Genomic DNA, 72,089 nt, shown 5'->3' with positions numbered 1-72,089 from the left:
CTTTTTTCCCCCCTCTTTTCCCTCTATCTTCCCCGAAGCTCTCTTCTCCGAAGCCCCCTTTCTCTCTCTCGACGGAGGCAAGGGGGTCGGGGTCGGGGTCGGGCTGTTCGGCAGCAGGGGGCTCGGGGCTGGGCTCGACAGCAACGGCTGGTGGCTCGGGACTGGGCTCGACAGCAACGACTGGTGGCTCGAGGGCTGGGCTCGACGGCGGGTGGGGGGGTCTCGGGTCTGGGCTCGACGGTGCAGGGGCTGGGCAGGACATGGAGGCTAGGGGGCTCGTTGGGGCTGGACGGCGCGGAGGCTTGGTGGCTCGTTGGGGCTGGACAACTCAGAGGCTTGATAGGTATGCGTGCTTCTACTCTTTGACTTCATTTATCTTACTTTGTTTTCATAATAGTTCTGGTGACTTGATCCTTGTTTTTACAATGCACATCCAAAAGGAATTTTGAGACATTGTGATGCCTCTTGGTTCTGTTGACCTATATTTGAGTTTAATTTATTTTTCTAATGGTGATCTGCATTGCTGCTGAATGGTTATGAACATTTTCACCCTAAGAGCATTGAAATTTATGCCAATGGGGAATTTTTGTCTCTTGAAGCTTCAACCCCATTATGAATTTGTTCAGTCATATTTTACTTTTAGGTGGCTAATAACTTTACCATTTTCAGGAGCTCTGGGAAGAAAACTTGAGTGCTTCTGTTAGTCTTCAGGTTTTAGAAATTACTGAGAAGTTTTACACAATGGCTGCTTCCCATAGTATTGCTACAGACTATGGAAAACTTGATTGATTCTAATATGCAATCTTGAGAACTAAAGAAAGCATAAAGGGATGATAAATTGTGTAGCTGGGTTTATAGTTATATGATCTAAAATAGCATGAATAGGTAGTTTTAATATAATAACTATAATCATAAAGATTTATATATGATCTAATGCTCTAATATATTTGTATGTAGTTGTCTAGCGGATTAATTAGAGAAAATATTATCAAGAAAGTTAAGTGTAGTAATTTTCTTCTAATTGTTTCTGTATAATCTTTCTAATTTCAGAAAATTGAGGATGGGACTTGAGAAGCTAGCTTGCAAGTTATGATTAAACAGGTTTCAAGTTTGGTTCATAGTCTCTCTCTTTGTTTCTTCTTGGCTGGTTGTTTATCGAATACATTTTAGCGCCCCCTACTGGTTAAAAGGTTCAGTTTCATGAAAAATAATAATAATAGGTTATTTTTTTTAGCTTCAACTGTCCATTGATGTTTTTATTTTCATGTCATTTTTTAGAAAGAACTAAATCAATAGTTTATTGGCAATAGGGATGGAGGAACTGTCATTTCTTTTAACAACAGAAGGTAATATTCTGTTAGGAAACTAATTTACTATCATGAGATATTGTTTCTTTTTTCCATTGTTTTGAAAGCAGATTTTTTAAATGGATTTGGTTCAGAATTAGCCTTAATATTAGTACTAATTGGAATTGTTTTAGGGGGACACTCCAAATTTCAATGAATAATCATTCCAACAGAGGTAAGGCATGATACTTGAATTGAGTGTTGGACCTATAGCAACAAAGCATTAATTTTTTTCTTAAACATGAACCATTTGAATCCATGTTTTGTCTTTTTTTTTTTATCTTCTTTTACTTTATTCTGTGTATGATTATTACTTCAACATGTATTTGTTTGCACAGACAGACTTTTACATATTTTTTTTCAAAGCTCATTTACATCTTCACACACTACTCAAATCCAAAACCCATAAACCCAATTATTTGAATAAAGCTACAGCTAAGGCACATTTTTAACTTAACATAAAATTCAATAAAATATAATGCATACCTCATCAACTTTAATCCATATGTAACTCTTGGAACCGGAAGTATGTGCCATATCCACATGAGATCGATTTTTTAAATAATTTATCCAATAATATATCCTTATTAAAAACCACAAGTATGTTAATTAAAAACATTTCTTAATTCTTGCCCTGTCTCAAAATCTCTTATTTCCTTTGACAATTTCATTTTTCTTGATTTTGATGTGTTGTTTTTTGGGGTATCTTTGATTATTAAAATTGTTTGATCAAATTTGTTTCATTTTTGCCAAATTGTAGATTTATAAGACTTTTGGAGTGGCAGGTGTTTGAAAATTATTGAATTGAATTTCTATGAATTTCTTCTCTGTCTCATGATTTTATTTGAAAATTGTGAAAGACTTATAAAAAGAGTGAATCAAATTGATTTGTTATTGATTTGGTACCTTCTTTGAACTTGGGTTTGTTGAATTTGGTTTATGTATGATTTTGATCAATGAATTTGTTTGTATGTGAGTGTTTGGTTGGAGGTGACTGTTGTCTTGACTCAGGCTCAGCTAGTTGTGAATTTAGTCATAAGAGTCAAAAACAATAAACTTAATTGCAAGTTTGGGACCCAATGAAGAATCTTCAACTATTAAACCATGCTAACATATACTTGATGTTGAATTTTGCTTTTGGCTTTGGTGATTGATATGAAAGGTTTGCATTCTTCTTTTTCTTTTTTACCCTTATCTTCAAATTATTTGCTGTTTCTTTAGAAACTTTTTTGGTCTTTTATCCATCTTTGATACTTTTTTTTATCTGTGCTTCAATTGCTCATTACAACATATAAAATACACTAAGAATAACTTACTTCATTTGCTCAGCTTCCTTTTCATCCAACCAAATCTTTAACTTTTCAGCCTCACTTAATACCTGAAAATCCCTCAATATTTAGTCATATAAAAAACTAATTTCTGGCATTCTTAAGAGTCACAATACAACTACAATTTATTCATAAAACAAGAGATTATAAAAACCCAGGCTGCCAGAGTAACCAAAGCAAATGTGTTCAAAGTCCACATGGACATTTATTAACATAGAAAAACAGGGCACCAAAAATCAAAGTCATATTAAATAAATAGACTTTTCTTCTTTTGAGATTTTGAAATTAAGTAGTCACCATTATTAAGTATGGAATTACCAACACAAATATAATATATATATATATAAGTAGGTAGATGTGTAGTTTTTCTTATACTTCCATTGCATTAGACACAAAAATGAGTACTACTTCACATACAATATATCTTAGCTTATTTATATTGATGATGCTCTCCTCTATCAGCAACACTATTAGTGTTGATCAAACTCAAAGGAACATATCTTTGGGTTCATCACTCACTGCGCAACTTACCAAAAATGAGTCATGGCAATCTCCATCTGGAGATTTTGCTTTTGGCTTCCAACAAATCCAAAAAGATGGCTTCCTTCTTGCTATCTGGTTCAACAAAATACCTCAGTAACCATTTGTATATATTCTGCCAGAGTATATACAAATAAATATATGTATATTTGGAATTTGTAGTAAGTAATTCTCATAGTAATACATAACCATGATATTTGTAAAAAATACCATATGTTATCATTTTATGCCCTTTAAATCCATTGTTTTAGGTCTATGTCTATAAGTCTCGGCCTTTAATATATATAGGTCTGATTTGTTTCTAAAAACTAATTTGTGTTACTTGTATTTCTTAGAGACATAAACAAAGAGAAGTAAGAGAGAGATTTTCTCTATATTGGTATCTTGCTTTGAGAGTTACATTTTCACAAAGGGGTTTGTTTAGAGATTGAGAGTTGCCAAAGACAAATTGCTTTGGCTGGGTTTGTATTGTTCTTATTGGTTTATAGTGGATTAAGGGACTCTTGTGTGGATGAGCTCTAGTTGGATGTAGGTACGATTCATGGAGCTGAACTAGGAAAAAATTGCTTGTGTTGTTTTGATTTCTGCACTGTGTTTGATCACCCTCAAGCCTTGGTGTTGGGTATTTGAACAATATATAAACTTCTGAATATATACATATATTTTTTCACTAAATGGCTGTGACTAAAAGTTAAGTTTTTTGTAGTGATGTAATTCTGTTGCTATTAATTTAGGAAAAATTACCAGAGAAGCTTGAAACAGTTGGTGCATTTCAAAAGCTGCCCATGGTGATGCAATCTTTTGATATTCTTTACTCAGCAATAAAGAAGGCCAAGAGAGTTTCTCCAACTAAGGGTAATTGTTTTGGGTGGTTTCTTGTTGACATAACTGCACATAAAGGGATTAGATGGAACTCTGTTTATAGCTCCTGCTGCTAAACTAGCTTGTTTATGACATAGGCATTGCCAACATTGCAAAGCGAGAGAGAAATAGCGCTGCAAAGCAGCTTGATGCGCTGATGAAAGTTTGTTCTTAACTTCCATTTTTCATTTATAATTTAAAGTATCATCACCCATTAAATACTCTGAATAGTAATATGTTTTGCACTTTCTACATAAATATTGGTAGTTGGTGAGGTTGAGAGGGAAGGAGAGTGGTTCTTCTGTAAATTTTTTGACATATTGCTTTCTTTCTCTGTCTTCAGGAATTGGCAGCTCCTTTGAGGACTTACATGGAGAGTTTTCCAAAGATACATACTATTCATCCATATGAGCGATCTCTTATTGAATTGACTCTTGGAGATGGAAATTATCATTATATTATATCAAGAATTATTGTTATAAGGTAATCTTTGACATTATTTTTTATTATTGGTGCAGTATAATATATAGCTAGTGTCATATATTCTCTAGCTAGACATATTATTACATTGTTTTAAAATTATAATTTAGGAAGCACATAAAAATTTTATATATGTTACAGCTATATACTTTTTACAATAGCAGAATTATTTAGAGTTAATTATTGAATAAGTTACTCTATCACACTGGGCCTAAACGTGCCATGATATATTCAAATGCCATTTATGTATTTTTAAATACTATTCATACATATATATGTCACTTATTAATTGAATAAGTTTTTCATATTTTCATTTACTTGAGTCGATTTTAAGTAACTCATATTTTTTTTTTAAGGTGCGAAAGTTAAATACTCTACTTTCCTCAAAAAAGAAAAAAGAAGTTAAACACTCAACAACATTCAACAAGTAAAGTCAATATTATTCATACCTTTATATCAACTTTCAATTGGAAAAACAAAATATATATAAACTTTTAATATTACCATTCATACCTTAGTTATATTTTATTTTTCACTCTTTCCATTATTATTTAATTATTTAATTCGGATTTGACTCACTTTCATTATATCTTATTACATTGTAAAGGTGTTTATGTGCTGAGACGAACTTCAAAGAAACTTTTTTGGCAACAGTTTGCAAGAGGTATGCCTCTAACTTTTATTTTAATACTATGCAAATGTTAGAGGAGTTTGAATATCTTAAATATTCATCCATAGTGTAGTAGGTTCTGGGATTATTATTGTGTGCTGCGGTGATAGCGGAAGGTTGAGAACTTGTGTGTTTTAGTGAAGTAGGATCTGAGAAATTTGTGTGCTGCGGAGATAAGGAAGAAAACTTGTGTGTTGTTTGAATTGATATTGGCAGATGGTTGGTTTCTAGTGTATGGAAAATGTTGTTCGATTTTATGTAGACTTGTCTATGATTATCCTATAATTGAATTGTGTTTGTTTGTTTGATTGGTTTCATTATAACATATACTTGTATGAATGTACTTATTGTGTGTTGGCATACACATATAGCATAGCCTTTTGTACTTCTTGTTTTATATATGCTAGTTTTCTTCTTGTCCCTTCTCACAGAATAAAGGTTTCAAAAAGGAAGATATATAGGCTCATATTACCAACTTTGGACATCATTTTTTGTGTTATTTTGCTTTGATAGTTTCTTTGTTCTATGTGTTGAAGGATGGTTTGGTGTATTACTAGTTTTCTTAGTCAATGTATTTTGATCCCCTGCTTTGACGGGGTCAAATAAGAAAATTTAGCTAGAAATAATTGATTATATACAAATAGTTTTTGAGGTTAAACATGAAGTGTTCTGATTTGGTATTTAAACATATATATGTATCTATTGTTCAAATCTTATGAAAGGGTGTATGTTTGTAATGCACTAAGTTTATTTCAACCTTGTGTGTATATTTACTGGAAAAGGGTGTTATCGATTAATGAAAAGATGAAAGGGTGTTACTATATGGTTGAAAATCAGTGTGCTATTTGATTTGTTTGACATGTTGGTGTTGAATGTAACAGATAGCTAGGCTAGTAAATTAGGGGATATGCTGTCCGGTTTTCTATAGATGGTGACATGTTGGCTTTTCTCTTTTTCTTCTATTTTCAGTGCAAGATGTGTATTTTACTATGTTTGGTTTTTTTTTTCTTTCTATTTTCAGTGCACGATGTGTACTTTACTATGTTTTAATTTTCTATTTTCAGTGCAAGATGTGTATTAAAGAACTTTTTTATAATGTGCAGGTCTATATTGAGATGCATTTCTTTGGCGCAATACTAGACAACATTGGTAGTTGAAGTTTTTAGAATAAAAAATATATTTCACTAACTTTGTATACATTTCTTGTTTAATATTTGGTGATAATAGAATTTGATTGTAGTATAAACTATCATGTAATATGATTTTGTAAGCCAAGTAGACTAAATATTGAAATTATATTTTTGAGTAATTAATAAAAAATTATTTTGTTGTATTTTCTTTTGAAAATTTTGAAATCTAACATATATAATACATTTTGGACACTCAAAGGGATATATTTTTTCTAAATCAAAATGAAAATTGTAGCTGCATTTTTTAAAAAAAAAAATTACTTTTAAGAGCATGCAAAGTGAGTCCCAAAAAATTAATTAAAGCACTCAATCAGATTTTTTAGGACTCGCATTGCGAGTCCTAAAAACATTCTTTTAGGACTCGCAATACGAGTCCTAAAAACTTAATTAAAGGCACTCAACCAGATTTTTTAGGACTCGCACCAGATTTTTTAGGACTCGCGTTGCGAGTCCTAAAAATATTATTTTAGGACTCGCGATGCGAGTCCTAAAAGCTTAATTAAAGGAACTCAACTAAAACAGTTTTTTAGGCTCTCAAATAGAGGACTCGCGCCCCGCGAGTCCTAAAAACTTTTTTAGGACTCGCAATGCTAGTCCTAAAAATTCTTTGTTGTAGTAGTGGTATATACCATATGCTACAAGAGTGATGTGCACAAATAGAAATATTGATCTCATCTTATTTGTTTTCTTCAATTTTCAAGACTTCCTCCTAGACCATCTAGCATACATCTAGAAAGAAATGACACAAGCGTAAAAATGAATAACTAGTAAAGTGTCTTTATGCGTGAAAATAATAAATTCTCTGTCCACCCCTATTTATTATAGTTGATTGATCCACAGTACACTTGGACAAAAATGAATTTTGTAACTTCTTCTCGTGCTCATTTTAAGATTAGAATTAAAAACTAGACCAGATCGAGAACTTCATAAACTATAAGTGATAACATTAGTACTAGATCAAAGATAGAACTGCAAAAGAAATTTTAAACATACAGTTCTATATATGCAAGTGAGGATCATAGCTACGCGCTTCCAAAAGATTAATCATGTTAAAGTATAATAAATTAATAATATATTCCATAACCTTCTCTAAGTATATTACTTAATTTCCTAATTTAAATTTTAGAGATGATAAAAATCGAAAACAACCATTATTGTAACTGTCATTAAAATTTCTTTTGGATAAAGTCCGTATAGACAAACCAATAGTTTATCTTAAGTTAAAATCAATTTTTAAAAGCGAAATACACCAACATTTTCCCAATGTGTAATATAGTTTTATTACTAAACGGAACTTTTTTCATTTCTCAGAAAACGAGAAGATGAAGTTAAGAATCAAAAAATGAGAGAGATTGTTGATGTTTTTGAGCCTTTTTGTGCTTTTGAATGTGAAATTATAAGTTTATCCTTGAACAATTGAAGTCGACATTACTTTGACGTAATAAAATGGGCAGCAGTCTAACAACGACGACATCGTTGATATATGTCATCGTTAGAAGGTCGTTGCTAAAAGTAATGTTTTAGCTATAAAAACATAAAAGTTGTCACTATATAGACTTTAATGATGACAAATGTCGTCATTAAAAAGCCATTATATGGTGATATTCAAGTGAATATAACAACATTTAGCGACTTAATAGAAAACATAATTTTTAAAATTTAATTTAATATATACTAATAGGGTTATTTGTGATGAAAATATTTAAATTTTACAGATTATATCATTTAAATACCTAATTCATTTTTTTTTTGTAGTTAAAATACCTTCCGTCACATTTTATATGGTCGTTAAGTGCCAAAGAAGCGCATACGCGTTAACATATAATTGGTCCACATTTAATTTTTATTTAAAAAATTATTTAAAAATCTAAAAAAAGTTGAAAATTAATTAAAATTCAGTTTAAAAATTAAAAAATAATTAACAAAAATAAAAACTTAGATTGGTTTCACTTAAGCTAAATAATTTTTAAAAAACATTAATCAAGAATATTATTGCTAAAAAACCAAATTGTTAATGAGTTCATGATTCCGATTGTTATTGCTAAAAAAGCAAGTTCATCATTATTAAAATCGTTATTGAACCCAGATTAAGCTTATTCATGTACTGAAATTTTTACATACCCAGATTTCTTCAGTAAAAAAAAAAATTCAAACTTCTCAAAACTGATATTCTCAAAGCTTTTGTCCCTATCGAAGTTTTGGAAGAACAAAAAAATAAACCTAAATTTTTTCATCCAAACAAAGCAATACAATGTTCGAGTATTTTATCAATCTGTTCTTTTAATACTCAAAATTACAAAAGAGATAAACCCACATTACACAAACAACAACCCAATGTAATAACAAATATGGACCAAATTCAATCCAAAACTAAAGCCATTCAAACCAAACCCCTTTATAAACTACTCAGATTCAAATGGAGCAGAACCGCTCAAAACTTGTCGCCTGAAGCCCCTTCGGATTTGAAGCTCACTAAGCAGTCGTCGGATCTGAAGAACCAGAAGTACCAGTGTGCCTGGCATAGCTTGAAGTGGTGGCGCCCGTTGCCGGTGGTGGTGAAGACAAGACGGAGGGAAAGGGAGAGAGAGAGTATCGAGAGATGAGGGAGAGAAAATGGTATGGTTATTTTCTTTTTATTTGATGATTTATTTTAATTTTAATTCAATTAAATTATGATATTTAAATTATTTTTTAGTTTTCTAAGTTTTTATTTTTGTTAATTAGTTTGTAATTAATTTTTAAAATGAATTTGAAATCTTTTTTTTATATTTTAAAATAAAAATTATGCGTGGACCAGTCATGTGTTGACACATAGGTGCTTATCTGACACTTAATGTTCAGGTACCTACAGCATGTATTTTTGTATAACTGGATGTATTTTAGCTGCAAAAAAATAAATATATTTAAGTGTTACAATCTGAAAAACTTAAGTATTTTCGCCTCAAATAATTCATACTAATAACCAAAATTTATTACTAATTGTTGACGCCGTTTTTCGTCAACAGTGAAAGAAGAGCACATAAACAATTACTAGTAATGACCAATTAAAAAATAACAACACAAAACACGATTTTTACGTGGTTCAGCAGTTAAATCTGCCTACTCCACGAGTCTCTGTTATTAAACTCAAGATTATCTCTGAAAATTCTTTAAGCAAGAATTCTTCAGAGTTTTTTCCCAAGATTCAGAATTTCGGTCCATTACAATGGTGCATGACCTCTCTATTTATAGAGAAGGTTGTCGAATACTATCCCACATATATTGGGTAGTTACTCTTTTTGTGTAAATAAAATAAATGGCTTTAAATGCCTATAATCAGATATAAAAGGAAACGTCCCCTGAAGACCAGGGGGCGTATAACTAACCAAATAATATCCCACGACTTTAGGGGATTTACAGTAATAAATGAAGATTACGTCTCTTATGGACAACACTTATAGATATTCACGGTTTTTATCATATATCTCCAAGGCCTTAGCCTCCCAGGTTTCTCGTCAGCTTTCGAGCTAATGACATCTCCCAAGGTCACACGACTTTCGAGATTGTATGTGCGTCGAGCTCGGAACCCCTGATCCGAGGTCATCCATGAGGATAGATGCGTCTCCGGAGCTACCTTTCGAGATCGTGAACACTTCGAGGTCACCATATTCGAGGTCGTCTCAGTCTTGCAGGCTCGATATTTAGTCCTGGAGCATACTCTAAACCTTACGAGTCCATTCGTTTGTGAATCCAACTTTCGAGGTTACATTTAACATAGCTCGAAATCTGGGTATAACACTAATTAATATTTATTTATTCAATTTTAAAATCAAAAGCTACATGCACATAATAAATGCAAAATTATACAACATTAAATAATTTATGAAAACTAGTTTTTGTTATTAGCTCTTACATTTTTATACCAATTTCTTCGGGAACTACTTTCTTCGGGAACCGTACCGTCATACACTTTTGAAAATGGACACGCGTCAGCTGGGTTTTACTCATTTTTGGTACTTGAGTACCTTGGAAACATGCCCACGATCATCCGTCTGCCACCTTTTCAGCGCCATCTTGTCATTGATCCCCATCCATTGGATCTAGGGATTTCATTCAAAGCCCTAGATTAATCTCCTTTTTCCATCTATATATATGAGACCCCACTCATCATCTTCTTTTTTATTTTCGTTCACCAGGAGCAAGAAAAGAGAGAAAAAAACGAAACCAGAGACCTTCCTATAAAGCTTCTATCCCGTGCATGTTTTCTCAGCCAAAGAAACAAAGAAACCCTGGTTTGTTCGAGTCCGTGAGTTCTTATTTGCAACCTCTCCTTCATTCAACGATCTCTCTGCAATCGCCATTATTGTGTAAGTATGCAATCTTTGTTTTCCATTTTGTCAGTTTTTGTTCATGCTGTTCTTGTTGTGTCTTTGTATGTACTAGTTTACATTCTTAGCATAATACGATAGGAGATTTCTATCCGATAGGCTCTTATGCTTTTTAGATTTCCAACACAGAATTTACATCACTGGTTCATACCCAGTTATGATGTTTGAGCAAGATTCCTGTTTCCTGGGTTTTAAAATTTTAAGAGACGTTTCTTGTACACCAAGATTTCGGGTAAAAAACTTTGGCTTTGGCTAATGCACGAAACCCAATGCTGCCTTTTCTAGTTAACCGCCACTCTTTTTTGCCCTGATTTTCAGGATTTTCAAAAAATTATCTACTCTCCTTCCTTTCTCGTGGAACGTACGTCCTGACTCTTTAACAAGGGTCTTAATATATAGCTTGTTTTGTTCCTAAACCCCGAGCTCGTCTTTTCGAACTCGTAATTCTTGCATGCATGGCCCTCACCATTTTTTCTTTCTCGCTAGATGTCACAGAATCTGGAAAGACGGTGGGGGTCGTTGCTGGCAATCCCTTACGAGCCAAAAACCCCGAGCCCAGAATCGCTGTTCGCCCGGAATCAACATCGGATAAGGGAGTACGAGCTTGCGCGCAAGCAGGAGGATATTCGAGCTCATTACCGCCGCCAAATAGACGAGGTCATAGAGGGGAAGAGGAGAAATCTTCGGGAGGCCCTTTATCCAGAACCCAATTCAGGGCCTAGGCCGATTCCCCTCGACCTAGCACTAAAAGTCACTGTCGCCTTCAATCCAGGAGAACTTCAATTTTCAATAATGGGGGAACCTTCTTCCTCACAGCCGAGGAAAGAAATGTTCGAGGCCGAGCACTATTGGACCTCGGTTACCTCGAATAGTCAGATAACTGACATCTTGGCCTTCCATGGCCTCAGCTTGTCAGGTTCTTTAAAGTGTCGAGCTCCGACCGATCACGAACGAAGCTGCTTTGCCCCTGGGGGCCGCAACGCCAAGGTGAAATACGCGGCATGGAGCCAGGAACACATGAGGGCGGGAGCACTGTTGCCCTTGAAGTCTTTTTTCAAGGACTTTCACGGATTTCTTTGGGTTGGCTCCATTCCAACTTAACACCAATTCTTACAGGGTGTTGTCTGCCCTGAGGTCGCTATACCACGAGCTGACGTGGGAAGGACCTTCGCCTCAAGAAATTTTATATCTCTTTTGTCTGAAAAGAAACCCCTCCCGAGCTCAGGGAGGAGATGGCTTTTATTATCTTTCGAGCTATCCCAAAGAGAAGAAGGTATTTGAAGATCTTCCCAATCATCCGCCTGATTTCAAGAGGGCCTTCTTCAGGACAGACGATCTGTCCCCGTCTCGACACTACTCGTTCAGGCGGATTCGTAAGTACTCTCGTTATTTTTGTTTCTGTGCTCAGGACTTTATCTCTTAGATCCGTACTTAGTTGAAATATGTTTTGTCTTTCAGCCAATTTTCAGCATCCCACTCCTGACGAGACAATGAAGGGGCACAGAGAGACCCTGCTCCAACTCCCCCATGGCAGGAGGTCTCTCTTATACCTTTTACACAAGGACAGGCTCCGAAAATGCGGACTTTTGGGGGAGGGCCAGTCCACCTCTGACTGGTCCAATAAAAAGTATGAACACTGGGAGCAGGTGCCTTTGCCCATAGGCGCCCTCCCTCCGAGGAGAGAAGCAAGGCCGCCACTTCCAGTTCGCATAAGGAGTCCGCTATCGGGGAATGAGGCTAATGACGAAGCCTCGAGCTCAGATTCGGATGAAGGTAAAGCCCTTCCTACCTCGAGAATGTGGTCCCCCACCTTACTAAAACATAAGCCCAATAGGTTAGTCTCATGCCCACAGGATAGATACCACTTCTACAATTGGAGTTGGGCAGACGACTGTGTCCATAGGTTTGATAGTGGGCTCGGTAAGTACGACACCATGTATACTACGGACGAGGTGTGGAACGGGATAGCTGTTCAGTACGGGACCAATGATTATAAGGACCTTTCGAGGTTATCACCCACATATAGGGAAGGCACTGCCCCCACCTCCTCTGAAGACGGGGGAATTTCATGGTCCCCAAGCTCGAGCTTGGGGGAGAGTTCCAGTTAGGTTTCCTCTATCATCACTTTATATGTCTGTGTGATACTGAAACAACTTATATGCTTTTCTCTTTTACTGACTCACACTGTGTTGTGACTTGTGCAGGCAAGATGGATTCCGACCTTGACAACATCATCCAAAGTGGTGGCACCAAGAGGAGCAAGCGTCCCAGAGCGGGGTCACTGAAGACTGACCGGCCGGGCAAGGGCCCCAAGAGGTCCAAGAAAACCCCTCCTCCTGCTCCGCCGGTTTTGAGCTCCATCACTGCGGCGACTTCCCAGGCCGGCGCTTCCACAGCGGCGCCGTCCTCGCAGGTCGTCGCCTCTGTAGTGGCGCCGACTTCGCTGGTCGGTCCCTCTATTATGGTTAAGCCCCAACCTTCTGTGGTGGTTCAGTCATCCTTTGGTCCGCCTTCTAGAAAGCCTTCTACTTCTCGAGCTCAGAAGCTATCAGTTTCCACCCACATGGATGCATATGTGGTCAACAATGCCGCTGGGTCCCATGGGTCTACGCTGGTCTCGGATGTCATGTCCCGGATCAGCCAGAGCTTTGGCAGTCTTGAAGCTCCCCAATGGCAGTGCTTGAACGATACCCAAGACTGCACTGTCCTCTATGAGAAGAGTATCGAGCTCGCTGCCGTGGTAAGTGTCCTTCTACAGTCCTACTTCTTGGTTATAACCACACTGACCTGGTGTTAATGATGATTTTTTCCTTTTTCAGTCCCTTGCCCTTACTGCCCAGCTCAATTATAAGTTGAACAACGAGATCCACTCGAGCAGGTCTCATGCTCAGGAGGTGAAGGATCTCCACCTCAAAGCGAGCGATGACCTGAAGGTAGCAAATGCAAAGCTTGAGGCAGGAGCAAAGGATCGTGAAGGCATGGCCACCGAGCTCGGGAAGCTGAAAGCTAAGCTCGAGGAGCTTAAGAAGGAGAATGCCGAGCTCGAGGGTCTTAAGAAGGAGATCACCCAGCTCCACGAGACCAACAAGAAGCTTGAAGAGGAAAAGGCTGCCACCTTTGATATCATGGAGGACGAAAAAGCTCGCCTCCTTACTGAGTACAAAGAGAAGAAGGATCAGGCGGTTGACTCGACCATGTACCGAATGTGGGCCAACAATGAAGATCTGGATACCAGCTTCTTAGGTCCTCACGAGGCGACACTTCTTGACAGGTGGAATGCTCGGCTCGAGAAGGAAGAGGCTGCTCGAGAGGCCATTTTGGAGGGAGCCCAGGAGGATAGCCATGCTATTCGCCCTGAGGAATCCGGTGCTGCCGATGCTGAGAAGGCCAAGGAGACTCCTCTTCCTTAAATCTGATCTCGGGGGAACCATCTATTGGGGCTACGTTCCCTTATTTTTGTAATTATTTTAATTTATGCTCACGGGGCTGATACAATTTCTTTAAATATTGACTTATGTATGCTTTACATTTCTTGGCTCGAAATATTTTGCACACTTTATATGGATGGATCATTTATGTTTATTTATTCATACAAACATATTGTGGATTTAGACTCGAAGCTCAATGCATTCATGCATAGTTTGTTCAAATTATCCGCTTCTGACCTCGTTATTTTTCAAAGTCGGATATTACTTTAACCATGAACCCGAAAGTACTTATATGGTATGTAATGTGAATGATTTGGTTATATCTTTTTTGCTTAGTCACTTTTCCTCATCCTTGGTCTTTGCTCCAAGGTTAAGAGCTCAAAACTATTTTTCTTTAAGACATTCCAGCCTCTATCTCGATTTATCTCGAAGTAGGTTTAGGTTCCTACTTATCGTCGATTAGTTTTTTGGCTGGTTTGTTCCAAACCTGTTAAGTTTGCACATTTGGTTAACTCCAAACGTTTCCTGTTTTTGATAATTCGGTTATGTCTGAACTATCTAAGCTTGTGTATCTGGTTATATCCAAATACTTTATGTTTTTGATAATTCGGTTATGTCCGAACTATCTAAGCTCGCGTATCTGGTTATATCCAAATACTTTATGTTTTTGATAATTCGGTTACGTCCGAACTATCTAAGCTCACGTATCTGGTTATATCCAAATACTTAATATATTTTTATTTTTATTTTTTAAGCTGATGGTATATATACCAATGATGCCCCCTTAATATCCTATGAGTACGACCATAGGTTATTAAATTAAGAGAGATTGCAAAAATAAAAAGAATAAAAAGAGATAATATATTGATCGAAATAAATCTTTATTTGATGGGATTCAAAAAGCAAACAAACTAATACAGATAGACACTCATGGTTATAGGCAACACTTTTCCTATACTACTAATAGTAAGGTCTAAGGTGCTCGCCATTCCATGCTCGTGGTACCATGCTCCCGTCCAATCTCGCAAGTTTGTACACACCGGGATGGATGATTGACTCTATCTGGTACGGTCCTTCCCAATTCGGCCCGAGCACCCCAGCTGCTGGATCTCGCGTTGCCAAGAATACGCGTCTCAACACCAGATCTCCCATTCTGAATTTTCGATCTCGAACCCTCTTGTTAAAATACCTGATAGTTCGTTGCTGGTAAGCAGCGTTTCTCAGCTGAGCCTCTTCTCTTTTTTCTTCAATCAAGTCTAAGGTTTCCTCAAGCTGAGTGTGGTTTGAACTTTGATCGTAAATCTGAGTTCGGATCGTTGGAATTTCGACCTCGATGGGCAACATTTCCTCGCAGTCGTATGCTAGAGAGAACGAGGTATGCCCTGTTGATGTTCGAGCTGTGGTCCTGTATCCCCAAAGAACTTGGGGCAATTCTTCGGGCCATCGTCCCGTGGCTTCCTCCAACCTTTTCTTCAGAGAACTTTTGAGAGTTTTGTTTACGGCCTCGACCTGGCCATTCGCTTGAGGGTGGGCTACTGACGAAAAACTCTTTATTATGCCATTCTTTTCACAAAAGTCGGTGAACAAGTCGCAATCGAACTGGGTTCCATTGTTGGATATGATCTTCCTTGGCAACCCATATCGGCACACGATGCTTTTTACCATGAAATCAAGGATCTTTTCTGAAGTTATAGTCGCCAACGGTTCAGCCTCCGTCCACTTTGTGAAGTAATCCACGGCGACCACAGAATATTTTACTCCGCCCTTACCAGTCGGGAGAGAGCCTATGAGGTCGATTCCCCATACCGCGAAAGGCCATGGGGAAGTCAGCATGGTCAACTCGGATGGTGGAGCTCGGGGTATCGTGGCGAATCTCTGGCATTTGTCGCATTTCTTCACGTACTCGAAAGAATCCGTTTTGATGGTTGGCCAGAAATATCCTTGGCGTATGATCTTTTTTGACAGGCTATGCCCCCCGGTGTGATCTCCGCAAAATCCTTCATGAGTTTCTTCAATGATCTTCTTAGCTTCGGGAGGGATTACACACCTAAGTAACGGCATGGAATATCCCCTTCTGTATAGTTTCCCGTCCAAAATGGTGTAACGGGGAAGTTGGTACATCAACTTTCGAGCCTGGTTCCGATCTTTTGGAAGGACTCCCATTTTGAGGTAATCAACTATTGGGGTCATCCAGGTCGGATCTGTTTCGATCATACACACATCTTCCTCTTCTGGCTCGTTAATGCTTGGCGCTGATAGGTGTTCTATGGGCACAACATTCAGCTCTTCATTTTCGGCGGATGTGGCCAGCCGAGCTAAGGCATCTGCATTTGAGTTCCGTTCTCGGGGAACCTGTTCGATTGCATAAAACTCGAAATACTCCAATGCGGATTTTGCCTTCTCCAGATAAGCTACCATTCTTGTGCCACGAGCCTGGTATTCTCCTAGGATTTGATTAACCACGAGCTGGGAGTCACTGTAGCAATGTATAGCTTTAGCTTTGAGCTCCTCTGCTATACGAAGTCTCGCGAGTAGAGCCTCGTACTCGACCTCATTATTCGAAGCTTTAAAGCCAAATCTTAAGGCAGAATGGAATCTACTCCCTGCGAGGGTAACCAGAATGACCCCTGCCCCTGCTCCATTTTCATTCGATGAGCCGTCGACGTAAAGTTTCCACAGCTCGTGGGCCATGGTTATTACCTCGTTGTCGGCTATACCAGCACATTCCACTATGAAGTCCACCAACGCCTGTGCCTTAATGGTCATTCTCGGGTGGTAAGTGATCTCGAACTGTCCGAGCTCAACAGCCCATTTAAGAAGTCGACCTGAAGCTTCTGGTTTAGACAGGACTTGCCTAAGCGGTTGATCAGTCAGTACATGGATGGGATGCGCCTGAAAGTAGGGGCGGAGTTTACGAGATGAATGAATTAAACTGAGCGCGAGTTTCTCCATCAATGGGTATCTTGACTCTACCCCCAGTAATCTTTTACTGATGTAGTAGACGGGTCTTTGCACCTTCTCTTCTTCTCGAAGGAGCACAACGCTTATCGTGTGTTCGGTGGTTGAAAGATATAGGTACAATATTTCTCCCGTTTCAGGTTTCGACAGGATGGGTGGCTCTGCAAGGTGCTTTTTGAGCTCTTGAAAGGCCAGCTCGCATTCCTCCGTCCATTCAAATTTCTTACCTCCCCTTAATAAATTAAAAAATGGGAGGCCGCGGTTCGTAGATTTCGAGATGAATCTGCTTAGGGCTGCCATCCTACCAGTCAAGCTTTGAACATCTTTGTGCCTCCAAGGCGAAGGCATGTTAATCAGGGCCTTGATCTTGTTGGGATTAGCCTCGATTCCACGAGAGTTTACAATAAAGCCCAGAAACTTTCCTGAAGATACCCCAAAAGTGCACTTCTGAGGATTTAGATTCATGTTATACTTCCTGAGCACGCCGAAGCACTCTTCGAGGTCATCAACATGGTTCTTGTTAAGTCGAGACTTGACAAGCATGTCATTGACATAAACCTCCATGTTGTTCCCTATTTGTTCTGAAAACATCATGTTTACGAGCCGCTGGTATGTGGCTCCAGCATTCTTGAGCCCGAACGGCATGACATTATAGCAGTATAGCCCTTTATCCATGATGAAGCTCGTATGTTCTTGGTCGGGGGCATGCATGGGAATCTGGTTATATCCAGAATAAGCATCCATGAACGACATCAAGCCATGCCCCGCCATGGCATCCACGAGCTGGTCAATCCTCGGTAACGGAAAACAGTCTTTTGGGCAAGCTTTGTTGAGATCTGAATAGTCAATACAGGTTCTCCACGTCCCATTGGGCTTTGGGACCAACACCGGATTGGCTACCCAGTCAGGGTAAAAGGCATCGCTAATGAATCAGTTTTCCTTTAACCTGTCAACCTCCTCCTTCAGTGCTTTCTTTCTGTCTTCGTCCAACTGTCTTTGCTTTTGTTGCTTCGGGGGAAAGCTTTTGTCTATGTTCAGTGCGTGGCTTGCTATATTCGGGCTTATCCCCACCATGTCTGAGTGTGACCATGCGAAGACATCCTGGTTTTTCTTCAAAAAGCAAATTAATTGCTATTTTGTCCCATCTGGGAGGTGTTTTCCGACCTTCACCTTTTTCGAAGGATCAGCTTCCTCGAGCTGAACTTCTTCGAGCTCCTCTAAAGGTTCGAGGTCAGATTTCTCCTCAATTCTTGGATCAATCTCTTCGTCAATCTCTAAGACCGTTTCGTCTTTGTTTTGTATGATGGCGAGTGCTTGTGCGCTCGTCTGTTTCTTTCCTCTCAGGAGATGCTGTAGCACTCCTTTCCTGCTAACTGGTCTCCTTTCAATGTCCCGACTCCGCTAGGGGTTGGGAACTTAAGGGCCAGATGCCTCACTGATGAAACTGCCCCCAGCCCGACCAGGGCGGGTCTCCCGAGCAGCACATTGTAGGCTGATGGTAAGTCTACTACCACGAACTCCATCATCTTGGTTGCCGAGACTGGGTAGTCTCCCAAGGTCACGGGGAGCTCGATGGATCCCATACAGGCGGTTCCTTCTCCTGAAAAACCGTACAACGTACTTGCACACGCTTTCAGGTTGCGAAGGGAGAGTCCCATCTTCTCGAGGGTTGTTTTATAAAGAATGTTGACTAAGCTCCCATTATCTATGAGAACTCGGTGGACCCTTTTGTTGGCCAGCTGAAGAGTAATGACCAACGGGTCATGGTGAGGGAACTGGACATGGGAGGCGTCTTCCTCGGTGAAGGTTATTGGTTGTGTCTCAATCCTCTGACTTTTGGGAGCCCTAGGTTCGGGTTCATAAGGAGATCCATCCCCAGTCTTCAGTTCGTTAACATATCTCTTTTGGGCGTTCCTGCCCACTCCTGCGAGGTGAGGCCCTCCCGAGATGGTTATTACATCCTCTCCATCTATCGGCAGGGGCCTGTCTTCTTCCCGAGCTCGGGAATTATTGTTTTGCATCGTCGGAGGCGCAGCTACTCTCTGGCCCGTGGCCGTCTGACCCGTACTCTGGTTTTTGACATACTGTCGGAAGTAACCTCTCGAGATCAACCCTTCGATCTCGTCCTTCAATTGTCGACATTCATCGGTTGTATGCCCGGTGTCTCTGTGGAACCGGCAATACTTACTGGAATCCCTCTTGGATTTTTGAATTCTCATCGAGTTCGGACGCCTAAAGGGGACCTGGTTTTCATTAGCCAGGTATATGTTCTCCAAAGACTCATTGAGCTCGATGTATACTCTATACACGGAGAAATACCTCTCCCCTTTCTTCTTCTTTCCTCCCTCGGCTTCGGGGTTACTTCCTTCGTTCTTTTTCCTCTTGGAGGGGTTTTCCATGGCAGGCTTTGGAGCTGCTGGGTCTGCCGAGGTTGAGGCAGAGTTGATGTTTATTGTTGCAGTTTCGGGCTGGGAAGTCGCATTGAGCATCGACTTCGCTTCCTCTACATTGACAAATCTCTGCGCTCGTCTGTTAAACTCGGTTATTGACCTTACCGGTTTCCCTTGCATGTCATCCCAAAGGGCACTTCCCGGTAATACACCAGCTCGGATAGCCATTAGGTGTCCACTGTCATCCACGTCCCGAGCTCGGGCGACTTCCAGATTAAATCTTGTTAGGTAACTTTTTAGTGTTTCGCCCGGCTGTTGTCGGACGTTAGTTAAGGTGGATGCCTCTGGTCTGACCCCCATGATTGCTCTGAACTGTTTCTTAAAGTCTTTAGACAACTGCTCCCAAGAAGTTATTGAGTGTCTCTTATATTTTTCGAACCAACTTTTGGCAGGTCCTGCCAATGATGTTGGGAACAACATGCACCTGAGCTCGTAACCCACGTTACTGGCTCTCATGATAGTGTTGAACGTGCTCAGGTGACTACACGGGTCGGTCTTTCCTTCAAACGTTGGGACGTGAGGGATCTGAAACCCTTGAGGAAATGGAGTGTTGGAAATATGGGGAGCAAACGGCTCGAGCTCCTCGTCAGAGTCCTCATATCGACCATTTCCTCGTTCATTCTTCAAAAGCCTAAAGGCTTTTTCGAGCTGATCGATTCTTTCTTGGACTGGGTCAGTAGGAGGTACTGTCTGGAATTGATTGTCATTGATCGTTATTCCAGGCTCGCGTCTCCGCAAGGGATCTCTACGCCTATTCAGGCGATCCCTCAGGTCCGGATTTTTTTGATCTCCATTACCCCGACTCTGGTTCAGATGATTTCGCAGGTCGGGACGATTCTTGCGGCTTCCAGTATTATTACGACCTCGGTCATGTTTACTGACGGACCTGGTATCTCTGGACTCATCACTGGTGAAACTCATTGCTCGGTTATTTCGTGATGGATTCTTCCCACGTCGCCTCGTCTCCGCCGTGCGAGACCGAGATGTTTGACTTTTCTCAGATGGGGCACCTCTCTGCTCCTGGAAAGCCTCCCTGTTTCCTTGTCTTTCCCCCGCACGCCCTTCATTTTGATCTTGAACGGGTTGAGCGTTCCTGCGGGGGGGCGAAGGATATCTTATGGGTGATGGAGGGAACCGTATAGGCAACGGTGGCTGCCACCCTTGTCGCGGCCTAGAGGGTCCAGAATTTGCCCGAGATGGGTCGGTCGCATTTGGTGCGCTCCCAGGTACCTGAGTCCGAGCCTCTGCAGGGGTTCGGTTATTCTCAGTTCCTGCAGGCACTTCCACAGGCGGGTTAGCCGGGGCCCGAGCCCGAGTACTCCTCTGAGGCCTAGGTGGAACGGATGGCTCTGCTGGTGCCGGAGGTTGAGTCGGCCTCCTTGTGGCAGCATCTTTTCGTGGACGCCCACGGGGTCTTTTGGGAGGAACATGCACGTCCCTTGGAGGAGGGACTTGGTTTTCGCGCGGAGGCGGGGGCTGAGCCACCTGTGCCTCTGCGGCTATCCTTGTCAAGTCCTCATTCCGTTTGTTGGCCTCTGCCAACAGCTGCTTCAATTGCCGGTTTTCAAGTTCCACAATAGGAACGTACCGCTCCGGATTGTAGTACATATCCTCATCCCTTGGTGGAGGAGGTGGTCCCCGGGAATCAGAAGACCCACTTCTCTCTTCAACATTCGGGTTCTCCATTGGTTGTTTTCCAGGACGTCTTGGGTAATTTTCCTCAGGTGTGTTCTGATTGTTTGTGGCCATGACTTTTCCAGGGATGAATGCTTAAGGCTCTCAATGAAAGCACCAAACTGTTGACGCCGTTTTTCGTCAACAGTGAAAGAAGAGCACGTAAACAATTACTAGTAATGACCAATTAAAAAATAACAACACAAAACACGATTTTTACGTGGTTCAGCAGTTAAATCTGCCTAGTCCACGAGTCTCCGTTATTAAACTCAAGATTATCTCTGAAAATTCTTTAAGCAAGAATTCTTCAGAGTTTTTTCCCAAGATTCAGAATTTCGGTCCATTACAATGGTGCATGACCTCTCTATTTATAGAGAAGGTTGCCGGATACTATCCCACATATATTGGGTAGTTACTCTTTTTGTGTAAATAAAATAAATGGCTTTAAATGCCTATAATCAGATATAAAAGGAAACGTCCCCTGAAGACCAGGGGGCGTATAACTAACCAAATAATATCCCACGACTTTAGGGGATTTACAGTAATAAATGAAGATTACGTCTCTTATGGACAACACTTATAGATATTCACGGTTTTTATCATATATCTCCAAGGCCTTAGCCTCCCAGGTTTCTCGTCAGCTTTCGAGCTAATGACATCTCCCAAGGTCACACGGCTTTCGAGATTGTATGTGCGTCGAGCTCGGAACCCCTGATTCGAGATCATCCCTGAGGATAGATGCGTCTCCGGAGCTACCTTTCGGGATCGTGAACACTTCGAGGTCACCATATTCGAGGTCGTCTCAGTCTTGCAGGCTCGATATTTAGTCCTGGAGCATACTCTAAACCTTACGAGTCCATTCGTTTGTGAATCCAACTTTCGAGGTTACATTTAACATAGCTCGAAATCTGGGTATAACACTAATTAATATTTATTTATTCAATTTTAAAATCAAAAGCTACAAGCACATAATAAATGCAAAATTATACAACATTAAATAATTTATGAAAACTAGTTTTTGTTATTAGCTCTTACATTTTTATACCAATTTTTCCAAAAGACAGTTTTATCCTAGTATTGTAATTAACAAATAAACTTTTAGTTCTTTTCTAAACAGTATTTCTTTTTTTAGTTTCATATTGATACTTTCATCTAATTTAAAAAAAAAAAATTGGACAACATAATGATATAATTTGAAAATTCTCAAAAACTTATAAAAAATTAATAATAATACCGCGACAGTCCATCATGTAAAAATGATTTTTTTTTAATTATTTTAACATTTTGGTACTTTTACTAAAAAAAAAAAACAAAGTTTTGGTATTTATCCCAAGTAAATACAAAATTTAGGTATCACTACAAGAAAAAATGCTTTTAATAACACCAAAAATGTGTTATCAAAACATACCATAACACTTTTTGATGTGTTAAGACCGACTATGTTATCGTAGGTCAGGGTATTTTACATAACACTTTATCATTGTTATACAGATGTGTTATTATAGTGTCAACGATAACACATTTTCTGTGTTATTTTAATAAATAGATAAGTGTTTAATTATATTATTTATAGTCGATTATATAACACATTTCAATACTTATAAATTTGTGTTATACTACACTTTAGTATAACACATTTTTTGTGTTATACTACATGATAACTCTAGGAATTAGAGTTATTTTTATGCGCTTAAACTTGTAATTTTATCAAGAAAGAGTGGGTTAGAGTGTTTTATATAGTCTTTATCTTGGTTTTGTGAAATACTAAAATATAATAAAATAATATTATATAATAGTAATTTGCTGGAAAAATATATCCTTAAGTGTGAAATTCTTATTTTGGCAGGTGGTGGTGAGATTGTGGTCATTTGGAAAGAGATTCAAGTGTTAAATGGTTTCAGCAGGAGGAAATGCTGCAGCATTTCAGCAGCATAACGTACAGTCAGCCAGCCTATTTGGATGGCCCACGTGGACACCACTTATCAGCTCACTTTGAAGAGTATTTAAATTGGGCTGCTTGGTGAGGACTTAAGGGCTTATTGGGCTTCATTTTTGGCTTGGACCCATTTATGGTAAAGAGGACAAAAAGACAAAAAAAAAAGGAAAAAAAAAGAATGAGGCCCACGTGACATGAGAGGGAGATGTGACCTAGCCCAAGGGGATCATCTTTTCCAAGGAGAATAACGGCTGAAGAGGAAACACAGAAAAACCCAGCCGCCTGAAGAAAATACACACCCATTTTTGGCAGCCATTAAAGAGTAAAAGGAAGGAAGAAGACTAGGAGAGAAGAGCTATTTGGAAGACACTCCATCATACTATTGGCTTGTTTTTCTTCCCCTTCTTATTGAACTCAACTCTTTCTTGGATGTAATTTGATTTATGGCTGATTATAAGCTGGTTTATTTTGTATTTAAAATTATGAACTAATTTTCTTAAAGTTAGGATAATTAAGGAACCTTGTTATGCAACTGTGAAACTTTGCTATGGATGCTCAATGCTAATTGAGGTTTATTCATTCAAGTCATTTTCATGCTTTATATTTACTATTGCTTGATCACCTTTAGTAAATGATTGAAATAATTAAGATTTCTGAAAAGGATTTTAATTATTAGACAAAAAAAAACTTGAATGGTGCATGATTAAGTTCTTAGATCTTAATTTGTGAGGGTATAGACATATATCATTACCATGCATAATCTAATGGAATTGGGGCTTGATAGGAAATTCTCAAAATTAAATTAGCTTAGACATAAGTAATTTAATTAGAGAATTAAACCCATTTGATTTCGACAGAAACTTATGGACATGGTTAGAATTCTTGATTAGTAAACTGTCAGGAATGCTGCAGCATTTTCATAGCATTGCTCCCAGGAATTGCAAACAAGGGGAATTAATTATCCTAGCTTACCATTTTATTGCCAACTGATTTTCCTATTGTATTCCATTAATTTAGGCTTTAATTTCAGCTGTTAATTATTTTTATTTGCTTATCATTAATTTAGTTTTATCATATTGTTTTACTTTTATTTGAAGCCAATTTGTGAGTAATTGATTTTGTGATTTAATTTCCAATTTTCAATCCCTGTGGAGACGATACTTGGGCTTATCACTTTATTACTTGTTTGACGACTGTGTACACTTGCACACACTATTAATTTCGCAACAAGTTTTTGGCGCCGTTGCCGAGGATTGATTAAAGTCATCTATTGTGAAATTAAGTATATCACAATCTGGTTTCAACTGTTTTTTTTTACTGACTTGGGTGATTCTCGTGCGATTTCAGGTTTATACAGTGTATGAACGAGAATCAAGACCCTGAACTACTTCCCATTGATCTAGAAATCGAGCGTACCTTTAGAAGAAGGCGAAGAATAAAAAAGTCGAAAAGGGAAGTAGTAGTGATGGATGCTGAGCAAGGGGCTCAACAGGGAGCTGGCCAAAGGGCAGCTAATCTATCAGGAGTCGCTCATGATCCACCAGTGAATATAGCAGGAGTTGCTCAAGATCGAGTAGCTCAAGGGGGAGTGGCTGCCAACAATGGACAAAATGCAGTTATTGTAGCTGATGACAGGGATCGTGCTATTAGACAATATGCTCTCCCCCTCTTCAATGAGCTCAATCCAGGCATCGTCAGACCAGAAATACAGGCAGCCCAGTTTGAATTGAAGCCAGTCATGTTCCAGATGCTTCAAACTGTAGGTCAGTTTAGTGGGATGCCAACAGAGGATCCTCACCTTCACCTTCGCTTGTTCATTGAAGTAAGTGACTCTTTCAAGCTGCCTGGAGTGACAGAGGATGCATTGAGACTAAAGTTGTTCCCATACTCCTTGAGAGATAGAGCCAGAGCTTGGTTGAACTCTTTGCCTTCTGATTCTGTGAGTACTTGGCAAGAGTTGGCTGAGCGATTTTTGATGAAGTATTTTCCCCCCACTAAGAATGCCAAGCTCCGCAATGAGATTACTTCATTTCAGCAAATTGATGAAGAATCTTTATATGAGGCATGGGAGCGGTTTAAGGAGTTGTTGCGCAAATGCCCTCATCATGGCATTCCTCATTGCATCCAGATGGAGACATTTTATAATGGTCTAAATGCCCACACTAGGATGGTGGTTGATGCTTCAGCGAATGGGGCCCTTCTTGCTAAGTCATATAATGAGGCATATGAAATACTTGAGAGGATATCCAACAACAACTATCAGTGGCCTACTTCTAGAATGTCTACAGGTAGAAAGGTGGCTGGTATTCATGATGTAGATGCCATCAATTCTTTGGCAGCCCAAGTCTCCTCTATTTCTAATATGCTCAAGACAATGAATATGGGAATGAATCAGTCAATGGGGCAGCCCATGGGGACACAAATGGGGCCTATGGAGAATATTTCTTGTGTGTATTGTGGTGAGGGTCATACTTTTGATAATTGCCCTTCCAATCCAGCAGCTGTGTGTTACATGGGGAACCAAAATAGGAATAGCCCTTATTCTAATTCCTACAACCCATCATGGAGGCAACATCCCAACTTCTCATGGAGTAATCAAGGGGCTGGTGCTAGCAATTCTTTTATGCCTCCAAGACCAAATTTCCCACCGGGTTATCCCCCACAAGCACCACAACAAAGGCCACAACAACAAGCAATGCAATCTAGCTCTCTTGAGAACTTGTTGAAGGAGTATATAGTGAAGAATGAAGCCATGATTCAGAGCCAAGCGGCTTCATTGAGAAACTTAGAAAACCAAGTTGGGCAGCTAGCTAATGAGCTTAGAAATAGACCCCATGGTACATTACCAAGTGACACCGAGAATCCAAGAAATGGGAGCAAAGAACATTGTAAAGTCGTCACTTTGAGAAGTGGGAAGGAGTTGGAGAATTCCAAGGCAAATTCTGGCCATGAGGGTGAGCCCTCTTCAATCCAAATAAATGAGGAAATTCAAAAAGATGCTGAAATTCCTAGTGTAGAAAAATCTGCCTCTGCCCAGAATGCTGCAATAATGCCACAGCATCAGCCCCCAGACAGCTCAAGTACAAGGCAACCACCGCCATTTCCCCAACGTTTTCAGAAGCAAAAGTTGGACTCTCAATTTAAAAAGTTCCTAGACATCTTGAGGCAGCTACATATTAACATTCCCCTTGTTGAAGCCCTTGAGCAAATGCCCAACTATGTAAAGTTCATGAAAGACATCCTTACAAAGAAGAGAAGATTGGGGGAATTTGAGACAGTGGCTCTTACTAAGGAGTGTAGCTCATTCTTGCAAAACAAGATGCCACCAAAGATGAAAGATCCTGGGAGCTTCACCATTCCATGCACCATTGGTAATTCTTATTGTGGCATGGCTTTATGCGATTTAGGTGCAAGCATTAACTTGATGCCGATGTCTATTTTCAAGCAATTGGGGATTGGAGAAGTTAGGCCTACTACAGTTACTCTTCAGTTAGCAGATAGGTCCCTTGCTCATCCGGATGGGAAGATTGAAGATGTATTGGTGAGGGTAGACAAGTTCATATTCCCTGCTGATTTTATTGTGTTAGACTATGAGGCAGATAGAGAGGTGCCCATTATTTTGGGGAGGTCTTTCCTTGCGACAGGAAGAACTTTAATAGATGTGCAAAAGGGAGAGCTGACTATGAGGGTCCAAGACGAAAAGGTGACTTTCAATGTTTTTAAAGCTATGAGATTTCCCGATGAGGTGGAAGAATGCTCAGTGGTCTCGGTGGTAGATTCTTTGGCAGCAAGGGAATTGGAGACAAGTAATGTTGGTGATCCATTAGAGAGGTTATTGTTGTTTGATTCGCACAGTGAGGAAGATGAGGAGGAGTACTTAGCTTGGTTAGAGGCTAATTCTCAAGGGCTAAGAACAAGAAACCGATTTGATTCGTTGGAGTTGTCATCTAGGGAGTTCAAGGCTCCTAAACCATCCATTGAAGAGCCACCTGAGTTGGAGCTGAAAGTTTTGCCATCACATTTGCGATATGCCTATTTGGGTCCATCATCCACTTTACCTGTTATTATTTCAGCGGAGTTGAACCATGATCAAGAAGAAAAGTTGCTTGAAGTATTGAGAAAGTTCAAAAAGGCCATTGGGTGGACTATTGCAGATATTCGAGGTATTAGTCCTTCATTGTGTATGCATAAGATCTTGCTTGAAGACAGTGAAAAAAGTTCTGTTGAGGGGCAAAGAAGACTAAATCCTATCATGAAGGAAGTAGTGAAGAAAGAAATCATCAAGTGGCTGGATGCTGACATTATTTATCCTATCTCTGACAGTTCATGGGTGAGTCCTGTGCAGTGTGTACTGAAGAAGGGTGGGATCACAGTGGTGAAGAATGAAGACAATGAGTTGATTCCTACTAGAACAGTGACTGGATGGAGAATCTGCATGGACTACAGGAAGTTAAACAAGGCCACTAGGAAGGATCATTTCCCTCTTCCTTTCATTGATCAGATGCTAGATAGACTTGCTGGGAGAGAGTACTATTACTTCCTTGATGGGTACTCTGGTTACAATCAGATAGCAGTGGCCCCAGAAGATCAGCACAAGACTACATTCACCTGCCCCTATGGTACCTTTGCATTTAGAAGAATGCCCTTTGGTTTATGCAATGCTCCTGCGACATTTCAGCGATGTATGATGGCGATCTTTACTGATATGGTTGAGCAATTTCTAGAGGTGTTCATGGATGATTTTTCAGTCTTCGGTGATTCTTATGATGATTGTCTGAGTAACTTGTCTAAGATGTTGAAGAGATGTGAAGAGACAAACCTAGTCCTTAACTGGGAAAAGTGTCACTTCATGGTTAAGGAAGGTATTGTTTTGGGGCATAAGGTATCTAAGCAAGGGATTGAAGTTGATAAGGCGAAAATTGAAGTTATTGAGAAGCTACCACCTCCTAATTCAGTGAAGAACATTAGGAGTTTCCTTGGGCATGCCGGTTTCTACAGAAGGTTCATCAAAGACTTCTCCAAGATCTCCAAACCACTTTGCAATCTTTTAGAGAAAGATACACCTTTCCACTTTGATGGAGCATGTTTGGAGGCTTTTCAAGAGTTGAAAAGGAGATTAATTTCAGCCCCTATCATTATTGCACCGGATTGGAGTTTGCCCTTCGAATTGATGTGTGATGCTAGCGATTATGCCGTTGGGGCTGTGATGGGGCAGCGAAGGAACAAGGTGTTTCACTCTATTTATTATGCCAGCCGTACCTTGACAGGAGCTCAATTGAATTACACTGTAACTGAGAAGGAGCTACTAGCCATTGTCTTTGCTTTCGACAAGTTTCGCTCCTATCTTGTGGGAACTAAAGTGATTGTCTACACCGATCATTCAGCCATAAAGTATTTGATCTCCAAGAAGGATGCAAAGCCAAGATTGATTCGGTGGGTGCTTTTGCTTCAAGAGTTTGATATTGAGATCCAAGATAGAAAAGGGGTAGAAAACCAAGTGGCTGACCATTTATCAAGAATGGAGCATGAAGAAGATGCTAGCTCTCTTGTCCCCATCAAAGAAACATTCCCTGACGAGCAAGTGTTTGGGGTCAACCATTCTCATGAGCTCCCTTGGTTTGCTGATTTTGCTAACTATTTGGCTAGTGGGTTGATGCCACCGGAGATGACTAGCCAACAAAGGAAGAAATTCTTGCATGATGTGAAGTCTTATTTTTGGGAGGAGCCCTTTCTATATAAGCAATGTGCAGATCAGATGATTAGAAGATGTGTAGCAGAACATGAAATTGAGGGTATTCTTTTCCATTGTCATGCATCTCCTTGTGGTGGTCATTTTGGGGGAGCGCGCACTGCTGCCAAGGTTCTCCAATCAGGTTTCTTTTGGCCTTCTTTGTTTAAGGACTCTTATGCTTATGTGGTAAGATGTGATCGTTGTCAAAGGGTCGGAAATATCTCAAGGAGAAACGAGATGCCTCTTACTAGTATCCTTGAGGTTGAGTTGTTTGACGTGTGGGGTATTGATTTCATGGGCCCCTTCCCACCTTCATATGGCAACTTGTATATCTTGGTGGCTGTTGATTATGTTTCTAAGTGGGTTGAAGCCGCTGCCTATCCGACTAATGATTCCAAGGTGGTCATGAAGTTCATACACAAGCATATTTTCACCAGATTTGGCACTCCGAGGGCTATCATAAGTGATGAGGGAACCCATTTCGTGAACAAGGTGTTGGCTAGTTTATTGGCTAAGTATAGTGTGAAACACAAGGTGGCTACGGCATACCATCCTCAAACCAATGGCCAAGCGGAATTGTCTAATAGAGAAATCAAGGGTGTGCTTGAGAAGGTGGTGAATCCGAATCGCAAGGATTGGTCTAAGAGATTGGATGATGCTTTATGGGCATATCGAACGGCATTCAAAACTCCATTGGGGATGTCTCCTTATCGCCTAGTGTTTGGAAAAGCATGTCACTTGCCGGTAGAACTTGAACATAGAGCTTATTGGGCACTCCAACAACTCAACCTAGATTTGCAACTTGCTGGGGAGAAAAGAATGTTACAGCTTGATGAGTTGGAAGAAATGCGGCTGTTTTCGTATGAGAATGCAAAGCTTTATAAGGAAAAGACCAAGAGGTGGCATGACAAGCATATCCAGCCCCGGTCATTTGAGGAAGGGCAGCAAGTTTTACTGTTCAATTCTAGACTCAAGTTGTTTCCTGGGAAGCTCAAATCTAGGTGGTCGGGGCCGTTCACTATTACTAAAGTGTATCCTCATGGGGCTGTAGAGTTGAGAGTAAATGAAGGAGGTGAATTCAAGGTCAATGGACAGAGGTTGAAACACTATTGGGGTGGTGAGGTTGAGCGCAACAAGACCTCACTCGCCTTAGTTGATCTTTACAAAAATCATATTCTTGAGCTGCTGTGCTTAAAGCTATATCTGGAGAGCAGCAAGAAAAAAAAAAATATATATATATATAGTATTCTGTTTTTTTGTTCTTGTTTTTCACATTCTCCCTTCATGGTTCATGTGGTGGAGTTGAATAAATTCATGTTTTGGGGTGGCTGTGAGGATTCAGGTAGTTTTAATGGTCAATTGCAGCATATTTGGACATGTTTCAGGTCTGGATTTGGTGATGTTTATGGCTGATTTGCAATTCAGTGGATTTTGGAAGGTCTGGAAGTAATGCTGCGGAAATGCTGCAGCATGGGAGACAGATGAAATTCTGGGAAATTTTTTTTGAGCTCTGAGGTCTTTTGAGGAAATATGGGAAATAGGGGAAACCTTAGGAATTACCCCATATATAAAAATAAATAAATATAAAAATACAAAAAAATAATAATAATAAATAATTTCCCTCATTTCCCTAAATTTCCCATCACTTTCAGCCATCACTTACAGCCACTCTACTCAGCCACCGCCGCCCCTAGCACCCTAGCTCTCACCTGCCTCGGCCCGAGACCCCCACCACGACCCAGCCTTCACGGCCACGAAACCCTCTCATCCGACCCACCCAGTCAAAACCAGCACCCGAACCCCACGGCCACGACCCCACAACCCCCAGAACTTCTCCCAACCACCACGAAACCAGTCAACCCACGGCCTCCGACCCACCACCCACCTGTTTCTGACCTAGTACTCCGCACCTCACCACCCTCATCGACCCAGCCACCACGACCCAGAAAGCTCACGGTCGAGAACCACCCACAGCCATCTCTCCGCCCCACACCGCCTCACCACTCCGACCCACCCAGTCAAAACCAGCGGCCGCACCTCCGAGCCTTCAAGCCGACCCACGGATCGCAACACAGCCACGAACCACCACAAGCCCACGGCTTCAACTTCCACCTCTATATTTCTGGGTTTTATCTCACATTTTGGCTCACTCTAGTTTTCTTGGCAGAATATATTATGTACTTTTCATGGGTTTGAGAGCTTTGAGCTGTTGATTTTCTGTGAGAATATGCTCTGATTTGTGGTGAAGTAATTTTTGTTGGACAAAGATCATCTGAGTTAAGTCTATTTGCGAATAGGGGCTAAGAAATTACAGATTGGGGTGTGAGATTGACGATTTTGTGGCATTGTTGGTTGAGTTACAGCGCTGTGGTGATCTTTTATTGGGGGATTCTGTTGTATTCATTGTTGTTACCATGCCAAAAACTAGAGGGTCCAAGGCTGCCAAGGGTCCACAGCCCATGAGATTCCATTGTGACGAAGCTGAGCAGCGCTTCAATGAAGTATTTGCCACTAAACAGGTGATGTGCGAGAGGGGTTTTCGGGTTTCCAGTTCTAATGCCGCAGCCTTGCCGGATTATGTTGCCCATGTGATCGCTCAAAGAAATTGGACAGCTTTCTGTCAGCAACAAGCTAATCCTGACGAAGAACTGGTTCGTGAGTTTTATGCTAATCTAATTTCATCTGACCAAGTCACTGTGATGGTGCGTGAGCAGCGTGTTCCGTTTTCCGCAGCCGCCATCAACCAACTACTCGGATTAGAGAATATGGCAGATGACTATTCAGCCTTATTGGATAACGAGGACCCGGGACTGCGATCCCAAGTACTGAGTGCCATCGCTGCCCCTGGCAGCCAGTGGAAAATTCTTCCTGAAGGAGCGCATAAGTGCAAGCACGACGACTTGAACCCAGCTGCCTCGGTATGGTTTTATTTCATCCGGTACAGCTTAATGCCTACCACCCATACAACCTAGTTGTCATTCTCGCGCTCGCTGCTCCTCTACTGCTTGTTGGCAGGCAAAACAATTAACGTGGGGCGCATTCTTGAGCAGCAAATCAGAGAGCGCTCACAGAAACGTGCTGGAGACTTGTTCTTGCCCTGCTTGATCTCCAACTTGTGTTTGGCAGCAGGGGTGCCTTTGATTCCTTCTGCTGGTCCCAGTCGCCGTCCTGACCTTGGCCCGGCTTGCATTCAGAAGATACTTAATATGAGTAGTCATTCTCCGGCAGCGACAGCAACAGCCCCCTCTGGTTCAGCCCCCTCTAGTTCAACCCCTAGTGCTAGTGCATCAAATAATCACGTGATGGACCTGCTGCGCGTCATCTATGCCCATCAGCAAGATTATTGGAAATATGCTAACATTCGTGATGCCTCCATTCGGGATGCAATAGAAAGGCATTTTCCTGACGCCCTGCGCACTTGGGCTCAATTCCCCGAGCACATTCTGGACCATGAAGATAGCACTGAGTCTGACGAGGACGATAACGCCACCAGCGACTAGTGTGGAAGGGAGTTTCTCTTGACCCATTTTCTTACTGCCCTTTCTGTTATGTTTTGTTTATTTTGCTTGCTGTTTTCTGTTCTGTTTTGTTATTGTCCATTTTCTTGTTAGTGTTTGGCAGCAATGAGGACATTGCCTTCCTCTAAGTTTGGGGGAGAGTGTGTTTGATTTGCTGTTTTTTGTTTTACTTTTTGTTATTTTCTTTATTTCTATGTGTGGCTAGAGTGTAGTTTGTCTAGAGTCTAGAGTCTAGAGTTAAATGGAATCATTGAATGTAGTGTTGTGCCAAAGTTTGGGGGTTGCTCGATGATAAAAAAATTTTGAAAAAAAAAAAAAAAAAAAAATCAATGATAACTTTTGTGCATAAATGAGCCTTTAGTACTTAAGTTTTTTATGCTAACCAAACTTTAGTGAAAGTGTGAATCCAAATCAATGCACATAGTTCATCCTCGAAAATTCCAAAGTCCTTAGAAAAGTTGAAGTTGCATGAAGGTTCAAGCTTTTAGAATTGGTTCGATAATTCCCTTGAGGCGAAATCCTAGGAGGCTTAGCAATTTAGAGAGGATTTAGGCAATTTTGTTGGATCGTTTGAGCCTTTTCAAGCCCACCTTGTTGAACATTATCCCTAGTTAACCCATCTTGAGCTTAATGGCCTTTTCTTTTTATCACCCATGAAGTTAAATAGCCCACTCCTTTGTGAATATCCTTTTCTTTTTGTTCTCTACCAAACCTTAAGCTTAGTTTGTCTTGGAAACAATTTTGTGAGTTTGGGGAGTAAAAATTGGGGTATCATATCAATGTTATTCATATACATCCATATGCTCAATTTTTATTTAGTCAAAGAATCTTTTTGTTATTTTATTTTCATTTTCATTTCATTATTCAAAAAAAAAAAAAAAAAATCAGTATATATTACAGAAAAATCAGAAAAAAAAGAGAAAAAAAGAAAAAAAAAAGTATGTGTTGTAAATAAATAAGTTGTTTTTATGTAGTTGTATTTGTAATAATTGAGCATATGTTGTGTACTCAAAGAAATGGAAAAATGGGGACTATTGGGTATGTTTGAGGGTTCAAATAAGGGGGTAATATGTTGGTGAGGTCCAAGGCAAGCTAGGTTTAGGTTTTAGCTTATAAATGTCCATTTCATCCATACCTTTAGCCTAGCCTACATTACAACCAAAAATAAAGACCTATTGATCTAGAGTGCTAAGCTAACTACATTAGTGGAGAGGGGTTACCGAATTCAACTTATGAAAGCATGAATTGAACCTTAGGATTGTTGCCTAACTTGATCTAGGGATTTGGGATGGATTGGTAAGGACTATTCACACACTCACCGGAATAACATTCAAATCTTGGTTTTGTTAGCATTTTAACACTTGAGGAAATTGGTTTATGAGCACATTGGAGTTATCATTTGCTTAATAAATTTGAGAGCCTTGTCCCCCTACATTGGCATGATCTTTGCAAGAATTGGTTCCATTTGTATGTTGTGTTGTTTTGGTTTGTGTTATTAGGTTCATTAGTGTCATCACTCGGGGCGAGCAATGAATTAAGTTTGGGGGTGTGATAACTCTAGGAATTAGAGTTATTTTTATGCGCTTAAACTTGTAATTTTATCAAGAAAGAGTGGGTTAGAGTGTTTTATATAGTCTTTATCTTGGTTTTGTGAAATACTAAAATATAATAAAATAATATTATATAATAGTAATTTGCTGGAAAAATATATCCTTAAGTGTGAAATTCTTATTTTGGCAGGTGGTGGTGAGATTGTGGTCATTTGGAAAGAGATTCAAGTGTTAAATGGTTTCAGCAGGAGGAAATGCTGCAGCATTTCAGCAGGAGGAAATGCTGCAGCATTTCAGCAGCATAACGTACAGTCAGCCAGCCTATTTGGATGGCCCACGTGGACACCACTTATCAGCTCACTTTGGGGAATATTTAAATTGGGCTGCTTGGTGAGGACTTAAGGGCTTATTGGGCTTCATTTTTGGCTTGGACCCATTTATGGTAAAGAGGACAAAAAGACAAAAAAAAAAGGAAAAAAAAAAGAATGAGGCCCACGTGACATGAGAGGGAGATGTGACCTAGCCCAAGGGGATCATCTTTTCCAAGGAGAATAACGGCTGAAGAGGAAACACAGAAAAACCCAGCCGCCTGAAGAAAATACACACCCATTTTTGGCAGCCATTAAAGAGTAAAAGGAAGGAAGAAGACTAGGAGAGAAGAGCTATTTGGAAGACACTCCATCATACTATTGGCTTGTTTTTCTTCCCCTTCTTATTGAACTCAACTCTTTCTTGGATTTAATTTGATTTATGGCTGATTATAAGCTGGTTTATTTTGTATTTAAAATTATGAACTAATTTTCTTAAAGTTAGGATAATTAAGGAACCTTGTTATGCAACTGTGAAACTTTGCTATGGATGCTCAATGCTAATTGAGGTTTATTCATTCAAGTCATTTTCATGCTTTATATTTACTATTGCTTGATCACCTTTAGTAAATGATTGAAATAATTAAGATTTCTGAAAAGGATTTTAATTATTAGACAAAAAAAAACTTGAATGGTGCATGATTAAGTTCTTAGATCTTAATTTGTGAGGGTATAGACATATATCATTACCATGCATAATCTAATGGAATTGGGGCTTGATAGGAAATTCTCAAAATTAAATTAGCTTAGACATAAGTAATTTAATTAGAGAATTAAACCCATTTGATTTCGACAGAAACTTATGGACATGGTTAGAATTCCTGATTAGTAAACTGTCAGGAATGCTGCAGCATTTTCATAGCATTGCTCCCAGGAATTGCAAACAAGGGGAATTAATTATCCTAGCTTACCATTTTATTGCCAACTGATTTTCCTATTGTATTCCATTAATTTAGGCTTTAATTTCAGCTGTTAATTATTTTTATTTGCTTATCATTAATTTAGTTTTATCATATTGTTTTACTTTTATTTGAAGCCAATTTGTGAGTAATTGATTTTGTGATTTAATTTCCAATTTTCAATCCCTGTGGAGACGATACTTGGGCTTATCACTTTATTACTTGTTTGACGACTGTGTACACTTGCACACACTATTAATTTCGCAACACTACACTTTAGTACAACACATTTTTTGTGTTATATAATGAAGTTTGCATAACAAAGTTATTTACATAAAAAGTGTTATTGTAATAGATATTATAACACAATTTTCATATTATTTTAATATTTAGATAAGTTTAAATTCTCATTATATAACACTAATTTATTTTATTATATTTTAATTTTTTTATATAATTAAAATTAACTTTCTAATATATACTAGCATCATCAAATGAACTTGATTTTCAAATAACAAAAAGTAAAAACATTCAACATTGTATTAACAATCCACAAATTAGTTTAAAACATTCAACACTGTCATCAACAACAAAATGTTCTTTAAGTATTCAAGTACTCTTAAATATTCAACATATTGAAAAGTTACAAATTTCAGCACAAAATATTCTACAGCTGCCCAACACAAAGCCTTCAAAATTAAGTATCATTTTCTCCTCCAATTGATGAAGAAAGAGCATTTTTCTCCTGCAATAGTAGATAAAAAGTAAGGTATATTCTTAAAAAAAAATTAAATAATATGAATCAAATAATAAAACTGAAGACAATATAAGACCTAAGCAAGCAATACCAGGTGAACATACTTCAAAATTCACAATACTGCTATCACACAGTGAATATATACATATTACAGTAAACAAACATTAACATTTTCAGGTTAAAGGGGCCTCAATTTCACCCTAAAGACATCTCTGGTTCAGGTGCTTAATTACTGAGATAACATGTTAAAAGTTTGGGAGATTTTAGTTACAAAAGCATTTAGAATGATACTATTATTTCTAGGGTAGATCCATCGAATCTCATATCTCATTTAAAGGAGAGGTGTAATAGAATATGGAGCTCAAACAGGTGCTAAACTCTAGCCCTTAAGTTATTTGGGCACTAGAAAGTAATTACAAAACAGTGATACATATTCGCAGTCAATTACAAATTTTCAGTAGTCCATATAATATATTCAAGAATTTCATTCTCTGCATTTCATGAGATCACCACAAGCATTTAAAGCATTGGCTCCCAAGAAGCTTCTCATACACTTGAAGCAAATACCCATTTAAACTCAAACCAGTAATCAAGAATCAAACATACAAAACAGAGAGCTTGTGCTAGTATAACAGGAAAATAAAACACAACCAATTTATACAGAAAGAAAGCACTTTAAAAATCATGAAGAGTCCATATAAATAAGGATATGATGTTCCTATACAAGGTGAACATCTTTCATCCAATAATTCCTTCAAGCTTTTATCTTGAGATAATGTTACAACTAAGAAGGTATCAAGTGTACAAAAAAAGTGTAATGTGTTGTACAATAATGCAGAACTCATAATGAACTACCATGTTTCCTTACACTTGTTACCAAAATACAAACTTTGATTACTTATTTCAAATAAAAATACTCACACAAATGATAGCTTACTTATAATATAATCCACAAATCATTTTATTTTGGCCCTGGAGTCCTTTACTTTTAACTACTTAAATAGTTACAACAATTTGAGCTTAACAATTTTGCCTTTTCTCTTTTAACTTTTAAAGTCATTCGTGACTTTGGTAGATAAATTAGGCAATGTATCTTACAATCATAACAGTGGTCAATTACTGAATAAGGAAAAATATACAACAATGTTGATATGTACCATGCATAGCAAAATGCATGACAAAGAATAAAACAATCTCCACGTACATAAACAATCTCCATGAGCCAAAAGGACCCATGTGCCCATTGAGACAAAAAGATTAAGAGCCAACAAAATTTTAAGTTTCATGATCTCACGACATTCCTAGTTTTTTTTAGAGGCATTAACATCATGAGTTCTACGTTTTCTTAACCAATCTCAAGCTTTTGTCAAAATAGAAGAGCCACCTAACTCAAAATATTATATTGTAATTTACCATCTTGGAGTTTAATCAAACAGTTTATATGCAAACCAAATTTTGAAAAGAACAAAATATAATATCACCGTAAATGGAAAAATATAAGAGAAGAAAGAAGCAAAAATTCATTCCTATTAAGATACAAATACATACAAAGAGAAGAAGGAATAGAAAGAATATCCTTAAGGCATACAGAAAAACAAAAAGTAAATTAAAATGGAAACAGAGAAAGAAACAGAAAAACAAATAAATTCATTTCCATACATATACAATGTAGTTATAATTGATATAGAGGCAAATAAAAGTTCTGAAGACAATGCTCTTGAAAAAATGACACATTCAAGAGATTGTGGCATGTCTTTAATCATCAGTTACCCATCCAACTTTTTGTTACCCAGTAGTGATAGAAGGTTAGATAAATCTTTTCCATTAGGGGTATGGGGAAAGAAATGAAAGCAAGAAAATAATAACAATTTAATTAGGAATGAGATTCGAGTAATGTACCAAAATTTGATGAGGTTGTTCCTCTAATTTAGAGACCACTTATACTTTTTGCTATTTTTTTGTGTTTCCGTTTCCTCTTATTTTCCTCGTTATGTCTTCTGACACAGAAAAGAAAAGAGATCAATAAATAAAAACAAGCACATTAGCTTTTAAAAAATGCCTAACATTGATTTCACACCATAATTGAAAAAAGGGCATGATCTAGATAATTTCATATTTTCACAAAATTAGCTGAAACTGTGAGCTAGAATAAAAGTTTGAAGACAAGAAGATTAGAATTTGTGAGACATCTTTGTAATACGAAGGTGCTTGTATATGCTTGGACCATAAAAAGACAAGATGAAAATCTTATCATGTCTAGTACAAATGTATCTATAAATATGGTAGCAATAGTGGGTATGAGCAAAAGAGAAAGAAGCCATGGCAAGTTGTAAGCTAAAATTTGGTTAAGAGAAGAAGCAAATTTTTTTCTTCTTCAAATTATTGGCCCTATTCCAACATTCTAAAGAATTTGCACCTAAAAATAATCACAAGATTCTGAGAATAGCAGCAGCATACTATGCGGATAAACTCCACTTCGTAATAAACATTTATCTAAAAGAATTTAGTGAATCGAGTTTAAATTAGTAATAACAATGTATCTATGCATCATCCACACGTTGGATTCTCAGTAGGGAGGTGCTAATGAATGTGATAACACATACACACACACAAGTTCATGACCCTACATAATATGATGGAATATATTACACCTAACCTATCATATATGTTCAGACTAAATACCTTTATTCACATATATCTCAGTGAAGCATTCATTCAAACACCTCTGAGGCATTATTTAAAAGCTTAGTAATATATACTTTAAATACTTTAAAAAAGCAAGCAAGACCATCAAAAGCAGTCAATAAGGAAGCAAGACCATTAAAAGCTTATTTAACGCATGGCCTGTTCATAACGGTTCATTTAATAAGTAATTACTCAAATATAACAAGAAGCATGTATTCCAACAAATAAGATTGTCCTAGCATATAATTGGCAGAAAAAAAATACCTCCTCCATTCATATCAAGCCATGACGACGATCGGGCCAATCCAAAAGGAGTCGATGCCAAAGGATTGGGCCAATCCAGAAGTAGCAAGAGGGCTGCTAGTGCAGACCCTTCCATCTCGAACAAGAGACGAGCTGTTAGTGCCAACTCTCGATATTGGACCAATCTGAGATGGAACAACACTACTTGGACTTCTTCTATAAGCCAAAGAAGGCAGGGAACTCAAAGGAGACCCAGTATGCTTCCAATATGCTGCAACAATTGACTTGAGATGATTGTTGTGACCAAAGGAAAATCTCCCTAGAGCTGCCAGGATGGAAAAGAAATCAAACTTCATTAGCTCAGTTAACAAATTACAATACTGCCCCGGGAGGAGCAGGTTTGTTTGAGCAGCCTCAAGAGTATGAACAAGCTGCCAATATGCTTGTGGTACACAAATTTCAAATCATGGTAATGAGATGTATAGTAGCCAGAACCTGCATATGTATGGATCCAATAGCTTATAACAGATAGAAAATCTACAATTATATCCAAATATATATGTATGAATGTAGTAGTTTATAACATAAGGTCTAAAATTATGTATATATATATCTATGTATGGATACGGCTAAACAATAATCTGGCAGTCATGGAGATGGAACATAACAGTACAAAATTACAACAAGTGACTTGTGGTTGTAATGAAATGTTAGTGTCAGTGTCAGTGTTAGCAGTCACAGATAAAATCATGGTGTGGCAGTGGACAGCTCCATTGGCGCACTACCATCCACACAAAAAATTGAAAACAAGACAATGTCCGCTTTGCTGTCTAGAGGGAAAAACAAGGACATTTCATAGCATTAATTATCCAAACTATATAATTTTTTAACTATGGAAGAACCTTGACCCCGTCTGTGACCATCCACAATTACAGCCAAAACAAATGCAGCCATTGCACACTGTTCTGGATATGCTTCCTGGCTATCAAGAAACCTGATGAAATATGTATGTCCCCCATCCTTCACTAGATCAACCTAGCATGACTATCAATCCTTGTAAAGATGAACAGCATAAAAGGGCACACCAGGAAAACAGTAATATAAAATACAATGAGAAAATTATTCTTAATTAAATATCTTGACTGTATAGATGAAACTAACCCAGTTGAAGTGAGCATCTGCATCAGCTTTTTCTAGTTGGTGCGGCACCCATTAACAAGCTCAACTATCACTTCATCTTTTACAGCCTGGACAGAATGGCAAAAGAACCACATTAAGTTTCAGGGATAAGTAGCTCATAGATATTAAAAAAAGGGGACAAGTAGCTCATATCATAGATCATTGAGATGAAAAAAAATTCATTGCTCATACCGCAGAATCACCAGGATTTACTGCCTGTAGCATGTCACTTAGGAGTTCCATAACATTTTGCATAGCCTCCATGCTTGACAAGCTTTATGAAAAAAAAAAATCAGAAGACAAAAAATTTTCAAAACCTAATATCTAGATCATGAACTACATTAAAATTGTCACCTCAAACTCTCAATTTCTGTAGCCATAGTTTCATCAAGCCTTCTTGAAGCATTGCTAGGCATTCCATATCCAGGTTGAGGACGACCCATGGTTTGATGTGAAGCAGGGGGTGTAAAAATAGGGACGGCGTCTAATGAATGCTTGGGAAATTCTACTCCAGAACACTGTCATTCATTCAATTCACTGTTATTGGATAACAATTCATCTGATTTGAGAGAGAGAGAGAGAGAGAGACCTATTTCACAAATTTTAATATAATAGGATGTTAACAAATTTATATCAGTAATGAAATAGTGGGATACTAAGAACAGTGATCATTATCATTTCCAACTAGTAATTCCCTAACACAGTCAGGAAAAGTATACAAATAGCTATGACTAGCTCTTCAAGTAATTTCCTTTTTTTTTAAAAACAAATAAATTTAAGGGTCAGAATATTGAAATGGCAGCTACAACATGTTTAACCACTTGATACTGTGTTCCAGAAAGAAAAAAAAAACATTGGATCCATCAGCCCTGTAAAGGTTGTGCTGAATTTTAATTTGAAAAGGTGATTGATGCAAATCAAACCTCATAATAAAAAATTTCTATATCAAACCTAAAAAGGTGAGAACAATTGAAAAGGAAAAAAGAACTCTTCTAGATTTAGCGCCACAGGGAGGAAGATCACATAGAATCTAAAAGATGGAGCTAAATGCATACCCTTAATTCATCATATGCCCAATAATATTGAGAATGCTTTCCTCCAGGCCCACCAAAAGCTTCTTGCCAAGAGTCAAGCAAGACCAAGATTTTCTCCCTCACTTGCATATCTGCTTGAATGTTACAATCCACGTGTTTCAAAAGTTACAATCCATACAAATTCTTAATCAGAGAAAATAATTTAGATGCATAGAGAACTGGAAGAGAACACAATTCCACCAATAAAAGTTTGGAAAATAGTTACTAAACAAAAAGATGGGGAAATAAACGCCTATCCAACTTTGTTTGGCAAAAATAATATCCTTAACAATTCGGACAACTTAAATATGTGGAGAATGAGAATTGCTGATGAACTATACAAAACCATAATGATAAGGATGTACACTGTAACTGTATATATAAATATATATATATGGGAGACTGCTAGCAACACTCTTCTTCCTAATCTCTCTCTCTCTCTCTCATTTCTTAGCATGTAGAAAAAAAAGTTAGTATCCTAATACTAAATTATAATTTTTTGTAATAAGATTCCACATGAACATAGAGCAATGCGAACAATGCTCTTTTTCTCACTATCTTCTACAATTTACACTCCTCTCATTACTCGACAAGAGCAATAAAAAGTTAATGTCTTAATATTAATTTTCATCTTATGGTAATAAGATTTTACATGTCAAGCAATAAGAAGGAATATAAAAGAGGGTGAGAATAGAGTGCTGATGGTACTTCATTACACACAAACAAAGCACACTCATAAATGAAACTTGAGTCTATGCTTCAATAAATTACCAATTTCCTTGAACAACCAAACTCAGTGAGGAATGGCCAAATGGAACATCAAAAAGTCTTCCAAATATCCATTTTACCTGTATTGCACTTTAAATAAAGGCACCTTTAACAAACATAATAATTATTCAATTTAAACCTAATTGAATATTTACTTCTATAAAATAATAATATTGTCTCAATAATCAGATGTTATTGTATATCTCACCAATGGCGGTAGAGCACTACCTATGTGGTACGCCATCAGCATTGCCACATAGTAAAATTTGATATTAAGTGGAACCAATAACATCAATTGAGCACTGTTACATAGCGCTAATCTCATTACGAAATGGTGTATTTAAACATTTTAAAACTTACCTTCTTCTTCACAATTTTGATCATCTCCCCTAATACATTCCTCTCGGCAATTTGGAAGTGAACGTAATTCCCACAGTTCTTTACCATTGTTTCTAATAGCTACAGAACCCGAATTAATTCAACAAACCAGTTAGAAAAGATTGACCACAAAAAAAAGGGGTTTCTGGTAGAATATACATATATAAATATATATATACATATTTATACATATAAAAATACAAGATTTTTCAATAGAAAAATGAAAATTAAGGAATTTAGAAGTTCAAGCTAAGTTTACCGTCAAAGAGAGTAGTTGATCTTTTGAGTTCTTATGTTGTAACCTTCTTTTCAGAGCTTTTACAACATCTTTTGCCTGCCTGCACATTCAAATTGATAGTTTTATGGAAAGGGTAAGCAGCAGAAGAAGAAATAAATGAAAAAATCAAATTTTTTTCTTTCCGATTGGAATTTAAATACATTAGAGTTTAAGCAATAAGATGGTTGGTGGAAAGAGTGACTAACAGAATTTAACAGGAACCACAAAAAAAAATCTCTTACTTGAAAAATGACATTAAAAGCAGTATATAATCAATTTCAAATGGATTCCTTAAGCCATGCTTAAACTATTCACCAGAAAAAAAAATAGTGAAAGAAATAAATGCATACACATGTTTTCTGTCAAATTTCCGTGACTAATCTTAAATTTCTTTCAACCCACAATGAAAGACTAAAGTTTCCGCAGAAAGCACAAAAGAAAACATAAAAAATTAATAAATCGATCACGAAAAAGAAAATTAAACAAACTTTATTTGACTTTCAAGATTCCAAATTAGGTTTTTTTTTTTTAAAAAAAAATTGTTTTATGCCTTGGAACCATAATACTCTAGTGTGATCTTAATTTTTTCATCATGCCAAACTATATTTAGAAAAGCACAACAAAATTTCTCCTAAAAATCTCAGTAATAACATAACTGCAATTTAGCAACTAAAGGAGCAATAAACTGTATCTTCTGGTAGGAAAAAAAATCTGTATAAATTCCATAGAAAGAAAATTGCATTACAATCTCTAGCAAATCAAACATTGAACAACTACAAAAACAACATTGCACCAAAATCCTAATAGCAAAGGACCGATATCACTCAAAGACCAAAAACCTAACTCAATTACAACTGAGGAAAACAGGAAAAGACAGTAACCTTTGTGAGAATCCAAGGGCTGAGACTGCTTGATGACATTAACAGAAGACGAAGTAAAGGCAGCAACATCGGAACGAAGAGCTAGAACCTCATCGCCGTAAGGCACCAAATTAAGCTGCTTCTGCGACGACAACGGCAGCGACGGTGGCTGCTGATTCTGGTACTGGCCATGGTGGAGTTGAGGATCGGCTTGCAATGAGAGCATTGTTGTCGCTTGTTTGGATCACGAGAAAATTCAGAACCGGATCATGAAAGAAAAGAAAAACCATAAAAAAAGGAAACGAAAGTGATTTTCCCCTTTTCTTTCTCTTTTTCTCGCCCGAGAAGCCCAACGACTGGAAATTGAAGGTTGACAGAGATATAGAGAAAGAAGAGAGAGAGAGTGAGGAGTTCAGATGTAGTACCAAGTCGAAGAAATGGGGAAATGTTGAAGGAGAGGAAATGGATCTCGGGTCTCAGAAATGTTGAAGGAATTGAAGGAAAGGAATTGGGTCTCTCGGGTCTCACAAATTTTCAGGTCTCACAAATGAAAAAAAATGCTAAGTGGCGAGATGGTGTAATTATTACCGCCCTTTTTTCATAAAGTGGCCCAATATAGTACTCTAGCATAATACTTTTTTATTAGTATTATATTCATGTGTTATGGAAAGGGGTATTTGGTGTAGTGTATGTTAGCCATAATTTTTTTTGGACAAAAATAAGATTTAATGGTTGATATTTATGGAATGACAGTAAAAGTAACGTTTTTGTATTTTTACCGTCGAAAAAAAAAATTGTATTTATCCGCAAGTAAATACAAAATTTAGGTATTGCTGCAATTTTCCCTTTACATATTACTATTCATTTTTAAAAACTTTTTCAATTAATTTCTCTATACTCTTCTTTCTCTCTCCCCTCTAACACACACTTGATGACTAAATATACTTATATATAATATTAAATGATTTAAGAAAAAATAGATAAGCTCATCTCAAGTATATTGTAAAAGTGATTATATGTAAAAGAAAAATTAGTGAAGCGTTTTAAAGAATTAGATAAATAATCTATTAAGAGTGATCTTTGATAGTATATTATTATTATTAAAGAAGAAACTAATGTGTGACATGTAAGAGTGACTTTTTCTCAAATTTATTAGTAGAAGGCTTCATTTGTGGCTGAGGAAAAACGTGATAACAAGTAGGATCTTTGGATTTTACAGATAAAAAAAATTGCAAAAAATATATATAAAAAAAAAACCAAATAAAATTGAAAATATAAACAAAACAAACATTGACGTAAGAATAAAAAAAAATCATTTACATTCTAACATGAGAGTACGACACAATCTTACCATATATTCAGCTATAATAATATATGTAAATTATGTGTGTATCTATTATTACTTATTTCATAATATATTTTTTAGCTAGTATATACGTGTTCACCGCATGAAATCAAATTTAGAAGAAGCGGCGAGTTTTAAGTGATATATGGTCACATGGTTGTGATCAGTATGCCATGTGAACTTATAAAATCATCAATAATGAAGTGTCAAATTTTGCGATGCTGCTGTATATTGTTAATGTGATTTTCTAATCAAATAAGCAAATCTGATAAGCTGTCTAATCTATTTCGTCAAATATGACTAAACAAGTAGAGGAATTTACATGAAATATGGGAAAATTTAATAAAATTTGATACATATGACTTTTTTTTGTGTGTGCATCTTTTATGGCATTTTTTGTTGTTTTCCTTTTTTATGGGTTTTGTTTTCCCATATTTATCAAAATATTTGTTCTGTATCCCATATTTTTTTGTATAAGTTTATTTATTCTAAAAAGAACAAATCTAAAAAAAAGAACCAATTGTCTTGGTACCTGGTTACTTAGTCAGGTATGAAAACAAAATCAAATATATACAAAAGAATCTAAATAAACCATTATTGTAACTGGTTACAACTAGGTCTAAAAAAAAACAGATATGAATAAAATGAATTAGGTGTCATGGTACCTGGTTACTTAAACAGATTTGGAAGAAAAAAAAAATCAAGAAAAATGAAATATGCAGTACAAAAAAGATTAAGAAAGACAGAAGAAGAAGAAGAAGAAGAAAGAAAAAAAACTAATCAGCTAGCCTAAGCTTTCATATGTTAAAAGTACCCTAAAATATTCAACCACCTAGCTTCTTATACTACCCTAGTCTACACTAAATAATAGCAGTCAACTTTTCTTAAGTACATTTCTTATATCAAAATCAAATATGAAGTCAAGTACCTAGTTACTTAAACAGATTTAAAAAGAAGAAAAAAAACCCAGAAAAATCAAATATGAAGTCAAGTACCTGGTTACTTAAACAGGTTTAGAAAGAAAAAAAAAACCCAGAAAAATCAAATATAAAGTCAAGTACCTGGTTACTTAAACAGATTCAGAAAAAAAAAACCCAGAAAAAATCAAATATGAAGTCAAGTACCTGGTTACTTAAACAGATTTAGAAAGAAAAAAAAACCCAGAAAAATCAAATATGAAGTTCAAAATCAGATGTGAAAAAGAAGAAAAAGAATAAAACTAGATTTGAAGAAAGAAAAAGAAGAATAAGAAAGACCGAATAAGAAGAAGAAGAAGAAGAAGAAGAAGAAGAAGAAGAAGAGTCAGTTCGTCGTCGTCGTCCGAGGCAACGGCGGAGGTAGCATCACTGGAAGAAATCTGAGGAGAGATCGTGAGGAAGAAAATAAGAAATGAAGAAGAAATGGGGAGGAGAAAGAAAGAAATGAGATGAAGAGAGAGAGAGAGATCGTGAGGAGAGAAGAGAAAATAAGATATGGTAATTTATTTACCATATTTTAAACTTTTTTTCCAAAACTTACCATATTTGTACAATTATTTTTTTTCCCATAAATTTAGAAACTATATATATTTTTCCCATAGTTATGTGAACTTCTCAAACAAGTATTTCCAATATATCAATTGGGCTATTGAAATCTGGATTTCAACTCGATGTAGTGTATTACAGCATGTATTGGGATCTATAAAAGGATTGTCAACTTTATACAATTTAGATGATATATGTTATCCCCATTTTCTCCTGGAACACGTGGCATGATATAAGGAAAAATTACATGTCACACTGTAATTTAAAAAAAAAATGTTTTATACAGTATATTATATTAATTACAAAAATACGGTTCTTCCCAACTGTATATATGTTGACCATTCTTTTCTCTGTGTGGTTGATGCATAATTTCAAACTAAATCATAATTATATATTTATATCCATACGCTTTGACTATAAGAGATAATATATATAAAAATTATTCTCTCTCACTGATCTCTTTTTAATTTTTTTTTGTTGCTTTTTTGTTTTCATTCTTAATGAGAATTCAGGTGTACCAAATAATATAATAATAAAAGTAATAATAATTATAGCTACTACCTTCAATAAAGTAGATTGATTTATTTTTATTTAAAATGAATATATTTATTAATGTTAAAATAAATATTTATACAATTACTCAAAATAAATAAATATTTATACAAGTTAATATCGAATTAATTGAAATTAAACTTAAATTTATAAATCTTTGTAACGATCATGTTAAATCAATTTATAAATATTTATGTAAATGATAGTTACAAAAATAAATTTTTTGGTTGTGAAATTAGTTTTGTAAATTGTTGTTATAAAAATGTAAAACTTGTTTAAAAAAATATTGTATTTCACCATTATATATATTTAATAAAGTGTTTTTAGAAATAATGAATATCTTAAATTTATATTTTTAAGTTATATAGCATAAATATGAAGGTTCTTGTAATTTTTTGGTACAATATTGTAACAATATGGAAAAATATAATATTTTTATGTATATTTTGGTTATGATTTCTTAACTATAAAATATTTTCGTAAATGTTAGTTACAATTTCTTTTAAAAAAAATATATGTTACTTGTTTAATGCAATTTAACATTTTATCTTAGTTTTATATATTTTTGTATGCTATATGTTAATTAAATTCACAACTTACTTTTAAAAATATTAGTCACAAATATAAAATTTTTTAGTTATAAAATTAGTTATGTAAACCATTGTTACAAAAAAAAAAAAAAAAAATAGCAACGAATTATTTTGTAAATATTGTCTACAAAAATGTAAAACTTGTTTACAAATATGTAAAACTTAGTTATATATTAGTAAATGTTGTTTACAAAAATATTTTTATTTAACTGGTTTACGTATCTGTAACACATGTTTACGAATTTGTAACGGCTATTAACAAAAAAAGTTGTATTTCACTGTTACTCCGTATTTACGCTTTTGCCACTCCGTGTTTTTCATAAAAATTCCGTATTTTTGTAATCTACCGTATTTTTCATATATTTTTTAAATGTTAATGTATTTTTGTAAATTTCCCATTATATAATGGGTCTGGGGGCTCTCACGTGGAGATTAAAGGCCTAGCCCAAGTTCAATGGACAGGGAGGACGGGAGGCCTAGTGGCCCAAACATCAGTGAGCCCAAGACTGTTCAGTGGGCGCCACCATAACGAGGTAATCGGTACCCAGGTTCCGATTCCATGGCATCATCCGGAATGTGAATAAGGGTGAGGCTCAACCGTTTGAATGAATTGAGACATCGGTAAATAAACCCGAGATCTGGAAAACGAACCTGGACATTAGTAAATGAATCTGGACCTGGCACACGGGGTTGGCAGGATTGAACTTTCCTAACTCTGACACATTCCCGAGAAACACGGAGTTTGGTCTCCCCAACTAACCTGAAGAAGAGGTTACATACGGAATGTACGCTGATACTGGGGGAACAGTACTACCTCTACTTTGACAGATCCTGTCCCCAGTATCTCCTTAGAAGCCCATGCGCACCAGACTGAAGTTGTGTACTATTGTCAGTTGTACAACGTGGCTATGCTCAAGCCGGCCCAATGGGCCCTGATTAAAGTGTATTATTTTGCAAAGTTCTTAATATTAAGCCTCCATTAGCGAGTAACCATGATTATACTCCTATTGGGCCCGGATTAGTCCGGCCCAAGTCCATTACACCAAACTGCCTATAAATAAGACCAATTGTGCATTATAGAGGGGATCGCCAAATTTTCTCTGGTAAGCAATTACTCTGCTCAAACATGCAGAAAACCCAATTGCTAAATCTCTCTAAGGTCTAATACAATAGAGTCGTGGGCACCAAATACCATCCGCCCACGTATAAGTCTTCTCTGGTTCATCCTGCGTCGACAACAAGCCATTTTCTCTGATTCTTTATGTCGTTGTGGGTTTAATAGTATTAGGTATAATTACAATGAATTGTATATCCTATGGAATATATGTATGGTTATATTTATTAATATATGTGGATATATTAGCTTGACTTTTATATGGGTACTCTCCAATTGGGAGAGAGATTGTCCAGATTTAAAAGGGAAATTTGACTTTTTATGCTTAATGAGGGGTTATAAATCAAAAAAATGCTAGGCACTTAAATCATTTCAAAAAAATGCTAATTCTTTTGACAATACCCAAAATACCCCTCTCATAATTTTTCTCATCCCTTCCTCTTCCCTCTTCCCTCTCTCTTCCTCAACACATTCCTCTCAACTCCCTCTCTAGAAAAAAAAAATCATGGGTAAGATAAAATATCATAGAAATCAATGTAATGGCAAGTATTCCTCACTTAGGACACTAAAATACTACATTTCGAACAGATCTGGACATGATTTTTGGGTTTTTATTGCAATTTTTTTTTTCAGATTTGAAACTTTGAAATCTGCAGAAAATCGACGTGGTTCGATGGTGCTCGATGCCAGCTCGATGGGGCCTTCAAAATCAAGATTTTCATGAAAAAATCGATGTTGCTCGATGGTGATTCGATGGAGGTTCGATGGTGTTCGATGCGATTCTTGCAAGATACGTAATTTTTCACTCGGGTGTTCGTCTGGGGTGATTTTTTGTTTTTTTTGGGTATTTTTTCAAGATCTACACGTTTGAGATGTGTATATACACATTTGGGAAATGTAAATCTTGAAAAAAATGACAAATGCAAAACATACCTCATGTTCAAGATATGCTTTGGTATGTTTTCAAGTTCTAAAGTTTGAAAATATGTATGTGAACATCTAAAACGTGTAGATCTCAAAAAAATACCCAAAATAATAAAAAAAAGCTATCCCAAACGGAAACCCGAGTGAAAAATTATGTCTCTTACAAGAATTGCATCGAACCACCATCGAGAAATCTCAATTTTTTCATGAAAATATTGATTTTGAAGGCCCCATCGAGCTGGTATCGAGCACCATCGAGAAAAGTCAATTTTCTACATATTTCAGAGTTTCAAATCTGAAAAATAACTCAAAAATCATGCCCAACTCGATGGTTGCTTGATGGTGTTTGATGCTACCTCGATGGGGCCTTCAAAATCAATATTTTCATGAAAAAATTGACGTTGCTCGATGGTGGTTCGATAGTTGCTCGACGGTGGTTCGATGGTTGCTCGACGGTGGTTCGATGCAATTCTTGTAAGAGACATAATTTTTCACTCGGGTGTCCGTTTGGGATGATTTTTTTTTTATTTTGGATATTTTTTTGAGATCTACACGTTTGAGATATTCACATACACATTTTCAAAGTTTAGAACTTGAAAACATACCAAAACATATCTTGAACATGAGGTATGTTTTGCATTTGTCATTTTTTTCAAGATTTACATTTCCCAAATGTGTATATACACATCTCAAACGTATAGATTTTGAAAAAATACCCAAAATAAAAAAAATCACCCCAAACGGACACCCGAGTGAAAAATTACGTATCTTGCAAGAATCCCATCGAACACCATCGAATCACCATCGAACCACCATCGAGCAACATCAATTTTTTCATGAAAATCTTGATTTTGAAGGCTCCATCGAGCTGGCATCGAGCACCATCGAACCACGTCGATTTTCTGCAGATTTCAAAGTTTCAGATCTGAAAAAAAATCACAAAAAAAACTCAAAAATCATGCCCAGATTTGTTCGAAATGCAATATTTTAGTGTCCTAAGTAAGGAATACTTGCTATTACATTGGGTTCACTTATATTTTACCTTACCTATGATTTTTTTTCTAGAGAGAGAGTTGAGAGGAATGAGTTGAGGGAGAGAGGAAAAAGAGAAGAGGAAGTTGATGGAAAAATTATGAGAGGGGTATTTTGGGTATTGTCAAAAGATTTGGCATTGTTTTGAAATGATTAGAAATGCTAGAATTTTTTTGATTTAGTATATCTCATTAAGCATAAAAACTCAAATTTCCCATTTAAAAATTGTTGATCTTCTTGATTGGTTCTTCTGTCTGTGGAGTTTATAAGCTTATTTTTCCTTAGCGAATAATTAAGAATTCTTGTACGTGTACTTCTCTAGTTTTCGCATTGATGGAAGGGTGGTTGATTCAAATTTATGCGGCTTTTGAGGGGTTATGGAAGCTGGCTTGGTGTTCGATATACAATGTCTAGGCGAAATGTTGTTGCTTGGAGACTTATGATTGATGGGTATATTTATTTGATTCAAATTGAGGCACTACGATTTTATTCTACTCTGTTTATTGCAAGTTATTTTTTTATTTTTCATGAAGATTATTTGTTTTTTGAATCATTTTGTATTCTAATTTGAGCAAAACCATTTATTTCCAGCTTCTAATTTGAGGGATATCTTATAGAAAAATTGTGTTTGGAGTCTGGGGCTTTCTTTGCTGGGGTGTAGAGTGCGGGTGAGAAGAAAAAAATTCGTTTTCGTTGGATGGGGTTTGAGTCATTTTTCCTTGAATTGAAGTGGGTTATTTGTTTCAAATTTACCATTGTATCTTACTCAGCATTTGTCGGATACATATAAGTTTTAATTCCTTAATTTCATATCCATTTGTTAGGATCATGACTAGTTTTAAATATATGCCATTTGAATCTCAATGTCCACAGAAATTGAGATTTAAATCTCAATTTGCACCTTAACTTATTTAAAACATTTTCGGGTAATAAGATTTACTTTCGTATCAACAAAAATTGTTCACCGAAAGTATATAATATCAATTAAAAAAATGCATCAATTATCTACAAATATGAACTATTTGACAACTTATAACGAGCCAATAAAAAAAGATATCAATGATTCCAAAATAGTAGTTTAATTAATACGATGCTTTCTATTTATCCCACGACAATCCAAGCTATTTCTATTCCACAAATTGAATTACAAGTACTCACTGTTACAAAGTGACTATAAGCAAGTTCTCTCTAATACATTCAACACAACATCATTAGACTGTGCAATAAAAATAAAACTAAAACATGCAAACTAGATCTTCCCACAAAAGTAGCCTTTTCGCAATGTCCCCACATATTTTTATAAGGCTTCAGATATACCATTTCTATATCAATTAATTTGAAGAGCTTTTTCAACTAGCATATCTCTTACTCTGTCAATGATTGACCTCAATATTCTAGATGCAATAATATCAAAACAACCACCATTTCATATTTCCTTATTAGGCAGAGAATACAAGAATCATTAACAATAAAACTTTAATTTCAAGTACAACCATGGCATGAGGAATCAATTTTGAAAAACAATTAGTAAAGAACTAACATAGAAATTAAAAATCAATGATATAATTCATGTCTCATTATCTACATCACCATTAATATACCATTCTATACTACAGTCAAATAATCGCTTAATGCTCTAATGTATCCTAAATTTTTGGTCAAGTCAAAATATGAGAGAACAAAACGTTAATAGGACCAAAATCCATAATACATAACTGTAATAACCAAGTCAAATTTCTCTTCCATTTCTTCTATTCGATTCTTCTTTCTGTTTCCTCACATTTTCGCGAAAAACAAACATAACTCAACATCAATGGTTGTATTTGGTAAAATTTTTGTTTTTAAATTTTTTAAACTCAAAAATAAAAAAATATTTTTGTTTTATGTTTTTTGATTTTTATAAAATAAAAATGTGTTTGATAACCATTTTTGTTTTCTGTTTTTTTAAAATAAAAATAAAAATGTGTTTGGTAACTTTTTATTTTTATTTTTTGTTTAAAAAAATAAAAAATAAAAAACATGTTTGGTAAATATTTTTTTTTGAAATTTATTTTTTATTTTCATTTTCTAAACTAAAAAATAAAAATATTTTTTGTGATCACTATTTATTATTTTAAAATAAAAAATAATAAAATTATAGTAAAAAAATATTATATTAATAATATTCAAATAATCTCAAATTTCAAAACTTAATATCTATCCATGAGATAACACAAAATCAAGAAAGTTTACATAGTAAAATAAAAACATATGAACTGATAATTGTCCAAACTTAAAATAAAGTATTAAACGAGTCATAACAATCAACTAATGTCTTTACTCAATCTCACTATCGTCGACTAGCTCTCCATATATGGTCAGCAATTTCATCACGAACATGAGCCATTTCACATATATGAATTCTAGAAATACTGAACTTTACACTATCAGTCAAAGTTCCATCCGTGCTTTGTAAAGTAGTGGTCTGTACTTCAGAATTTCCTTCACTTCCATCAAAATATACATCTGCTTCTGCATTTGTCCTTATAAAATTATGAATCCCACAGCAAGCAATGACAATGTACTTTTGTATTCTTAGATCATATGAATGCATTTGCTTTAGGATTGGAAAATGGGCCTTCAACACGCCAAAACACCGCTCATTGACATTTCTCAAGGAAGAGTGTCGATAATTGAAAAGCTATTTTTTTCCTATGGCATTAAGATCTGTGTACTGGCCCAAATGACACCTTTCCCCTCGGTATGGCGAAAGAAAACCAGGCATGTTTGTATAGCCAGAATCAACAAGATAATATTTTCCTAATCCAACGATAATTCATGTTAGTTTTTACTTATAGATATTTATATAAAATAATGTCAATCAACATAATAAGTTTGATAAATACTTACCTTGGAGCGGCATTGGAAATCCATAATCTGGGTTTGTGGCACATTCTAGAAGAATCCGTGCATCATTAGCTGATCCTTCCCATCCAGGGACAACGTATGTGAACTTCATGTCAAATGAACATACACACATTACGTTTTGAGTTGTATCCACTTTTCGACCTCTATATGGTATTTGTTCATCAATTGGAACATGCGCAGAAATATGAGTCCCATCTATAGCTCCAACACAATTCTAAAATACAAAATAAATTATTAGATTTTTTTATTGAATATTGAAAGAAAGGAAAAAATAATAATTCAAATTTTTGTACCTTAAAAAATGGATAGTATCTTGGATCGAATCGAATTTCTGGAGGAGTTACACCAAACGAAGGTGGAGTAATTAGTTCTTTGGATAGACGACATATTGCCTTCAAAACCTTCCTAAAATAAAGAGATGTGGTTGAGATGGAGTGCTGAAATCGTTCAGAAACCACACGATGTCGTTCATTATGGCCAATCACAAATAAGAACATAGCCACTTGTTCTTCAACAGACAGATATCGTGAGTTCTTCAATAATTTTTTTTCTTTTAGAACACCACAAAATAGTTTGAAGACATCTTTGTTCATTCTGAACAAATCATAACACCTACTCCAATGCCCGTGCAACACTTCCATAACGTATTCATGGCCTGAAAGAGCTGAATTTCTACAAGGTTGCTTAGATAGATATAATTGATTATATTCCTTGCAAGCAAAATATAGCAAAATCTCTCCAAACTCATCATCTGAATCGTCCAGTAAATTATCCTTGTTGAACAGAGCAACGTTTAAAGACATGTTATCCTGATAGTAGAAAAAACTTTTAAATTTTACATTCAATATATAAAAATATATAAACACTCAAAGTCAAAGTCAAACCATAAAACAAAATAGGCAAAACAAGTCATCCAGTCAATAGCAAAACAAAGTCATCCAGTCAACATCTAACAAGTCATCCAGTCAATAGCTAAACAAAGTCATCCAGTCAATAGCTAATAAAGTCATCCAGTCAATAGCTTAACAAAGTCATCCAGTCAAAAGCTAAACAAAACTAAAGTTAATAGCTAAATAAAGTCATCTTGTTCATAGCTAAACAAAGTCTAAACTTTTTCACTTCAAATTCAGCAACCAATCTATTCTTCTATGCTCTGGCATCTTTAGAAACAATGCTCTGGACACCTCATTCTCAAACTTCTCAATAGCTTTTGCGTATACTTCTCCACTAATTCCATTAATTTGATTAAGAGCTTTAACAGTCTCATCCAATAAGTAATGTGATGCAGATGTTGTCATTGATCTCTCTATCAATTCTGTCTTTCGCTTTGCAGTTTCATTATATGTTGCCAGTGCATCTGCCAAAGCTGATGAGAACTTTGCTCTTTTTACTGATCGAGAGTTCGAAGTGGCTGTTGATTTATCTCTTCTTTTGTTACCATCCTCATCAAAACCACTTTCTTCATTCATAGTAGAAGGACTTATCGACGTTGCATCATCATCATTAGAAGGACTTTGAGTTGAAGGATGAGCATTGGAGCCAGTTGCAGTAGTATCACCAAAGATAGTGCATAATTTCTCATAAAACTTACAACCTTTCTTTCTAAATCTTTTAGCAGACTTATTAATCTACATGAAATGAAATTATATTGATAAAATGTACTAATACCTATCAAAATAAATCAAGCATAAAATCCATTTTAAACAATTTTTACCCGAATAAGTTTATCCCAAACTTCATCTGTCGCACTAACTTCTCCAGTCACTGCATTGTATCCCATACCAGTCTCTTTCAGTAAAGACTTAAAATCCTTATGCTTTTGCGTTAATTGATTGTATTTGTTCCTTAGTTGCATATCACTATAATTTCTTTTTGCTCGTCCACAAAGCTCTTCCTTTATATATTTCCATGATTGCTTGGTAAAGGTTGTGGTATTCTTGTTTCCCTTTAAGACTTCTTCTTCCATAAGTTCAATGAAAATTTCTTCATGCTTTTGAGTCCAAACAGAAGCCTCATCATTATTCTCAATAATAAGAACTTTATTATCAACACCTGCCATCTAAGTAAGACTTAAAGATTCAATAAGAATTCTAAATGCAAATATAAGACTATTCCTAAAAAAACAACCATTTCAAGAACAACAATAAGAAATTAGATTTATGCCATATATTTGCTATCGAAAAACAACACCAGAGACTATTCCTAAATGTAAATGCCCTGATGTACTGATGGAAGTAAATGCCCTATGATATTCTTTTTGGAAAGGGGTGCCACTGTTAAATCTTGACATGTATTCAAAGCATAATGATTTTTCAATAAGCACATAAAAATCAAAAACTAAGTCCTAATAATGTTAAAATAGACTGAATTCATGACACATTAACTCACTAATTAATTTTATTAACCTATTCAGAAAACTTTATTATATAGTTAAGGTTGTACTAGAGCCAGATGACCTAATACTCAAGCCTAAAAGTTACTTGGTATAGAGATTATAAGGCAAGGGAGATTAGGAAGAATGACTCTTACTTAAGCAAGTTATACTGTGACTAGATATAGCTCATGCTCTAATTGTGTTAAGTAGATTTATGTCTAACCCGAGAATGGAGCATTGAAATGTGTTGTGTTTCACAACATCAAGATTCACTCAGCACATAAATCTCATAGAAGCAATATCACAAATACCAAATAGTCACTGAATAAACAAACCAGAAATCAAAGACGGATGCAACAAGGATTTTAATGCTAGTAAAATCATTCCTAACAACACTACCATTGTCAAGACTGAACAAGTAGAAGAAGAGCACCCCCCCTTGTACTGCCTCTGCTCATGCTAACAAATCCACCCCAACTGGGAAAAAGGGCTTCAATCGATCCACAAAGGAATCAGGTACTTCTTCTTAACCCCATCCTTTTTATTGTGTCAGTAGATTTTCTTGTATGGTTGATTAAACTGTGGCACGTAATATTTATATTCTCTTGGTTCAGCTAAACTGAATCAGCATAAAACAAAGAAAACAGCTGCAACACTGGTCAAAAAGCACAAGAGGAACCCTTGTTTCGAATCGAAAATTTCTGATTCTGCATCAAGTAAAGTTTGGGTGGTGAGTCCTTTTTAACCTCTGTTTGTTTGCCATGTTTTTGATCTTATGTCTCTTTGATCTTATCATGTTTGTAACGATAAAGATTCTTCATTCTTGGCTTAATATCCTATTTAAATTGTTAATATATTTATAATTCTTCAATTCTATACATATACATACATGTTAGCTTGTAAAATCTTTTATGACCCGTGCTAGTACTCCCTCTCTCTGAACCCTTCTCCATGAATGGTTTTTCTAAAGAATAGTGTCCTTTACAAATGAACAGTCAATCTCTTTGTTTCTCAAAATATACAAAATATACACACTCTACAATCAAGAATATTGACCCTCTACAATCAAAATATACACACACTCTACAATCAAGAATATTGACCCTCTCACTGTACAAATGAACACTCAATCTCTTTGTTTCTCACTCTAGAATCGTATACCCCCAAAAATGAAAGAGATAAGCCTTAAATATAATACTTGTCCAACTTTTGGAATAAGAAGTTTGACTTTTACAGTTGTCATAATAGTTAGACCTGTCAAAAGGTGATGTTGAGTCATTGTAGAATTAATTCAACAAATTTCACCTCAATTCTTGAAGACTCAACTAGAGCCATATATTTTCTATCTTTGTCCTTACTACTTATTATCCTATACAAGTAATCATGCTCTCTTTTTTTAACAATACAAGACAAAACAATAATGATTCATATACAAGACAAAACATTGGGCCTGTTAGACCATTCAGACAATAAAATGCTTTTTGTGATTAGATAGTGCAAGTAGAAATTACAATTATAATTCTAATTACTGTGCAATATGCAGTGGAAATATATATCGACATTTACTAGCTAGCTAGCTAGTCAACAGAAGAACTGTTATCAACTAATCTGTTTTAGAACTAATGCTAATAAAACTATACTCACTTTAAGTGCATAAAACACAGAGATTGTCTCAACAACAAATTTCTCTTAGCTGAACCAAGCAAGTTTAGATTACAACAAACAACCTTATTGCCCTCAACAAACCCACATAAAACCCACAACACAAAACAAATAACCAGTAGCAAAAACAACTAAACCAAGAAAGTCATGATCATGAGGCAAAACAATCCAAACCCATATCAGAAAAACCAACAAGTTACAGAGACCCGCATACGAATCATCGACCTATAAGCAACAAGTCATGTAAAAGCACAATCCCATTTCTCAATCCATCAAAAAGCATTACAAAACTATTGAGGATTCGAGAATCATTATCAGTCTGAGAATAACACTTAATATGTAGCACAAAACCTAATCCCTAAAAAATAATAAATAGATTCATACCTTATTAGAAAAATTCAACCCTCAGATTCTGATTTAGTCAGTACGCCATTTCTATATGGATCCAAGAACTTTTACAATGCAAATACAAGATATCAAATATTAGAGAGAGAAGATTCTTATTGAGAAATAGATTGAGAAAAAAATAGGTCGTTCATATGATGGAGATGATAAAATGGGGATAAAATGATACATGAAGTAGCCATGAATGATAGTAGAGTAGATATCTGCAACAATGGAGTCTCTGAGGAGAAAGTAGGGTCTGCAACAATGGAGTCTCTGAGGAGAAAGTAGGGTCTGCGATGTGAAGGTTAGAGAAGAAAACTGTTTAAAAAAAATATGAAAGTATAAAAAAGTTATTTTCAAAATTTTCAAAATTTTATTAAAAGTTTAAAAAAATAAGAAACCAAATAAAACTTACCGAACGTATTTTTGCATTATATTTCCAATTTTTTATTTAAAAAAATATAAAATCACTTTTTTAATTATTACCGAACAAGCCCAAAACTTTAAAACTAGTAACTAACAAAAATAGCAATTATTCCAAAACCAAACCAAGAATGACCACATTCGAAAGTACATGCAAGCAAAGACATCATCGATGCCGTCAACTAGCTCGAAAGCTACAGATCTACAAAAATAGATCAAAAGGACAGCGAGATCACACTGCTAAGAGAGTTAAAATCAATACAATAAATAAGAAGAATTAGAGTGTGTTAAAGGCAATGAGTTGAGAAGGAGAGAAGAAAGCTTGAAAGTGTGAGAGTTAGGAAAAATTGTCTTTTAACAATGTTGTCTCTCTGAGATTTTTTTTTTCAAAATAATAATAATAATAATAACCCAAAAGGAAAAATAAATCTAAACAAACATATAAAATGATACAAGAAATCGAACCCAAAAAAATCTATCAAACTAATTCGAATGTTCTCCCACGAACCCATTGAATCAAGCAAACCCGTGAACAGTTTTTGGCGCGATTATTTTTATGACTATATATATTGTAGCTATTTAGAGCATCTTGCAGATTTTTAGAAAATTCCGAATAGTTTACAGTACCGAAAACTAGGTTCAAACATGTTGTTGCACGCTCGACTAAATTTTTTTTTGTGCGTGGAAAACAACATGTTTGAACCTAGTTTTCAGTACTGTAAACTATTTGGAATTTTCTGAAAATTTGCAAGATGCTCTAAATATCTACAATATACACGGTCATAAAAAAAAGTCGCGCTGAAAACTATTCACGGGTCGAGAAACACTGAGAGCCCTACCGGTAGGGCTTAAAGTGAAGCCCCTATAGAAGAATTGTCCTATATATATATTTATATAATAACTTGCAATGCACGTTTGCTTAGTTGTATTTATAGAATCTATTAATTATATTTATTTAATTTGTATCATTGTCATATAAATTTTAAATAAATAAATAATATTATAAATAAAATAATGACATAAACATATTAAATGAAAAATTAAATAAACATATTGTTTATGGTTTTATATATATAATATGATAAACTTTTTAAACATAAATGATAATTTTTTAATAAAAATTAAGATTAAGTATTATGTATTATTATTATTATTATAATAATGATATTTTTATAATATGTAAACTAGTCTTGTATTAAATATCATTATAATAATAATATTTGAATTCATATAATATAATTAGTAAAAAATTTGAATTATATATTATTATCATAATAATATTTTATAATAATTAAATTTATATTAATATAATTATTAAATATCTAGTATTGTATTATATATTATTATAATAATGATATTTTATAACATTTGAATTTGAATTTGAATTTATATTTATATTAATATAATTATTATATATGTAGCCTTATATTAAATATTAATATAATAATGATAATTTATAATATTTAAATTTATATTAATATAATTAATAAATATATATTTTTAATTAGTTTTAAAAGTATATGCCGTTAAATATTTAGAATATTTCGTTAAAGCTAACCAAACAAAGAGTTAAAACTAAGAATTTTTGTTATCTACCCATTATTTTGTATAGAAGATGAAATTTCATTTTTTAGTAATTACAAAATTAATTAAACCATGTAAATTAATTAAGGTGTGGAATGGTAATTAAATGTTGAAACAGATTTTGGATCTGTCGGGATAGAATAAGAGCTTGTCACGACAGAAACTTAACACAATAAAAAGACAGTGCAAAACAATAAAGAACACAACGAATTTTTACAAGGTTCATAAACTATTTCGGATAACCTACTCATTGAGGCCACATCCAGAGAATAAAACCAATAAATAAAGAATCACAAGTACAAAAGTATTGACTTAAACAAAACAAAACTCCCTCTTGAGATTTGCTGCAACTTTGTTGTACTTCTCTTCACTAATTTGATTTTGATTGAAACGCTCAATCCACTTGAACTCCCTTCAATGGCCAGCAAGTGCTTGCATCCTCCAGACGCAAGGCTTGTAAAAATCTTCTCCAAAGACTATAAGAATTGTGTTCAAATTACAACCTGTATTCACTCATGAATTTGGTATAGACTCACCACAAAACTAAACACTCATTTTACTACAAGAACACGTGAATACAATGATTTAGAATACAAACTACGAACCCTCACAAATATTACAATTCACTTATATAACTATACACCAAGGAGTTTCCTTTTTCTCAAGGCCCTAGAAGCTTATTTATATAGACAATTTCGTGCTCAGAAAGCCTTGGAAAGAATCTCCAATAAAAGCAAGAATATTTGAAGATATTCTTAATTAATGAAGATTTGCGATTTTTAGTTGATTCTGATCCGACAGACACAGATTTTACGGGGACAGCTAATACGTGCGTCAGATCAAATTTTTCAAGATAGAAATAAAAATTAATTCCTTCAAAGATTGTATTTCATGAAGTTTATTATCTTGAACAGCATAAAAATCAATATACAAATATTCCATAAATAAATTTGAATAAACACAAAATATTTTCTTTATAAAACCAAGATACAATATTCTTTTTATAAGCATATTGTGAGAATATCAAACTAAATAAAGAATCATTTGCAAACCTTACAAATTAATCCAATATATTAATTCCGAAAATTAATATATTGGATTAATTTTTAAAATAAACACTCATTTTAGTACAAGAACACGTGAATACGATGATTTAGAATACAAACTACGAACCCTCACAAATATTACAATTCACTTATATAACTATACACCGAGGAGTTCCCTTTTTCTCAAGGCCCTAGAAGCCTATTTATAGAGACAATTTCGTGCTTAGAAAGCCTGAGAAAGAATCTCCAATAAAAGCAAGAATATTTGAAGATATTCTTGATTAATGAAGAGTTTCCATTTTTAGTTGATTATGATTCGACAGACACACAGATTTTGTGGGGACAGTTAATACGTGCGTCAGATCAAATTTTTCAAGATAGAAATAACAATTAATTCATTCAAAGATTGTATTTCATGAAATTTATTATCTTGAGCAGCACAAAAATCAATAGACAAATATTCCATAAATAAATTTGAATAAACACAGAATATTTTCTTTATAAAACCAAGATACGAATTCCTTTTATAAACATATTGTGAGAATATTAAACTAAATAAAGAATCATTTGCAAACCTTACAAATTAATCCAATATATCAATTCCGAAAATCACAATAAAAGGAATTTAAATCATCTTTTAAATAAAAAGATATCTCTATAAAATTTGCCAATTTTAGGATTTACAATCTCCCCCTTTGACAATTTTATAGACAAAGCATGTCTATTTTTGAAACAGACCCTGCAAAAACAAGTTAGTGCTTAAATCTACAAATACTAAAAAGAGTCCCAAAATGACTCCCCTTGCCAAATATAACCAAAGCACATAACTAAAACAAGTAACCAACGCAGGTCAAAAACATAATCAAAGCACAAAAAAAAAAAGAGTGACTCTCTCTCCCCCTAATTGTCTAAGAAAATGCCAAAGAAACCAAGATCAAAATAAAGACACATTTAGTGTTCTTTTACATTTATTGAAAGCAAAGAAAAACAGATGGAGAGAAACTGAAACCGTCATGGAGATTGAGTTGTAGAGGCATTGATGATTGCCAAAGAAGCCAAAATTTTGCGATGAGTATCCTCCATGGTAGTGAACTGCTCTGAGAGACTGGTAATACCTGTCTGTACAGAAGTAAGAGTAGTCTGAATAGCAGGGGAGTCAAGCTCGACATCTCCAGACCTAGAACCAGCCAAATTAATGCCCTTGACCTTTCTAGCAGTGGTAGGAGCACTATTAGAACCTTAGGCACAAGTTATCAAGAAAGAGGAGCAAGAAACACTTACAACCAAAAAACCAAGGGGAATCCGAATATATAGAGAATTCAGTGAACAAATGAGGCAAGTTCGAAAATGGGTAACCAAAAAAAAAAAAAAAAAAGGGTAACTGAATTTTGTGTGATAAATGCCAAAAAAAAAAACTTCTTTTTAAAAAATATTTTCTCACACCACAAAATTGTAAGCTTTTTCAAGATTTTGAATATAATCAGAAAAAACAAATAAATTGCATTTGTTTTTTTCATTCAAATTTTGTTTGTCTTTAGTACTCGGTTAACAAGAAATTTAATTTAATATTTATTTATTTATTTTTAAAAAAATTCTGAAATTAAAAGGTGAAATTGCCATACCATATGTGTCCATGTAAATGCTAAGTCCTGTTTAAGAGAAACAAGATAACAATTTTCTTCAAAAAAATTAGAAAAATGAATTATAATTAGAAGACTAAGTGATAATGATAAACATAATTCGAAAAAGAATATACCAATCACAAGAAATATTCAATATGTAACCATAATGGAGGCTATGATTCTTATTGTTATCCCAAAAATTGACATGTCTGACATGGCATTAAGTTTGGATACGTGGAATAGACTGGGTAGACCCTTCGACATGCTAATCAATGTATACTTGCAAGATATACGACAAGTTACTGCTCGGCATACTATCACAGAGGCCCAACTGGTCGTAGTACACTTGACAAATGAATAACAGTCACTACTCGGTATGCTTGTCATGGGAGTGGCTGGTCGGTACGACAGACAGATAAACCTAGCCGGCTGAAAGCAGTTACGCTCACCATTAACAGTCCGCTGGAATCACTCAACCACCCGCAAAGAGCGCCTAACAACCCTTAAAACTTGGTTAAGACTCTTGAAGAATAGGACAGCAACTACATGCAAGAAGAAATGGATATTTCCCCCATCAGTTATGCTCAGGCGCAACCCTTGGACGAGAGGGACAGTATAAATACAAACTCTCCACCACAGTGGAGGGGGTTCAGAAAAATAGCCTACCGACCAGTGCCAGGAAAATACCAAGCAACTTGGCATGGTACTCAGCAACGATTCTGTCATATTGTATTATCTTTTACACATAGAAATCCACTTGTATCCCTTGTGATCTTGTGTAAACCTTCAAGATTAATACAAATCTAAGAGGACGTAGGGTATTACCAATCTTTTGGGTCGAACCTCTATAAATCCTGGTGTTCTCTATTATTTATTGCTCATTATTACTAGATTCTTGGCTCATTTATGGTGCATTGATTGTCTAATTGAAAGTTCTCTAATTAATTATTTGACTTCGCTTCAGTTGGCTAAAAAACCAGTCAACATTTTGGTGCTTTCATTGAGAGCTTAAGACAATCATGGTCGGATTCTATTGCTGCAAGGATGGTAGTCTCAACCAAAAGGTAAAGCCAAGAGCATCCAGAGCCGAGGCTAAATTCTCTCACCAATTCCCATCAATGAGCAATTTCAATGGGCATCGAAGTGACTTGCCACCTAGGAATCTATCTAGTGTTGGGGGGCAAACCGCTGAGCTCATCGCACCAGGACGCGGAGCTACAGCCTCCACTGGAATCACCAATGCAGGAACGTCAGGTGGAGCTACTGCACGGGGTACCGAATAGCTAGGTCCCGGAGCTGGAGTCCTGGACGGTATGAGCACCACATAGATATTGAAGGACTTGACCCTGAAATTGATTAGATAAGGGAAGTCATTGGGCAGATGCAAGATCAGCTTGCCTCCACGAGCCAGGGGCGAGCCACTGCACAAGAGGCCCTTAATGAAGCTTTTGAAAAATAAAGGAGAGATTTTCAAGAATGGATGGATCGACATGCTCGGGAGGTGCAAGTCCGTCAGAAGGACATGGAACGTTGGATTTGGGAAGCGGCTGAATTCATCTGCAACTATATGCAACAGCAGCAAACCCAAGGTATGGGAACTTCAGTTGGAACTACTCCCCAAAACCAACAACGTCCTCCCTTTTTTGGTTTCAGTGAAGGTGTCATGCATGGGCCAGAGGCTCAACCTCAGAATGGGAACCAGGGTTCGACCAAGAGTCACAGATCTGGTCAGGGCTCTTAAGCCAACAACAATAGGCGACCTTTACCAGTGGACAAGCATGTCTTGCTAATGTGTGGCATGGGACAGGACCAAGTCGATTTTTTTTGGCCAAGATCTCAGGGCAGTGGCCGTGACAGGAATCCTGGTGCTGCAGGACGAGATGGCAACCCTTGAGCTCCAGCATCGAATAGAAGTGGTTAACCCCCAAACTACCAGCAGTAACCTGGTCGGTACAGACAACATTAAGAATACTGACCAAGGTCTCGAAGAGATGAGCCGGAGGTTAGTAACGCATACAAGCCCCATTATGCTGATGGGTATGAACATGATGAGGCAACAAGCCAAGTTCACCGACAGAATAATCAAGGTCAGAAAGATAACCATCCCGAAGGACCGTTTGTCCCACAAGGGCAGGATATCCCGAACAACCAACCACCTTGAGGTGGAGGGTTTTGGGGAGTACCTCCATACCAGGCCGAGCAGACAGCTAGAATGTCGGGGGCAGACCACGGCCAAACTCCGTTTTCAACCGAATGGGCCCCATGGGATGTGAAGACCTTTGAGATGATCTTAATCGCACCAGGAAAAATCGAGATTTAAACAACATAGCTCCGTCTGAGCCTGTTCGGGATCCGATAATGGATGAGTTCCGCAATGCAGCATAACCCCAGGCAGCTGTAGACCCTAACATCTAAGCCCAGCTGGATCTGTTAACCCGAATTGTAAGGGACTTAACAGCCCCCAAGTTAACAGATATTGAAATGGAGAGGCAGAGAAATTCCCCATTTTCAGACCGTATTAATTAGCTGCCCATACCTGTCAAATTCAATATGCCAACATCCTATTCAAGATTACCCTGGACAAGATGAATTCAAGCATCAGAGATCTGGAACCATGCGAGCAGTTACTGTTGGGTTTACAGGGAATGGCATTGCCCCGGTAGGAAGCATAAAGTTGCCTTTGACAGTGGCCGACCAACCCTGTATGACCTCTGAGCAGTCACTTTAATCTTCCATCTGCTCATCAAATTCCCAACTCGGGCAGGTATAGGATGTCTTAAAGGGAACCAACTGGTGGCCAGAGAATGTTATAATCCATCGGTAAAAAAGGCAGGGAAGACAGCCTGAACTGCACAGCTTGTAGGGCCCAGTCACCAAAAATAGGATGCAGCCAAAAATAGGGGGGAGGATATAGACCCTCATTTTGGGGATATTATTACGGGGGTTGGCCCAGTCGAAGAATTAGAAGAGGTCCTACTTGACCCAAAACACCTAAATAGGGTGGTCAAGGTAGGGAAATGATTGTCTGGGAACAAAAGATCCGCATTGTTCCAGTTCCTATGGAACAACCAAGATGTGTTTTCCTGGTCTCATGATGACATGGTATGGATCTGCCCAACCATTATAAGCTACACTCTCAACATCGATACCGAACGCTTCAAACCTATACAACAGAAAAAGAGGTTAGTGGATCCAACAAGGGCAAAGGCATTGAAGGAAGAAGCAGAGAATCTATGAAATAACGACTTCATTCGGGAAGATTTCCACCCAGTATGGGTGTCCAATCCCGTATTGGTACTGAAGCCTAATAACAAGTAAAGGGTGTGCATAGATTTCACTGATTTAAATAAGGCATGCCCGAACGACTGTTACTCATTTTTGAGAATTGACCAGTTGGTGGATGCTATAGCCAGCCATGAGATCTTAACTTTTATGGATGCCTATTCGGGATACAGCCAGATAAGTATGCATCCGCCCGACCAGGAGCACACCAACTTTTGCATGGATGTGGGGTTGTACTGTTATAAAGTTATGTCATTCAACCTGAAAAACTCTGGAGCCATGTTTTAGCGACTGGTAAAACGTATGTTCAAAGACCAAATAGGAAATAACATGGACGTTTACGTGGATGATATGTTAGTGAAATCCAAAAAGGTGGGAGGGGGGCACATTGAAGACTTGGAGAAATGCTTCAATATCTTGAGGCAGTATAGAATGAAATTGAACCCCTTAAAATGCTCATTTGGTGTGGGGTTTAGAAAATTTTTGGGGTTTATAGTGAACTCCTGAGGAATTGAAGCAAACCCCAGAAAGATAAAGGCACTGCTGGATATGCCCTCACAAGCTAGGATCAAGGACATGCAGAGTCTAATAGGACGCATAGCAGCACTCAACAGATTCGTGTCCAAATCAACTGATAGGTGTATTCCATTTTTTTAATATCCTCAGAGGCACAAAGAAATTTGAATGGACTAAAGAGTGCAAACAAGCCTTCCAAGCTCTAAAGTAGCAGCTGTCACAACCCCCTATCGTTTCAAAACCTCTAGAGGGTGAAGAATTGTGCATATACCTGGTAATAACTCAATACTCTGTCAGTGCAGTCCTGGTCAAAGAAGAAAACAAGATCCAACATCCAATCTACTATGTCAGTAAAAGGTTGGTCGAAGTCGAGAGCAGGTATCCTCTAATTGAAAAATTAACTTACTGCCTGCTCCTGTCGTCTAGAAAACTTCGCCCATACTTCCAAGCTCATCCCATAAAGGTTCTTCCTGACCAACCATTGCGCCAAGTCCTGCTAAAACCAGACACCTCTGGTCGGTTACTAAAATGGTCTATAGAGCTCGGGCAGTATGAAATCACTTACCAGCCCTGAACAGCTATTAGAGGCCAGGCTCTTGCAAATTTTGTAGCTGAATGTACCGGGCTGCCAGGAATAGATAAAGAAATGGTCGAGCTGTCACCGGAGTCTGGACCACTTCCCAATACAGATGTTGGGCAGAACACCGAGCACCTAGCGTCAAGTACTGTTCATTCTGAGGAAGAACCCCAGGTATGGAAGTTGCACGTCAATGGCTCATCTACCAATCAGTTGTCTGGGGCCAGATTAACATTTAACACTCCTAAAGGGAAACACATCAATTGTGCACTTCGTTTTGGATTTAAAGCATCCAATAATGTAGTAGAGTACAAAGCATTAATCACGGGGATGAGGTTAGCAAGGGAGGTGAAGGCTGAAGTCTTGGACATATATAGTGATTCACAATTGGTTATCAATCAAATCCTCAGTGAGTACACTGCTTGAAGAGAAAAGATGATGGCCTATCTTGATAAGCTCAAAGACCTGCTTGCTTAGCTCAAGAGATAAAATATCCAACAGATACCAAGATAACAAAATCCCACAGCAGATGCACTGGCTAGACTAGCCAGTAGTGCTGTGATAAACAAAGCCAACTTGGTACCTATAGAATACCTAGTCGAACCAAGTATCAACCTGCCAGAACCAGTCTTTCTTATAGACAACACTCCATCTTGGATGACCCTAATTGCAGCTTATCTGGAACACGACTTCCTACCCAATAGCCACAATGAATCCAGAAAATTAATAAGAAATGCTGCTCGGTATATAATCCTGGAAGGGGTTATGTACAGAAGGGGGTTCTCCATGCCATTACTTAGGTGTGTCAACCAAACAGAATCAGAACGACTGCTGCAGGAAGTTCATGAGAGTTTCTGTGGGAACCATGTTGGGGCAAAGTCTGTCTAAGAAGATTTTTAAGGCAAGACTATTTCTGGAAAACTATGAATGAAGATACCTTTACATATGTTCGGAGATGTGACAAGTGTCAGAGATATTCTAAGATACCCCGAGCAGCCCCAAATGAGCTTACTCAAATGCAAAGTCCATGGCCCTTCGCTATTTGGGGAATTGACCTCATTGGTCGGTTACTAAAGGGAAATGGATGAGTTCAGTATGCAGTCATCGCAGTTGATTACTTCACCAAGTGGACGGAAGCCAAGCCACTGGCAACCATCACTTCCAAGAAAGTACTGGACTTTGTGGTGAAAAATATAATCTGCAGATTTGGTCTACCTTAGAAGATAGTGTCTGACAACAGCACCCAGTTTGACAGCCAACTGTTTACTAATTTTTGTGCCAAGCATAGCATCACAAAAAGTTTCTCAGTAGTCTTACACCCTCAAGAAAACGGCCAGGTAGAAGCAGTTAACAAAACTCTCAAAGACACCCTGAAGAACCGTCTAGCACTGGCTAAACGAAACTGGCTTGAGAAATTGCCTGAGGTACTCTGGTCATACAGGACTACCGAGCGAACAACTACTAGTGACACCCCATTTACACTCACGTATGGGTATGATGCAATGCTACTAGTCGAGATGACTCCACCTTCCCACAGACGTAAAGTGTACGACCAAAATCGTAACCACCAATTGATGGCCGAGTCCTTAAACCAGATTGAAGAAAGATGCAAAAAGTCCAATATATGCCTGGCTGCCCACCAGGAAAAAGTTTCCCAGTACTTCCATTCTAGAGTTACGGAATGAAAGTTTGACGTGGGAAATCTAGTCCTGCAAAGAATATTCCCAGAAACTCGAGATGCCTCAGCAGGAGTGCTGGGGCCAAGCTGGAAAGGTCCTTACCATGTCACAAAGATAGTACCACCTGGCACGTTCAAGCTAGCACGGAATGACCAAGATCTCCAGTTAGTACCTGTCCCCCGTTACTGGAATGGGGAACACCTGAGGAAGTACTACCAATAAAGATTACTTTTAAGTGATCGTTGACTGGTCGATATAGGCACGAACTGGTCATACCACCGACTAGCTCAAGTTAGCTATATTAATTATGCACAGGCATGATTTGCCCATTTATTGTAATGATTATATTTATGAATGTAAGCTACATTGTAGCGACGCAGCTTATATGGTTAACTTTTAATCAATAAGACACAATTTTTGTCCATTTGTACAAGCCTTATTTTTACAATGATTATCTTGGTAGTTAGTGATATAGTTCATGGATTGTCGGTAGTGTATGAAACATTTGTAGGTTTTGGCGAACCCAAATACCCCCGAACAAGTTATTAGGAATAGCTCAGGTTAGTTAGCAAGTGACCAAAAGGATAACCCAAGAGTTATGAACCATGCTCGGTCACATAAGGGGCACCAAAGTCATACATGGACAAGAATAGAGAAAAGTGTGTAATCAAAAGGACGTAGAAACATTAATTTTTATTACTGTTAAAGTGCCTGCGCGTTGCTCGGTATGTACCAAGCAACATAAAGAGCCATAAAATAATTTCTGTAGACAGGGTTGAACAATTTTTGTTTACAACTCATTCAAAAAAACTGAACAGTTCCGATTCACTGAGCCGCACAACTCCAAAAATAGCATACGTCAAGTAGTAAGAAAAAATAAAGCACAAGCGAATATATAGCTAAAACGAGAAGCATTTTATAAAAAGGAAAGAGATTGATCAAGATTAAAGGCTACTCGGCTTAACCATGTTGTTTTGGCCAAAGTAAAAGATTCCTAAAGATTAAAGGCTGCTCGGCTCAGCTATTTTTGTCTTTGCAACAATAAAAAAAATTAGTTACAGGTAAAGTTTATCAAGAGGCTGCTCGGTATGGACAGCCGGGGCCTCATTCTTCTCCCGCTCAGCACAGTAGTGCATAAGCTCATCATAGGTGTAACGCCCTGCTAATTAGGGTCCATTACCATGTGTGTTTGAAATTAGTGCTGGACTTGCTAAATGAGTCATTTGGACTAAACATGTGATTAAGCCACTAAGGGTTTAGGTATTTAAAATTTTGGTCAAGTCATAAACATTTTCATTAAACAAAAACTTTGGTCATTACATGGGATCCCAAAATACAAGTTCAAAAGTCAGTTACAATTCCAAGGTTACAAAATAAGTCGACCTAAGCGTCAAAACTGGATCCAACCCTAGCTCCCTTGAAATCTCTCGACCGTGGCAGTCGAGCAAACTGCATATGTACACGTCACTGTTATTGCTCTCCAACTCATGGCTGGCCAAGCTTCTCCTTACCCTTACTTGTACCACAAAGCACCAGTGAGCGAAAATACTCAGCAAGAAAATATATTCAAACAATTCATGGAATAATACAACAGGCTTAGCAGTAATAACTTGAACTAAGCATAAACACTATTCAGATCAGCAACCATAGGGTTGTACAAGTGCGTGTTGCACTCCCTTGCACTATTCTTATGGCATCCGAGCCGTTCAAGTGCCTGGTGTACTCCTAAGGTGGCTCAGCCACAATGGCCTGCGCTCAACGAGCGTAATGTCGGTCTCAGCTCATAAGTCGAGTCATGCAGACCCTCGACTTATAAGTCGATCCTCAGAGATCTTTGACTTATAAGTCAAGCCCCTTAAATCAAGTATGCCCTAGACTAGTAAGTCGATCCTTAACCAAATACAACAACAGGCCCTCGGCTTATAAACCAATCTTCCCAGCCATAACAGATAGTCACATAATTTGTTTATCATACATACATGTATAATGCATTGTAATACATTAAAACATATATACAGAGGGATAATCATAATCATGCACATTTACAGGGCCAATGCCCAAATCAAGATTATGTTCAGCATTCGGGCCAAGCCCTAATCATGTACATTATATTCTGGGTGCAGTTTTCTTACCTTTGGTCCAAGTGCAAGCTACCAATGAACGACCCTTGAGTACGATCCCTGATCCAAGCCCCTATCGACGACCTAGTCACAATCATGATAAGAAATCCTGTCAAAATGAGTGAATAAAGGCTTCCGGACCGAGTCCTAGCCTTTGGGATATCGAATTCCACTAAACTGGGTGGTAGGATCAATCTCAAGCCCTTAAGGTTGAGTTCTCGCACTCAAAATCCCTCTCGGGGTTCAAAACCCCTTAAGTGTTGCGGCCCCATGCCACAGCGCCGTGGCCTACCCCAAGTAAGAGACTCAGCCTCCCATTTTACGAAACACGTGCCACGGCACACCCTCACGACAGAGCCTTCCTGGGCTCCATGGGTTCAAGAGGGCCGCGATACCCCAAGAACAGGGTCGTGGCCCGACCCCTTCGAACCCATAATTCTTGGGTTTTTCTTCAGCCAATCCCTACCCAAATTACCTCTGTAGTAAGGGCACTCTCTATTACCTGAGTGTATGTCGTCACACCAGGTACTGTGGTAATTCTGACATCTCGGGCTTTCATAGGTTGTAGCCCCTGAAGGAATCATTCCTTCCTTGTCCCATCAGTGGGCACCAAGTCTGCAGCGAACTTAGCTAATCTGTCAAATTTCAGGGCATATTTGGTCACCGACATATTCCCTTGTAACAATCTACTAAATTCCTCGGCCTTTGCAGCTTTAATGGCCTCGTTATAATACTTTTCATTGAAGAGAGTTCTAAACTCTTCCCAGTTCATTATGATTACATCCCTAGTCTAGGACACCACCTCCCACTAGATTCGAGCATCCTCCCTAAACATGTACATGGCACAAGCCACTCTCTTATTGCCCACTACACACATAAAATCCAAGATGGAAGTAATCATAGCCATCCATTGTTCTGCCTTAAGTGGATCTGCACTACACTCGAAAACCGGAGGGTGCTGTTTCCTAAACCGTTCATACACTAACTCCCAACGGTTCTCTAATTCTGTCAGCTGCTGCACGGCCGGTATTGGGGCAGCAGATGGAGCCTCTAATGCAGCGTTCCCTGCCAGAACCTGTTGTTGCCTCAACAGGCGAATCTCTTCATCCTATCTCTGCAGCCTAGCTTGCATGTCCGCAAGCAAATGTTGCTAGTTCTCAGGGACTGGCGGAGGGTTCTGACCCTGGTCATTACTTCCGACCTGACTCTCAGCGCCGTCTGGCTCATTAGATTTCCCTGGAAGCATACTTCCAAGTCTATCTGCAATCAATGACCCGACTTATCAGGCAGTAATAACAATATCTCATACCAACCCA

General features: G+C 37.0%; 4 protein-coding genes, 1 long non-coding RNA gene and 1 other non-coding gene across 20 annotated transcripts in view; 1 reads left to right on the top strand and 5 right to left on the bottom strand.

The window, feature by feature from the left end:
- Nucleotides 1-6,563, top strand: part of LOC133807368 (uncharacterized) — a 6,681-nt gene extending 118 nt beyond the window's left edge. The window contains exons 1-9 of one of the 15 annotated variants that reach the window (XM_062245651.1): nt 1-343; nt 1,051-1,101; nt 1,311-1,346; nt 1,481-1,521; nt 3,949-4,069; nt 4,174-4,238; nt 4,419-4,558; nt 5,163-5,219; nt 6,329-6,563. The exon at nt 1-343 is cut by the window's left edge and continues 116 nt beyond it. In XM_062245651.1, the coding sequence (XP_062101635.1) occupies nt 4,000-4,069; nt 4,174-4,238; nt 4,419-4,558; nt 5,163-5,219; nt 6,329-6,365 (369 nt within the window). In that variant the 5' untranslated portion in view covers nt 1-343; nt 1,051-1,101; nt 1,311-1,346; nt 1,481-1,521; nt 3,949-3,999 and the 3' untranslated portion in view covers nt 6,366-6,563. Of the gene's footprint in view, nt 344-1,050; nt 1,347-1,480; nt 1,522-3,549; nt 4,070-4,173; nt 4,239-4,418; nt 4,559-5,162; nt 5,220-6,328 lie in introns of all 15 variants that reach the window. The other 14 variants (XM_062245649.1, XM_062245647.1, XM_062245645.1 and 11 more) reach the window with 14 other exon arrangements.
- An 18,670-nt stretch (nt 6,564-25,233) lies between these two features.
- LOC133807529 (small nucleolar RNA R71) lies at nt 25,234-25,340 on the bottom strand. The gene has a single exon (XR_009879436.1). It is a non-coding gene; the product is annotated as a small nucleolar RNA R71 (small nucleolar RNA).
- Nucleotides 25,341-39,005: 13,665 nt separating this feature from the next.
- LOC133803651 (TOM1-like protein 6) lies at nt 39,006-40,732 on the bottom strand. The gene is made up of 4 exons (XM_062241757.1): nt 40,513-40,732; nt 40,351-40,432; nt 40,141-40,226; nt 39,006-40,014 (listed from the first exon to the last, which is right to left on the bottom strand). Exons 1-3 carry the CDS (start codon nt 40,599-40,601, stop codon nt 40,173-40,175), a joined length of 225 nt encoding a protein of 74 aa, XP_062097741.1. The 5' UTR covers nt 40,602-40,732; the 3' UTR covers nt 39,006-40,014; nt 40,141-40,172.
- Nucleotides 40,733-52,764: 12,032 nt separating this feature from the next.
- Nucleotides 52,765-53,623, bottom strand: LOC133804837 (uncharacterized). Its single transcript, XR_009878656.1, has 2 exons — nt 53,484-53,623; nt 52,765-53,393 (listed from the first exon to the last, which is right to left on the bottom strand). It is a non-coding gene; the product is annotated as an uncharacterized LOC133804837 (long non-coding RNA).
- A 73-nt stretch (nt 53,624-53,696) lies between these two features.
- Nucleotides 53,697-54,304, bottom strand: LOC133806600 (uncharacterized). The gene is made up of 2 exons (XM_062244688.1): nt 53,795-54,304; nt 53,697-53,702 (listed from the first exon to the last, which is right to left on the bottom strand). The coding sequence occupies exons 1-2, from the start codon at nt 54,302-54,304 to the stop codon at nt 53,697-53,699; spliced, it is 516 nt and encodes a 171-aa protein (XP_062100672.1).
- A 118-nt stretch (nt 54,305-54,422) lies between these two features.
- LOC133803931 (L10-interacting MYB domain-containing protein-like) lies at nt 54,423-55,575 on the bottom strand. Its single transcript, XM_062242075.1, has 2 exons — nt 55,216-55,575; nt 54,423-55,129 (listed from the first exon to the last, which is right to left on the bottom strand). The coding sequence occupies exons 1-2, from the start codon at nt 55,558-55,560 to the stop codon at nt 54,617-54,619; spliced, it is 858 nt and encodes a 285-aa protein (XP_062098059.1). The 5' UTR covers nt 55,561-55,575; the 3' UTR covers nt 54,423-54,616.
- Nucleotides 55,576-72,089: the final 16,514 nt, after the last annotated feature.

Source organism: Humulus lupulus, chromosome X (assembly GCF_963169125.1).
Source record: "Humulus lupulus chromosome X, drHumLupu1.1, whole genome shotgun sequence".
Classification (NCBI taxonomy): domain Eukaryota; kingdom Viridiplantae; phylum Streptophyta; class Magnoliopsida; order Rosales; family Cannabaceae; genus Humulus; species Humulus lupulus.
This window is presented reverse-complemented; position numbering and strand designations above follow the sequence as displayed.

What these genes read in the sequence shown, in the direction of transcription:
- LOC133803651 (XM_062241757.1), bottom strand. Translation starts at nt 40,601, where the DNA reads ATGGGTCGTCCTCAACCTGGATATGGAATGCCTAGCAATGCTTCAAGA. An exon ending in ACAGAAATTGAGAGTTTGAG is followed by an intron (nt 40,433 to 40,512) that starts GTGACAATTTTA and finishes TTTTTCATAAAG; the next exon opens with CTTGTCAAGCATGGAGGCTA. An exon ending in TAAATCCTGGTGATTCTGCG is followed by an intron (nt 40,227 to 40,350) that starts GTATGAGCAATG and finishes CATTCTGTCCAG; the next exon opens with GCTGTAAAAGATGAAGTGAT.
- LOC133806600 (XM_062244688.1), bottom strand. Translation starts at nt 54,304, where the DNA reads ATGTCTTTAAACGTTGCTCTGTTCAACAAGGATAATTTACTGGACGAT.
- LOC133803931 (XM_062242075.1), bottom strand. Translation starts at nt 55,560, where the DNA reads ATGGCAGGTGTTGATAATAAAGTTCTTATTATTGAGAATAATGATGAG. An exon ending in TTTGGGATAAACTTATTCGG is followed by an intron (nt 55,130 to 55,215) that starts GTAAAAATTGTT and finishes CATTTCATGTAG; the next exon opens with ATTAATAAGTCTGCTAAAAG.